The sequence below is a fragment of the Coffea arabica genome, chromosome 6e (assembly GCF_036785885.1).
Source record: "Coffea arabica cultivar ET-39 chromosome 6e, Coffea Arabica ET-39 HiFi, whole genome shotgun sequence".
In the NCBI taxonomy this organism is placed as follows: Eukaryota; Viridiplantae; Streptophyta; class Magnoliopsida; order Gentianales; family Rubiaceae; genus Coffea; species Coffea arabica.
In genome coordinates this window covers 58,165,699-58,237,787 of record NC_092321.1, presented here as the reverse complement: position 1 = coordinate 58,237,787, position 72,089 = coordinate 58,165,699, and the positions used below count along the sequence as shown (strand labels likewise).

At 33.5% G+C, this 72,089-nt stretch overlaps 4 protein-coding genes and 1 non-coding gene across 5 annotated transcripts; 3 read left to right on the top strand and 2 right to left on the bottom strand.

Annotated features, from left to right (window-relative positions):
• Window positions 1-5,236: 5,236 nt before the first annotated feature.
• On the bottom strand, window positions 5,237-7,025 carry LOC113718161 (6,7,8-trihydroxycoumarin synthase-like). Its single transcript, XM_027243101.2, has 2 exons — window positions 6,149-7,025; window positions 5,237-5,959 (listed from the first exon to the last, which is right to left on the bottom strand). Exons 1-2 carry the CDS (start codon window positions 7,022-7,024, stop codon window positions 5,351-5,353), a joined length of 1,485 nt encoding a protein of 494 aa, XP_027098902.2. The 5' UTR covers window position 7,025; the 3' UTR covers window positions 5,237-5,350.
• An 18,698-nt stretch (window positions 7,026-25,723) lies between these two features.
• LOC140009970 (uncharacterized) lies at window positions 25,724-26,914 on the top strand. The gene is made up of 3 exons (XM_072056322.1): window positions 25,724-26,056; window positions 26,173-26,398; window positions 26,547-26,914. The coding sequence occupies exons 1-3, from the start codon at window positions 25,724-25,726 to the stop codon at window positions 26,912-26,914; spliced, it is 927 nt and encodes a 308-aa protein (XP_071912423.1).
• A 22,717-nt stretch (window positions 26,915-49,631) lies between these two features.
• Window positions 49,632-52,052, top strand: LOC113718229 (6,7,8-trihydroxycoumarin synthase-like). The gene is made up of 2 exons (XM_027243168.2): window positions 49,632-50,681; window positions 51,289-52,052. Exons 1-2 carry the CDS (start codon window positions 49,788-49,790, stop codon window positions 51,925-51,927), a joined length of 1,533 nt encoding a protein of 510 aa, XP_027098969.1. The 5' UTR covers window positions 49,632-49,787; the 3' UTR covers window positions 51,928-52,052.
• Window positions 52,053-59,073: 7,021 nt separating this feature from the next.
• Window positions 59,074-59,180, bottom strand: LOC140010080 (small nucleolar RNA R71). Its single transcript, XR_011817347.1, has one exon. It is a non-coding gene; the product is annotated as a small nucleolar RNA R71 (small nucleolar RNA).
• A 199-nt stretch (window positions 59,181-59,379) lies between these two features.
• Window positions 59,380-63,888, top strand: LOC140009969 (uncharacterized). Its single transcript, XM_072056321.1, has 6 exons — window positions 59,380-60,093; window positions 60,208-61,294; window positions 61,553-61,645; window positions 62,531-62,625; window positions 62,810-62,844; window positions 63,243-63,888. Exons 1-6 carry the CDS (start codon window positions 59,380-59,382, stop codon window positions 63,886-63,888), a joined length of 2,670 nt encoding a protein of 889 aa, XP_071912422.1.
• Window positions 63,889-72,089: the final 8,201 nt, after the last annotated feature.

Genomic DNA, 72,089 nt, shown 5'->3' with positions numbered 1-72,089 from the left:
TTAGCTCATCCAACTCGAAAAAAAATAAAAAATTGTTCATATATCTAATTAAAAATCAAATAATTTCAGTGGCATTATCATAATTTATTTGTGATAAAAAAGAAAAAACAAAAGAAGTAACTAGAAATATCAATATGTTTAACTTTTAGTATGACAAGGTTGTGTTAATTTATATTAGGTTTGGTGCAATTTTTATGATTATTGGTCCGGGCATGATGTGGGTCAAAAGTTGAGTCGAATATGAATTATTATTTGTGGTCCACGGCATGTGACTATTTGTTTTTTTTTTTTTTTTTTTTTTGCTGACGGAGTGGGTGTCCGGGTCAATTCTTGCGGGGCCCGACTAATCCCACTCCGGCCTGGGAGGAAAGGCCCCATCCCCCGAACACGATAACCACGGGACTCGGACCATTGCGGGCACTGGACATCAGCTCTTAAGGAGGCTTGTTGAGACCAACCGAGTTACCCATGAGGGGCAGACAATTTGGTGGGAGGCAAGGGTTGAACCCCTGACTTCCCATCCCACCAGGAGAGGCGGTCTATTTGTTTAATTGTTTAGCCTTGATGTTGTTTTCATGGTCCTATTTTCTAAGACAAATTGGTCCTAAATTGTACATGTCTAATGTTTGTAACAGGTAAAAGTAGCCCTTCATTGACTTAAATATGAATTATTATTTGTGGTCCACGGCATGTGACTGTTTGTTTACCAATTGTTTGGCCTTGTTGCTTTCTTGGTCCTAGATTGTACATCTCCAATGACAGGTAAAAGTAGTCCATCATGGTGGGGTAGTTGTAGTGGAAAATATCAATAAATATGCCAGTGGATTTGTTGGGAGTTTAGGGGCATGTAATGCTGAAATAATGAATTTGTCGGTATTAAAACATGTTGGCACCGATCTTGAGTAACCAGAAACTACAAATTTGCAGTATAGAGTTCCTGATAAAGTTGTAAAAATGATTCTTTGAACTTTAGAGAATGAAGGGGATGTTAGTGACAATATATGGTTGTTCAAAGGGGAAAGAAAAAATGTCTCAGAAAATTATATGTGTTTAATGTTAAAAAATATGTTACTTCATTTCTTAGTAATTCTGAACTCGTATCCATATGTTTTGCCTGAATCTACAACCGGACGACAACCCAAGTGCCCAAGAGACAAAGCAATTAGACCAACCATTAATTCATCAATATTTCTTGACCGAAGACTGCTAAATGATATAGAAATAACACACAAAATAATACAAAAAGTTCAATTTTAAAAAGGGTTATTATCACTTTACTCCCTTAACGTTCGGTGCTACTATCAGTTTTCCCCCTTAACGTTATCTTTTATTCACTTTACCCCCAAGACTAACGGTCAAACTTAATGGAGTTTGTTAATTAAAGTAAAAAGACAAGTTTAGCTCTAAAATTATTATCATTTTATCCCCATAAAATATAGTCTCGTTATCAATTTTTCCCATAGAGTTATTTTTAGACAATTTATCCCACCATTAAACCAATTTAGCAAGTTAAAAACTTTAGAAGAAAGTACCCTCCTCTTCGTATAATAAAAACAATAAAAAATTTAAAGTTGATTTTCTCCTCTTTAGTATCACAAAAAAAAGTCAAAATATTAATTTTTTTCTTTTTGGCAATCTTATTAATATTAAAAAAATAGAAAGATCGGAAGGGGGAGGGAGAGGGGAGAGAAAGATTGAGAGAGAGAGAGAGAGAGAGATCAATTCTTTTTTCAGAAAATATAAAGAGGAAAGAATTAAATACTTTTATTATTTTAAAATTATTTCACTTTACTGTTTACCACCAGATTTTAATCCTAATCCCAACAATCTTAAATTAATATGATAATGTTAGATTTTTTTTCTTTGCAATATCTAATTTTCTGTCTCCTTCTTTCCTATCTATTTTTCTTTTCATAGTATTAATAAGTGTGAAAAAAGAAAGTTGAGAAAACCCTTTTATTTTTATATTTTTGGATCTCTTAAAATGAAAAAAAAGAATAATTATTCTAAATTTTTATTTTTAATTATATATATAAGGGTAAATATATTTAAAATTTTTTGACCATAATAGTTAAATTAAGGGTTAATCACATTTTATCCCCTTAAAGAATACCCTATTTCTCAATTTATCCCCTAACCTTTAATTTTGATCACTTAACCCCCTTTAAGACAAAATTGCCCTTGCATTATTTTGACTTTTCATTTACCTTGTTTTCTTTTCTTTTATTTCTTTTTCTCTTTTTTTTTATTTAATTCTTTCTCTTTCCCACAAAAATCTTCACCTTAATGATTGAAATTAAAAAAGAGAAATTGCAGAGATCTATCTTCTCCTTAAATGATTAGAAAAATATTCAAATCACTTTCCTAAAATACAAATTTTTAGCCTTTCAATTCTTTTAATTTTGGGATTTCCTCTTTCCTTTATAGTTTCTCATTTTATTCCCAAGAAAATATCTTAAGATGAAATTATGGCTTGATTAATAATCATCAATTGAAATTTGTGACACGTGGCATCATACAAAAAATCAAAATTAGTTTTTGATGCCTTTTAAACCTTCACCAAAAAATATGCAATTACAAACTCAAAACAAAAAATTTCGTTGAAATGAAATTTCTATTGGGAAGGATGAAAGAAAGAATAAATAGAAAAAGAAATAAAAGAAAGGAAAACAATTTCATTTTATGATATTTTCTTGAGAATAAAATGAGAAACTAGAAAGGAAAGAGGAAAATCCAAAATTAAAAGAATTGAAAGATTAAAAAATTTGTATTTTAGGAAAGTGATTTGAATATTTTTTTAATTATTTAAGGAGAAGATAGATCTCTGCAATTCCTCTTTTTTAATTTCAATCATTAAGGTGAAGATTTTTATGGGAAAGAAGAAGAATTAAATAAAGAAGAAAGAGAAAAAGAAATAAAAGAAAGGAAAACAAGGTAAATGAAAAGTCAAAATAATGCAAGGGCAATATTGTCCTAAAGGGGATTAAGTGAGCAAAATTAAAGGTTAGGGGGTAAACTGAGAAATGACTTATTCTTTAAGGGAATAAAATGTGATTAACCCTTAAATTAATGATGAAGTAAAGTGCAAAAAAAAAATAATGTTAGGAATTAAATCAATTATATCACTATAATTTAAAAGAATAAAGTAATAATAACAGTGTAGTAATGCTATAGAATAAAAGGGTATTTTTATCCAAAACTTCTTAATATGTTGAGTTGAAATACTTATGAGGGTGAAGTGACTAAAAGATAACGTTAGGGGGTAAACTGATAGTAGTGATATAGTTTAAAGGGGTAAAGTGATAATAACCCTTTTAAAAAATATACATCTCTTCATACTATATATATTATATAAAAGGTACCATGAGTTTGGACTGTATGGGTAAGTTATCTTAGTTTTTGTTGCTTCAATTATAACCTTATTAATTGATGATTGAAGCTTCATATTATACTCTCTTTAATTTTTTATGATGATTGTTGTGATATTAGTTTTTATTAATATAATTATGCCCTTATTAATTGATGATTGATGTTTCATATTTTGCTCTTTTTAGTTTTTACTTTATTATGATGATTTAAATTCATTACATCATTGATTTAAACGAAAATAATGGTTGATGACGAGACAAAATGTTAAGAGAGACTATGCAAGATCGGGTCTTTGTTTTCTATTCGTCCAAAATACTATTCTTCCTAATAATTAGATTTATTGCATTTCAATAATAGCAATAACTGTAGCAGTTACGAAAAACCGTAACCTTAATTAAATTTGAATTATAAAGACAATAAAAAATATAATATTCCAAATCAATGTGTCTTTTTGCATTCAATTTTCAATTTTTTATTTTCATTAAAAATTCTTGACTAGTCACAGCCTAATTAAATTTTTAAATCTTCAAAAATATTACTATTGATATCAAAAGAACGTGCTCTTAGGATAACAGAATCTTCGTCATTTATGCTTTTTGTCAAATTTTGTCCAAAAAATTAAAAGATGAAAAAACAAAAGAAAAAAAAGAAAAACTCTATTATCTCTACCAATAAAATTTCAATTCTCAAAAAATGAACAGTTAGATAGAAAAAATTAATATGTGGTGGATGATTTATACTCCATTGTTAATAGAAATACCACACAAAATAATACAAAGAGTTCAACTTCAAAGGCTATATATATATATATATATATATATATATCTTTATTTTTTCAAAAAATGGTGCATATAACTTCATATTGAGGAAGCATTACTATATAAAAAGTATTACGAGTCTTGGTACTTTAGAGTGTAAATGTAAGCATTATTGTGATCTTAGTTTTTGTTATTTCAATTATGCCCTTATTAATTGATGATTGAAGTTTCATATTATGCTCTTTTAAATTTATTATAATGATTAAAATTCATTATATAACATCTATTGATTTAGGAGAAAATAATGGTTCATTATTATTATTATTACTATATAAAATGTAACATGAATTTGGTACTTTGGACTGTAAGTGTAAGCATTATTGTGATCTAATTTTTATTAATCCAATTATGCCTTTATTAATTGATGATTGAAGTTTTATATTATGCATTTTTAGTTTTTAATTTATTATGATGATTAAAATTCATTATGTCATAGCTATTGATTTAATGGAAAATAATGGTTGATGACAAGATAAAATGTTAAGCATTAGAGACTAAACAGGATCTGGTTTTTATTTTCTATTTGCCCAAAACATCTTTCTTCCTCATAATTAGATTTATTGCATTTCAATATTAGCTGATGAGTGCAGGGTATACATATATCAATTAACTCATTCTACAGTCAAGTTTTACATTTATAATATTCTAAATACCCCATACGCAATTTTTCGCAGGTATACGAATCGTTTATTGAGCATAGGTGTATTAGGTGTCTTTCCCACAGGGAAGATTGTCAATTACCGATGATTTTCGAAATCTTTTATTATTTAGACTATCATAAATGTTAGAAATTAAATCTACACTATAAAAATCAAATAAAAGTAATAAAAATAATAATAGAAACCTCCTAAAGGTATGGAATTCCTAACTACTCTTGCAAATAATAGCTTCAAAAAAGCAATATATAATAGAAATTAAAAAATACAGCAGAAAATTTATAAAAAATCTCATTTTTTATGCATTTTGATTTTTTGAGTTTGTTAAATTTTGTGTATTACTCAATTAATAGTTATTGGATCTTAAGAAAATAAAAAAGAATTAAAACATGATGTTTATGAAGGAGAAATAGCAGTATAATGAAAAGTGGGACAGAGAGTGGCACAGGGTGTGGGACAGAATATCCATTGCGCTAGTTATTTATTTTTCCATATCACTATTTATTTTTAACCATATTTCTTGGCAAAGAGGGAAAGACCATTTTTCGGGTGCATGGTTAGTCCCGGCATAACTTCAGTATCTACGTCTTCTGCTTTCATCCCAAAAGGCAATTTCCAATCAAAATGATACAGAAGATTTGCCAGTGCAAGTTCCACTGTTGCGAGTCCTAGAGAAAATCCAGGGCAGCCCCTACGTCCAGCTCCAAATGGGATCATTTCAAAATCTTGTCCACGAAAATCAATATTACTATTCAAAAATCTTTCTGGCATAAAATCATCTGGACTTTTCCAACATTCAGGATCTCTTCCAATAGTCCATGCATTAATGAAAACTAATGTTTTGTACTTAATTTCATAGCCTTCGATTGTGCATTCTTGTGTAGTTTCTCTTGGCCCGAGAAGTGGAGCTGGAGGGTATAATCTTAGAGTTTCTTTTATCACTGCTTTTAGATAAGGAAGCTCCTGAATATCTTCTTCATCTACTCTTCCTTTTTCTCTGACCAATTTTCTCACTTCTGCTTGTATTTTCTTTAGTGCAGAAGGGCTCTTCATCAGGGCTGTCATTGCCCAAATAATTGCTGCTGCAGCTGTATCCGTCCCAGCAATAAATATATCCTGTGATAAAAGGGTAAACGATTATTATTAAGGACCATATCAACTATTTTAACGCAAAAAAAAAAAAAACTTTCAGTTTACTTGATTTATGTTGAGAAAACCATGTACCAATATGCTTGTTAAAGAAGATGAAAAAAGAAAGAAGAGGAAATTCAACAATTGATTATCTTGAAAATAGGGATATACTACCATGAGAATTGCCTTTATGTGATCCCAAGATAGGCCTATAATTGATGATTGTTCTTCTTTTAGCTGAATTAAGAGATCGAGCAAATCATCCTTCATGCTTTGTGGTCTGTTTGGATTGAGATGCTCCTGTATCAACTCTTGGTAGAATAAATCCAGCTCATTGAAATTCTTCTCAAGACGTTCAATAATCCCAGAAAATTTATCTACCCAACTGAATGAAGGAAAATAATCTGAGATGAAGAAACCCCCAATCATGGCCTGGGATTTTTGTAAAAGTTTATCGAATCGCTTTCTCTGGTGCCCTTCCTCATCGTACCTCTTTCCAAAGGCAACTCTACATATTATAGTGCTCGTCAAGGACATTATTATGGTCCTTAAATCAACTAGTTGTGATGAAGATGAGAGATTTACGATCTTTTGAATCATGCTCGAAATTTCATCTTCACGAATGGGACGAAAAGATTGTACTCTTTTAAGGCTAAAGAGTTGGAGGACACAAATCTTCCTCATTTCCCTCCAGTAGTCACTGTAAGGTGAGAATGCAATATCCCTTCGATTGTATGACAGTTTTTGCCGCCCAACAGAAGCTGGCCGGCCGGAGAACACAAGATCATGGGTTGTCAGGGCCTGTTTTGCCATTCTTGCTGAAGAAATAACTAGTACTGGTACTGAACCAAGCTGTAATGACATGAGGGGGCCATATTTCTTGGAGAGTTGGCTTAGGAATTCATGAGCCTTTTCACTGTCGAATTGGTGCAAGTTCCCAATGAATGGGAGCCCTGGAGGACCTGGTGGTTGACGGATATTTCTGAGTTGCTTGTGCTTTTTACCTATGGATATGAGGATTGAAAAAAGGAGCAATAAGAGAAAAAGCATTGTCATCTTTAATCGAAGGATAGCAGTGAAGTGAGATAGGTTCAAGGGCTCAGTATTTAAAGGCGCTGAAAGGTAATTAGAATGTCACTAGGAGCCTGTTTGTGGAAACCAACCTGGATTCGGGTTTTTCCAATTGAATTCTACCCAATTCTGTCCAGTTGATATAATTATTACCATATTTGGTGTAAACTTATATAATTTTAGTGTAATCATGAAATTCATCAACTTGTACCAAAAATTGTAGGAGTTTATATCATATATTAATTAGATTGAACTGGACTAGAAGTCAATTGTAGAGCCCCATTTCCAACCAACCTAAACCTATCATAACTTTATACGTACATATACTTATATATACATAGACATATATACATATATATATATACATGTAAAATATATGGAGATTCTAAACCTTGAAATTATATATGTAAAATATATGAAAAGCCCCATTTCCACCCTAGACCCATACATACATATGTATGTAAAATATATAATACATTGGTTTAAATGGAGATTCTAAACCTTGAAATTAAGGAGAATTTACAAGTTGAATCAAGAATCTCACATTACTTGACTAATGTCTCTACTAGTTTAGAGACACGTAGGTTTAAGATCAGATTTACATAGCCTTGAATACTATCCTTTTTCATATTTTTAAACACTTGTTGCAAAATTGCAAATTTATAGTTATGAATCACGTTAGAGAAATACTGATTCATACCAAGTCCATTTAGGAAACAAAAGTTTATAGTTTTAGTCTAATATGCAATACATTTTGGTAGGACCACACTATAATATATAAAATGTAAATGGAATTCCACTTGGTAAAGTCCACTTTTTGTCTTAAAAAACACTAATACATTACGTGAATGAATATGGGGAAGGAAAATAAGCAAATCACGTTTGGTTTTTTTTTTTTTTTTTTCATTTGTTTGCTCTCAAACCCATGAAGAATCCTAACCTTTTTCCCTTGAGATTTTCCCTTATTGGCCTTTCGCAAAATATGCATAAAGAGACACACGACATGTCACAAAACCAACAAATAAATGAAGATGCATAAGAAGAGAGGAGAAGAAAACTTCAGGCTGTATTTATTGATGAGGGAAAAATAGGAATAGGGTGTGCAGCCAAATTTTGTTTTGTCGCATTTTGATAAAAGTCCATTTTTTGTCATAAAAATACACGAATTAATGCGCCACACAAAACCCTAATTCTTTTCGACAAACCCTAATTCTTTTCGACAATTAAGGATAACAAAAAAAAAATAAGTGGACAACAAAGAAGAGAAAATAAGAGAATGAGTGGATGTCGATGAGAAAAATAATTGAATAGAATGTGCAGCCATTCTTCTTTCGTCTTAAAATTACATAAGACACGATTGTACGAGGTAAGTGCAGCAGGATTCAGGACCAAAAGCTTTTGGGCCGACACTTTAATTTGCACGGGAAAAACACGGCTATATAAAACCGTGACCCGAGTTTTTATTTCGTACCCTAACGAAGTAACGAAATAGCTCACAGCCATCAATCTAGGTATGCCCAGTCTTAGCCGGTTTATGGTACTGATAGTTTATTCTCATCCAACCATAAAGGGCACAAGTCTAACATGACTGGACAAGCAAATTAATCAAGCTTTTAGAGCACCAATAATATGACAATATGGGAGGGAAATGGGAAACCAAGAAGTAGAATTGTGATGTGTTGTATTGAAGCTTGGCTGATTCATAACCACAACTTTCCAGTTTTGTTTCTTCATTGCAGTTGTGTCGTCACGCATCAACCAAGCGTTTGTTGGAGTAATCTACCTAGCAGGCTAGTACCAAAACTTCTGGTACAAAATAAAATCTTCCACCAGTTCTTGTGACTCATTCACACAAGATCACTGTTCAACTTTGGGGGACTAACTTGTCAAGTGACTCAGTGTCACTTCCATGATAGTTCCAAATTCTCAGTACCCATCACCAGGATGGGGATCTCTCCTGTTGTTGGCAATTGGCAAGAGTACCGCATCGGTCTGAAACCGGGAAACCGGGATAGTATAGCTTGACTCGATTTCGATCATTTTTTTTAAATCAATAAATTTTAAAATGAATAGTTGAGATTGAGTTGGACTGTATTGACCCCAATCTTAGACTGGTTACAAGATGGTTCGATTCTTCCCACAATCACAGAGGAACTAGATTCTCTTGCAATTAGTTTGGTTAATTGCCAAATTACTAAATTAAGATGTTTCCTTTTTTTTACGAGATGAGACTTTCTCAGTGAAAGAGCCATGATGGTTTGTTGTTCCCATTGAATTATCATGTCAGATGCGCGATATATTTGTTGAGTTAGAAAATGAATTAGGGTTGAGTCAAGGAACAACCTTGGTGAAGTAACTCTTGAAATAAATGAGCTAATCAAAACCCCAAATGTGGTCCGAACATATTGTGGAAACTTTAGAGCTTAAAACTTAATTTCAAGTGTCGATTTCAAAATGTAGGCTTCAACTACCAATAACATACTTTGACAAGCACATACGCATCATGATTGCGAAACCAAATATCTTATGCAATCTTCAATAGAAGAAAACTGGGATAACAAAACCATATTCTTATAGAGTCACGTTTATCATTTTGATTTCATGGAACATGGTTTCCCTTACTCCGATCACAAATTTCCTGTGTCGAATGGTTATTTGTGGAGCAACGTATTAGTCACATCACATCTATATCTATATCTAGAGCTGTTAAACGAACCGAACTGTTCGGTAGCTCGGTTCGTTTCGACACGTTCGTGTTCGTGAAAGACTCGTTCGAAATCTTAAACGAACCGAGTTCGAACGAATTTTTTTGTTCGATTAATAATCGAGCGAATACGAGCATGTTCACGAGTTTTAACAGACGTTCGTGAATATGAACATAATTATCATTTGACAAATTTTAGGGTTAATTTTATGGCTAGACTTTTATATTTGGAGGGTTTTATTTGTTATTTTTATGTTAATGTTAGCTATATAGTTAATGAATAATAGAATTTAGTCACTTAGTACTTTAATTATTTTTTAGAATGATTAATGATTTGTATGGCATATTTAAGGCTTAAAATAATTTGGATTCGAGCATTTCGAATATGTTCGCGAACGACTCGTTTATGTTAAACAAGCCGAACATGAATTCGAACTCGAACATGAACTTCGCTTAACGAGCCAAACACGAACACAGGTTTGGAGTTCGAAAATTAACGAACGGATACGAACGTTGTTCGAATCACTTAACAAACAGAGAACAAACATGAGATATTCGGTTCGATTCAGCTCGTTTACAGCTCTATCTATATCTCTATTTATGTTAAACAGAAAGTTTGTTTTCAAGATCGAGTTAATTGGTAAAGACATTGGTTAAATTATTGTGAGATTATTGGTTCAACTTTCAAGCTGCTACTTTTCCCTTTTTCTTCTTGTGAGGTTTTGAGTCTTCATTGAACCTAAACCAGAAAAAGGAAAAGAAGAAAAGGAACAAATAGCAAGTGTATTTTGGACTTTGAGTGATTTAGATTCTTTTCAGAAATATCCTGAACATAATATATTAAGGCTGTTTTATGACTCAAAATTCGAACATTATTATAACATTGTTGATGGTATTGGTGTAATATGGAATTTGAGGCATCTATATATATATATATATATATATATATATATATATATATATATATATATATATATATAGTAGCTATTTTAATATATATATAGTAGTTATTTTAATCACAGTGTTTCTCACTCTTATATAGCATGCCTAATTGAAGAGAATTAACGGGTTATGGGTCATTTAAGTTTTACCCATACTAATCCTATTTGGATTATATTATGTGTTTAAAAAATATTTCTAATTTTAAAATAATTTTAAAAAACAACTAATCTTAACTAATCTTATCTTAATGATAGCTGCTTTCTGTCAAATTATTACAATGATGATATTATATGTTTAAAAGTTATCTTTAATTTTATCTTAATGATATTTGCTTTCCACCAAATTATTACATACAATAATAGTAAAACCTTTTTAAATCACAATTATTGAAATCTTACATATTCCATAAACTACTCCATTTCACCATTATATCATTGATTAGTATTCAAATTATTCATCATCTTTTCTCTTAATTTTGAATTAACTTAGTGAAAAAAAAGAATTAACTATTACACTGATAGATTTATTAATATTATTGGAAATTGAATATTTATTGATGAAGAAAAATGGATTGCTAGATCTTTTTCTACTTAATTAAATATGAATATATAGTTCTAAGTTTATGATCATTATAAAAATTTGAATTATCTAAAAGAATATTTATTAAAAAAAAAGAATATCTACCAAGTTTTTGATATGGGATACATTATTTGATATATACCATCAAATTATAGTAAAAGTATGTGAATAGATTTTTAAAAATTAGTAAAATAATTAAACATTTAATATTTTTAAAATTAATATGAATGAACATGTAGAACTATTGTTAATTTTTATATTTAAATTATTGGCATTTGTATAAATTCACAATAAATAATTTTTTTTTAAAAATTAGTAAATAATTGAAAATTTAAAATACATTAATTTTTAAAAATTAATATGAATGAACATATAGAAATGTTGTTAATTTTTATATTTAAATTATTTATATTTGTATAAATTCACCATAAATAAAAAGAAAAGACCGTGCTAAAGCACGGGCAAAATTCTAGTTATTTTAGGAAGAGAGTTTGGAATATAATATAATTAGATTTGGAGTGAAGTTACATTGATGTCAATTTCTAAACAAGAAACACAAAATATTACTTTTTAAGCACTGTATAGTGTAGGGCGTGTGATTCTTGGAGCTATTAGTTGCCAATTGCATTAATGGATTTGGCTACCACCTAGTTGCTATAATTGACAATGAAAAGTTTTAACTCCTTTTTTTGTTTTTGATTAAAATTTGTCCACACAAAATACACTAGTTTTAATTAGTTTATGCATTCCATCGGTTTGGAATATCAAATGCTTTATTAAGACCAAAAACGAGTACAAAGATCAGGAAACAAAGCCCTGTAGGTACAGTCTATGTACCCCTAACCCTGATTCTCCTCACGGACGGCACACCCAACCTAAAAATGCATAGAAACATTTTTTTTCCTTTAGATGACTTAAATAATTGACATCATTTATAGTCCTATTATGTAACTTATTTCCAACTTGGTAAAGTCCACTTTTTGTCTTAAAAAAACACTAATACATTACGTGAATAAATATGGGGAAGAAAATTAAGCAAATCACGTTTGGGTTTTTTTTTTTTTCTTTTGTTTGCTCTCAAACCCATGAAGAACCCTATCCTTTTTCCCTTGAGATTTTCGGCCTTTCGCAAAATATGCATAAAGAGACACACGACATGTCACAAAACCAACAAATAAATGAAGATGCATAAGAAGAGAGGAGAAGAAAACTTCAGGCTGTATTTATTGATGAGGGAAAAATAGGAATAGAGTGTGCAGCCAAATTTTGTTTTCTCACATTTTGATAAAAGTCCATTTTTTGTCATAAAAATACACGAATTAATGTGCTACACAAAACTCTAATTCTTTTCCACGAAAACCACAAACAAATAAGGATAACAAAGAAAAAAAAAGAGCAACTAAGGATAACAAAAAAAAAGTCGATAACAAAGAAGAGAAAATAAGAGAATGAGTGGATGTCGATGAGAGAAATAATTGAATAGATTGTGCAGCCATTCTTTTTTCGTCTTAAAATTACATAAGACACGATTGCACGAGGTATGCGCGGCAGGATTCAGGACCAAAAGCTTTTGGGCCGACACTTTAATTTGCACGGGAAAAACACGGCTATATAAATCTAGGTTTATCCTCATCCAACCATAAAGGGCACAAGTCAACATGACTGGACAAGCAAATTAATCAAGCTTTTAGAGCACCAATAATATGACAACATGGGAGGGAAATGGGAAACCAAGTAGAATTGTGATGTGTTGTATTGAAGCTCGGCTGGTACAAATCAAAATCTTCCACCAGTTTTTGTGACCCATTCACACAAAATCACTGTTCAACTTTGGGGGACTAACTTGTCAAGTGACTCAGTGTCACTTGCATGATAGTTCCAAATTCTTATAGATTCACGTTTATCATTTTGGTTTCATGGAACATGGTTTCTTACTCCGATCACAAATTTCCTGTGTCGAATGGTTATTTGTGGAGCAACGTATTAGTCATATCACATCTATATGTATATCTATATTTATGTTAAACAGCAATTAGTCATATCACATCTATATCTATATCTATATTTATGTTAAATAGAAAGTTTGTTTTCAAGATCCAGTTTAACTAGTAAAGACATTAGTTAAATTATTGTGAGATTATTGGTTCCACTTTCAAGCTGCCACTTTTCCCCTTTACTTCTTATGAGGCTTTGAGTCTTCATTGAACCTAAATCAGAAAAGGAAAAGAAGAAAAGGAACAAATAGCAAGTTTATTTTGGACTTTTAGTGATTTAGATTCTTTTCAGCAATACCCTGAACATAATATATTAAGGCTGTTTTATGACTCAAAATTAGAACATTATTATAACACTGTCGATGGTATTGGTGTAATATGGAATTTGATATATATATATATACACACACACACACACACACACACACACATATATATATATATATATATAAGTAGCTATTTTAATCATAGTGTCTTCACTCCTACATGGCATGCCTAATTGAAGAAAATTAATGAGTTATGGGGTTTGAGTTTTACCCATACTAATCCTATTTGGATTATATTATGTGTTTAAAAATTATATGTAATTTTAATATAACTTTAGAAAACAATCTTAATAATATCTGTTTTCTACCAAATTATTATATACAATTATAGTAAAACCTTTTTAAATCACAATTATTAAAATCTTACATTCCCATGAATTACTTTCTTTCACCACCATAATCTTATCTTAATGATATATGCTTTCTACCAAATTATTACATAGAAGTACAGTAAAACTTTTTTAAATCACAATAATTGAAATCTTACATATCTCATAAATTACTTCCTTTCACCACTATATCATTGATTAGTATTCAAATTATTCATCATATTTTCTCTTAATTTTGAATTAACTTAGTGTAAAAAATAATTAACTATTACACTAATAGATTTATCAATATTATTGAAAACTAAATATTTATTGATGAAGAAAAATGGATTGCTAGATCTTTTTCTACTTAATTAAATATGAATATATAGTTCTAAGTTTATGGTCATTATAAAAATTTAAATTATCTAAAAGAATATTTATATATAAAAAAAAGAATATCTACCAAGTTTTTGATATGGAGCACATTGTTTGATGTATACTATCATATTATAGTAAAAGTATGTAAACAAATGTTTAAAAATTAGTAAATAATTGAAAATTTAAAATACATTAATTTTTTAAAATTAATATGAATGAACGTGTAGAAATGTTGTTAATTTTTATATTTAAATTATTTATATTTGTATAAATTCACAATAAATAAAAAGAAAAGACCATGCTAAGACACGCGCAAAATTCTAGTTATTTTAGGAAGAGGGTTCGGAATATAATATAATTAGATTTGGAGTGAAGTTACATTGATTCAATTCTAAACAAGAGTCACAAAAGATAAATTCCACAAATATAATGATTTTGAATGAATTTATGACAATATTACTTTTTAAGCACGGTATAGTGTAAGGCGTGTGATTCTAAACAGCTCTGGTGTTGTAACTCTTGAAATAAATGAGCTAATCAAAACCACAAATGTGGTCCGAACATATTGTGGAAACCTTAGAGGTTAATACTTGATTTCAAAAGTGTCGATTTCGAAAAGTAGGCTTCAACTACCAATAAAATACTTTGACAAGCACATACGCATCATGATTGCGAAACCAAAAATCGTAATCTTCAATAGTGGAAAACTGGGATAACAAATCCATATTCTTATAGAGTCACGTTTGTCATTTTGATTTCATGGAATATGGTTTCCCTTACTCTGATCACAAATTTTCTGTGTCGAATGGTTATTTGTGGAGCAACATATTAGCCATATCACATCTATATCTACATCTATATTTATGTTGAACAGCAATTAGTCATATCACATCTATATCTATATCTATATTTATGTTAAACAGAAAGTTTGTTTTCAAGATCGAGTTTAATTGGTAAAGACATCATATGTATATATATATATATATATATATATATATATATAATACAGTCGTATCCTTATTCTTATCCCTTCATGTTTTCTCTTTCCTACGTGGCTTAACGAGACGGCAAGTAGTTTCCTACGTGGCTTGCTCCTTTTTTGTTTAGATATATATCAATTCTTATTTCCTATAAGAATTCTTAATATTATATGATTCTTATTTCCTACCCAAAAATGGAACTAAAAAGTAATGCGATATAAATAAAAGAGACATAAATATCTCTATTAGATATATCTCCAAATTCATGCCAATAATTTGTGTACTGCATAGGAAACCGAAGTAAATAAGAATTGTTATCACTAGAAGAAGTAGAAAAGTAACTAATTCCAAAAGGAACCATTAATAACAGAAGCCAATATATGATGTTGGAAATAAGATTCTTAATAAATTTTATTATTAAGTGCGTTATCAAGACATAGTGCATAGCACAAAATTTTTGGAAAAGAAAAAGTTAATTGAATCCAATTAACTAAATGTATTTGACCTGTACGGTTAAATATAAATTCCTATTTGAGCACGGGTTTGTAAATTCCTATAAACCCGTTCGTTGTTAATCAAAACATGCAGGTTGTACTCATTGTTAGGTTATAGGATTCACAATACATCTCTGCTCAGATGGTGGGGAGTATTTAGTGTGTGGGCCCACACCATAGGAGTCCATGCGCTTAAAGGATTCGATATAGTTGAGGTAGTCTTTCAAAGTAGGTAAAATCTGTCTTGAGAACGCATTTTTATTTCCTATAAGAATTCTTAATATTATAGAATTCTTATTTCTTACCCAAAGTTACGTACTTTAAACGACTTAAATCAAGATAAACCTACATGTAATGTTCTTATCAATATCTTTTTATATTCTTATCAATTCTTATTTCTTATGCCTACACTACATATAGTCTCTAATATATTGATTTCAAGCATCAAATTTATGGTTAGGTATTTTCAGTGCAAGCGGTTGGCACATTAAAATATCGATTTTGGGTTTCCATTCCTCTTGATTATCAGGTACATCTTCTTTCAATACATATTTTTTTTAAAAAAGGCATGTTGATCTTCAATTGTAAAAGTTTAGTAATATGTCTTGAATTTTGTTTTTTTTTTTGTTTTTATTTTCTGTTTGTTTTTTTATGAACACATAGGATTAGTAATATATCTTGAATTAGTAATAAATTTCTCTTATATTTCACATATTATATCTCACATAATATTTTTGCCTTTAATTTTGATAAATTATTATCAGATTGGTGGAACCGACAACCAATACCAACTTGAAGTATCTTCTTCCCAGATCTCAATTAGTATAACAGATGATTCTAATCAACAACACTTCAATACACTTCATATGAATCATTCATCAGAAGGTTCAACAAAAACCACAGAGGAAGGAAATCCTGATAAAAAGATTTGCATGAGAAGGTAGATTTAATATACTATTTTATTTTCTTAAATTATAATCTTTACGTGTTGTTATACACAATCTTGAATGCGATAAATCATTTATTTTTTTATACTTAGTTATCCTGCTTTTCTATCATGCAGTGATAATGGAAAATCAATAAATGCTTATTTGCACGGACAAATCGAGGAGAATGTTAAAACAGAAGAAAAACAAAAACAAGTTTCTGAAGAGTAGAATATTATTTGATACTATTTACTGCACTTTTTATTTATTTTCAAGTTTTTGAAAGTTATGGTATTGTCGAATGTTATTTTTTCCATTTTTAAATTATTATTTATTGAATTAGATGTTCAAATTTATATTATAAGAATACTTTATATTACAATGCGCATATAGTAATATACTTAAGAAAGGATATAGTAAAATATACATCAAGTTTGTATTTCATATCGACATTTTTATAAAATTGATTAAATAATTTATTATTTTTCGAAGATTCCCATTCAACGAACGAGTACAAAACTAGTTGGTTAAATATTTGTGAGATTATTGGTTCAACTTTCAAGCTGCCATTTTTCCCCTTTTCTTCTTATGAGGCTTTGAGTCTTCATTGAACCTAAATCAGTAAAAGGAAAAGAAGAAAAGGAACAAATAGCAAGTTTATTTTGGACTTTTAGTGATTTAGATTCTTTTCAGCAATACCCCGAACATAATATATTAAGGCTGTTTTATGACTCCGAATTTGAATATTATTATAACATTATTGATGGTATTGGTGTAATATGGAATTTGAGGCATTATTTTAGGAAGAGAGTTTGGAATATAATATAATTAGATTTGGAGTGAAGTTACATTGATGTCAATTTCTAAACAAGAAACACAAAATATTACTCCCTCCGTCCCAGAAAGTGTGTCGCATTTCGGGAATTGTAATTATTATCAACAGTGCAAGACTTTTAAATGATTTGCATTTAAGTTCCGGCAATGCCCCTTGACTTTCAATATATTCATAACGTGGGTGAATGATAAAAGGGGCATAAGTTGTGATATGACATGCGGGACCCAAAAGATTTAAATGTCTCCACACTACTTTGAAGGAAAGTGTCATGCACGATTGCTATTACCATTTCACGTGAGAGTCACGAACTATTGAGTGTAGTGTTGGTACTTGGTAAGTGAACAGAAATGTGTCACATTGGGCCCACTAAAAGGTAAGAAAAGGTTGTCACATTGAAGGGTATGGAGCGGAAATGTGTGAAAACTTTCATTGCCAATTTTAGTAAGTGACAATTAGTTTGGGACGGATAAAAAAGGAAAGTATGACACTATCAATGGGACGGAGGGAGTACTTTTTAAGCACTGTATAGTGTAGGGCGTGTGATTCTTGGAGCTATTAGTTGCCAATTGCATTAATGGATTTGGCTACCACCTAGTTGCTATAATTGACAATGAAAAGTTTTAACTCCTTAAAATGCATAGAAACATTTTTTTTCCTTTTGATGACTTAAATCATTGACATCATTTATAGTCCTATTATGTAACTTATTTCCATCGTCTGATATATATTGCCTTGGAACCTATGACACCTACAATTATGCAAAACTGCTCTTGTCCTTCATGCCTATCAATCCAACTCTTGGTAGTTTTGACGGAAAGAGGATTATACTTAGTATATGCAAGAAAAGTATTAATGTTATGGCTTGAGCAACACACGCTCGGCAATGCAGCTTTTACTTCCTCCATTGGATCATACAAATAATAAATACATATATTGCTTTCAAAATGACTTTTGCCCACCATCCTTTTGCAGTAGTTTCATTTCATGAGTATCAAACCTTCTGTAGGCACAAGTATACATGTAGATTATAAGGAGCTTTAACATATCATATACATGATCAAATATATATATATATATATCACATATGATTTAGGATGAATGTTCACATAATTATATCCATGATCATGTAATCATACAAGAAAACTTATAACATGTCAAAAGTTCATAAAGTAGAACATGTCTAATTGGCTTTGAATATTCAGGCTGGCGACTAACCCAATCTAAACTTTCACTTGATTTACATTAGGGATAATTGCAGAAACCTCCCCTGAGGTTTCTAATAGTTGCACTCACTTCCCCTGAGATTTGAAAAATAGTACTAATCTCCCCTAAACTTAAGATTTTGATAGCAACTTCAGCCCATGTTAGAGAAAGTGTCATTAGAAAAGTCTTTTGAGAAGTGAAATAATAATTTTATTCCATTTGTACCCTTTCTCTTGTGAGGTTGTAGTATTAAAAAAGTGAAAAACATTAAGAGATGAAAAACTATTAGTGAAGCTCAAATGATATATGTACAAAGAGAACAAGGGCAACACTAAAATTTGTAATAAACAACAAACATATGTTTAGAAATCTGAAGTTCTAAAGCATATAATGAGGTTGTTGATCAAGCAAGAAAATTCACATTTGATCAATACAAGAGAGTTTCTTATTGTCATACTTTATTGTATATCGATCTCACACTATTTACCATATTTCATATATAGCTATATTCTCTCATGATCAACACAATAATTTCATCATACTATAACTGACACCACAACTTTGTGTATTAAGTTGAGATAATAAAGTATTGCTTACCTATCATCTTCTAATTGTCATAGATTTTTAATAGAAAAATCCTTAGATTTTGCCTTGATTTCTACTTTCTTTCTCCTTTTGTTTCATGAATGCATAAGATGAAATAAGTTCAACCAAAACCATCAAAACTTATTCTTTTATGAAGCTTGCTTGGAGGTTTCTTTCTCCTATATTTTTCTTGCTTCTGCTTCTCTTCTATGTAATAAATATATGATTTGCATTGTCTTCTCAAGTGTTGTCAATCACAAAATGGCACCATGTTGGAGCATCAAAATGGCACCATTTTGTAAGTGAACTTATAGTGCCTAATAAAGCAAAAAATAACTGTTAATCTTATTTAATTAGTTATTTTAGACTTGTTTATTGCCCTAATTTTTCCCCCAAATTTGTTTACTAACAACCTTAAACTCTTAGGGTATAGAAGTAAATTCATTCTATTTTATGTCAACTATAAGCCCAAATTCATGCTAGGGGAGGTTAGTGTTATTTTTGGAACCTTAAGGGAAGTAAGTGCAACTGTTAGAAACCTCAGGTGTGGTTTCTGCAATTATCCCTTTACATAAACAAGAAATCTAGTGTGGTTGTGAACATTTATCCACACACATTATGCATAACATTGATTAAATCATCAAAAAACACAGCCACACACATTAGACATAAAATCGATTAATTCATCATAAAACATGTCACTCGAAAAAAATTATCATAATGCTTCGAACATCAATATTATCATACACGATCTAAATTTGTATGATTGATGTATAGTAAGGCAAAATAGTTGTTATAAACCCAATTAAAAAAATCACAGAGGATTAATAATCACTCAGATCTTATGCAGTGTGTTTCGATCAAATTCTTTTAAACCTAAAAAATACATACCATGAAATATATATGTCATTTCCTTGACAGTCTGTAAACTGTATAAATCGACTCCTACACTCCCCAGTACATGTTTGGACTGTGATAAAAGGATTTATAAAAAAAAATTTGAATTAGAAAATTTCCCTATTTGGAAAGCTTCTCAATTTGGCTGGTACGCTAATTTGGAAAGTTTTCTAATTAGTTAGATAGATTCTAAAGAATTACCAAGTGGGTCTATGCAATTTCGGCCCGACTTGCATTTGGGTTTAATTATTTATAAACTTTTTCTAGATTGGACATATTTCTTATAACTTTGGACTTTCTAAAAATAGCCATTTTCTGAGAAATTTGGCACAAAATTCGGACTGCAACTTAACCATACAAAGAGTTGGGTTGGGCCTTATGTACTATGATTAAGTAGTAAACAACTTATTGTTCGACCATGGCTGATTGGGCGTGAAGCTGTTTAATTTAGTCAAATTACTTGAAGGGGCTGTTACACAAACAAGTAGGCATAAAACATAGCTAGAAATTTTTTTAACAAACCAATCCACAATCACGACGTATTGGGGCTTATAAGCACAATGATCACTAGACTTGTGCAAATGAGGCAATTCGACCATTGGCCAAGAAACAATATCCCTTGGGCCCCCAAACAATTATTGTCAAATCGAAGGACTGATGCATAGGATAGGAGATTATTTGGAATAATTTTTTTTAAATAATACTGTAACATTTTTTTGATGTAATATATGTGAAATAAAAAGATAATTAAAAAATGTGTAAATGATGCAAGTAAGTCAATATGTATAAATAAGGTGTAAATAATGTGCAATCCAAACAAATGAGAAAATCCACCTCTAAGGCATACAGTTCATAAGCATGCCTTTGTTGGTTTCTTTTGTTCCAAAAGCCGTGGCTTATTTAGAATGATCTCATGTGACAAGATTTCTGATGTTTACAGCGCTCAAATTATTCTTTGTCCGTCGTAAAAGTTCAAAACATAGCCACATATGCTTGTCGAAATCCAAGGAAGAAAACTCGAAAAAAAAGTAGAAATATTATTCAAAACGTCTCTCACATTTCGTCAAGTGAATATTTTTCATCAGTTTATTTAACGAGTGCCGATAGAGCACTCATTAATATATATTTTAGGTGTTATATTTTTAAAAATATAAAATTAATTCGAAAAAGTAAATAAATATAAGGGAGGATATAAAAGATTAAATAGAAAAACTATATACATACAAGAGGGAATAATAATTATTAGTATTCGTAAATATAGGGTAGATTAGGTGAATGCTAAGTGTGTCAACGAGAACACCCGTTAGAAAAACCTTTTTTTCATCTCCCATTTTTAAAATGTTAATTTTATATTCCTTACAAATTTAAATTAATAAAATTTGATCCCAACCTAAGTTTTCAACTACTTTTTAGTTTGAAATTATCATATGACTCACATGTAGTTATTTTTAGGATACAAAAGATTAGAGCCCACTTTTTTAGTGGCAAAAATGTATATAAATTATGTTAGATCCCACTTTTTTAGAAGAAAAAATAAATAAGGTTCAAGTCAGCTCTTACTTTTTTAGGGATAAAAGTGAATATCGATCATTTTTTTGTTAACTATAAATGAGATCTTACCTTTTTGCCCCTCAGAAAAAAAAGATCATGTGTGGGTCAAATGATAAATTCAAGGTAAAAAATTGTCGAAAATCTAAGTTGAGACCAAATTAATTTTATTGACTTGATTTTGTAAGGGACACAAATTTATTATTTTAAAAATGAAAGATGAAAAAATTCATTTGGCAAAATGTGAAAGTCATTTTGAACAATTTTTCCAATATTTTTTATTCAAGACATAGCCAAAGAGTAAAGAAGGGGTCTATAATTCTTTCTTTGTCTTTTTGTCTAAATCCAATTTTCAATGAGCAATATAAACGGAGGAAGAATAGAAAATTCAGTTCGTGACAATGTTCAAAAAAAATTTCACTTTCGAAGAAGATGTTTAACAAGGCATGACCGGTTTGTTTTATAAATATACACAGATCTCAAAAGCCTTGAGCTTCCAACATGTACATATGGCACTAGTTGACAGGTGTCGAATCTGTGCAATAATAATAAAAACCTAACTACCACTAAATGCAGGCAATAATTAATCCCAGGTACTGGAGCAGGGACTCTAAGTGTGCAATGAGTTACTTGATTCACCTTGTTCCCGAAGAGTTTGCTTAATCCGATATACTAGAATTAATTAGTTGACAAAATCTTCTAAATAGTAGACAGTGGCAAGTAGGGTCGTCTCCTCAGGAAGTGAGGCTATTTGTCTCTTTAAAATTCCAATTGGTAAAGGGGGATTTTGTCAGAGTGAAACTACAAACAATTAAGCAATTCAACTACAAATAAATAATTAACTAGCACAAATATAGCAAGAATTAAACCAGGAATAGATAAATCCTAGCCAAGGATACAACTACTCATACATAGTTCACTTACCCGATCATTGATGCAAGGGAGGTTCATTTAATTTATTAATAGGCTAGTTATACCCGCTGACGAACTCTAACGACCAATTTTTCCTTAATTTATTGACAACCAAAGTACGACCATTGATTACCCCTAATCAGAAAATACTTTTAGGTACGACCGTAGGAATTAATTTTCCAATTGCATTAATAACTAGAAAAACCTAACCCCAATCAATAACACGCTACGAGGGTTATTTAAATTAGATTGCACGTTCTCCTAGTGTGTAAACACTCCAGTTGTCACTAATATTAATCAATCAAACAATTACGAATTTAATTGACTAATTTGGCAAGAGATTAATAAGTTGCATTGAACATCGGGCCCTTGACATCCAATTAACAAAATAATCCCACAACAATTCAAATAGATAACGTGCAAATATTAACAAATTAAGGAACGCGTGAAAACTAATTAGATCTCACAGATATTTGGGATTGCGCCGTCGAGTTGATCCTTGATTAGATGAAGAGTTTAGCCACACCGCATAATTAAATCACCACGCGAATTAATTGAGTGCAAAGGTATTCCGTTTTTCACTAGAAGGCAAGAGTAAAAGGTATTTTTTCCATTGGAAAATTTTATCGAACACCTGGAATCCGTTAAAAGAGAAAGAAAAGAAACTCAAACTAAAACTATGCTAAACTCTTCCTCCCGAACTCCTGTACGAGTGTCCCCTTAAAAGGCCAAAAGAAAGATGACTAATGCTCTCTCCGGTGGTCCCCATGAATAAGGAGTCAAAGAGCCAAAAGAATTGGAGCTCTGCCGAATTCTTCTTGTTTCAAGCCTCTGTACGTTTCTTTCTTTTAAGAGCCCAAATGATCAAATGCCTTTCGCTAGTTTCGTGGTCCCCGCCGATCCAAGGGCCCAAGAATTGGAGCTTTCTGCCGAAGTGCTTGTGTGGAGGACTCCTAGTCAGCCAAAAAGGAATTGGAAGTCAGATAGCAAGAAGGAAATTCGTCTCCTTCTTAGCACCATGCGGGCCAGTTTGTGAAGCCTTAGAAGTCTCCATTTTTTCTAGAAAGTCCCCTTTTTTTAGTAATTTTCTGCTCCATTTCTGGAAATTAAGTCTAGATATCAAACATAAGCAGATATCAACAATTAACACAACATTTGACAGGGAAAAAGGGGAAAATTAATAATAAAATTACTAACAAATGATACCCTATTACCAGTAATAGTAGTATTTATATCACGTTAATGAGAAAATTCAATATATACAGGTATAAGTTCGTAAATCTCATAAGAGTAGTCAAGATTTCAATTTGTTTCCTTCTTGGTGAAATGTTGAACTTCAGCAATTGATCAACCTCATACACATATCAAAACCCTTGTGCATACATTTGATATTATTCCAAATCCAGATACAGTTCCAGCGAATTTTTTCCTTTTTTTTGCTATCCCAAATCATATTCATTCGAAAGTAAACAAGGGAAATCCACCCAGTACAAAGTTCAAATCCAGTACAAGACTGCAACTAAACAAATCTAACCAGAAATATAGTAACATAAGAAAACCAGATTCAACTACATTTAAGTAAAAATTCTTTGGTCTAGATCCCAACTAAGGCTAATCTCCCAGTTCCTCTTGGTTCTTTCAACTCGGTGCCAGTCAACCATTGAAGATCGATCTCGCATCCTGGATGTTTCTTTGTAGAACAACATTACAAGGGCAGCAGTTATGCTAAAAAGGCATCTGGTTCCTAGCTAACCAAATGTAGCAAGTGTCAGCGGATAAAGATAGCTTGCAAAAGAGATCACAGAAGGAATTACTGCTGTAATGATCACACCACCAGTCCAGCTCTGATCCTGCCACGAAGCTTAAGGACCTCTACATAGCAATCAGGACTGAACTTGCCTCTACATTCGACAAGATAAGTGACATCGAAAGAACAAGTGATTAGCGGATTTTCGTGGTGTTGGAGGAAACTTCTGTATCTTAGGCCACTAGCTCAGCTGTTGAAGCATCAATTGCAGGTACAAGCAGCACCTTTTTCTGGTGTGATAATTGGCATACACAAGGTCCTTTGTATTTGAAATACGCCCATGCCTATGTCCTTGCTCTAAAGTTATAAAATCGTGAATAATGGATGCTTTGCTTGGCCCAAATTAGAAGAATTAATTTTTGGTGTTTGAATTTCAACAAGTCACTCCAGAAAGTATGCTGCAACAAGTATATATGTCAAACCATGTTAAATGGAATGCCCTCTCTGGGAAGTCAGACATGCAAGAAAATTTATCAACAAGGGAACAAAGTGAAATGGTTTCAGCCGGTGTGGGGTGCAGGATGCATTCCTAAGTATGCGTTTATAATGTGATTAATGGTGCAGAAAAAAAGCTGATGATGAAAGATAGGTTGCTGAGTTGTGGTATTGCAAATATCTCATCTAGATGTGTATTGTGTGATTTGGTAGATGAAAGCTTGGGATATTTATTCTTTGAATGTGCATTTCCTAGATGTGTATCAGATACGGTGCTTCTCATACAGAGGTTTTTTTTACCATGAGTCAAGAAATGGAACAGTAGTGCAATAATTTGGGTGGGAAATCTTTTGGTGCAAAACTCAGAAGATTGATGCTAGCTGTCATTATGTGGCATCTGGCAAGAGAAAAATAGGAGAGTATTTCAACATACTATTGCAACTTGAAAGCACTGGTAGAGTGCTTCATGTCATTGGCAAAGTTATTCAGAACTGTGCGGTGTCTTGGCCGAAAGCTCCACGTACTCGGGAGAATTGGCAGCTGGTGATGGAGTGGGGATTACCACAGGACTGCTTACTTTCATTGAAGTAGTAGGATTTTTCCACTGTAAAGCTTACTTTCATGATCAATAAAAGTGCTCATTTTGGTCAAAAAAAAAAAAGGGGAAGGAGATCAGCAGATTCACGAGCCTGACCACAAAGTACAAACACCATCAACTGCCAGTCCCCTCTTGAATCTAGCTACAATAGATAATCTACCCTTACAAAGTAACCAGAATACATAAGCAAACTGCGGAATAAAACCCTTAAACCACACTAATATATGCCAAGACTACAGCACATTGTTGTTAACAAGCTAACTAGTGATCAAATTCATGAACTTCAAAAAGATGTTTCTGATGTTGAAGTGCAGTTAGCACTATTCTCAATGCAACAAGGCAAGGCACCTAGACCAGATGGTTTTCCTGTGGAATTTTTTGTGAAGAATTGGGGTGTAGTGCAGGCTGACTTTATTAAAGCTGTGAAACATTGCTTTGGAAATGATAGTCTACATACTCGTCTGAATAGTACAATTATTTCTCTCATTCCAAAGGTTCCTAATCCATCTACTATGCATGAGTATAGACCTATATCTTGTTGCAATACTGTTTATAAGGTCTACTCTAAGATTTTGACAGAGAGGATGAAAAGAATACTACCAGAATTAATCAGTAATAGGCAAAATATTTTCTCAAAGGAAGGATGATCTCTGATAATATCCTATTAATGCAGGACATTGTTATTGGCTATCATAAGAAAAATGGACAAGCTAAATGTGCTGTGAAAGTAGACATGATGAAGGCTTATGACACTGTAAGGTGGGATTTCTTGTTTGCTGTTATGGAGTGTATGAATTTCCCTGAAAAATACATTCAATGGGTGAGGAAAGGTGTATGCATAGCTAGATTTTCATTAAACATGAATGGGGCTCTTGCTGGCTATTTTTCTAGTACTAGAGGTTTGAGACGGAGACCCCATTTCTCCATATCTCTTTCTTTTAGCAATGGAAGTCTTTTCTCTCTTGTTTGATGAGGCCACTAGGATACCTGAATTCCAGTTTCATCCTAAATGTCAAGCCCTTGAAGTTTCTCATCTCATATTTGCAGATGATTTATTTCTTCTATCAACTGCGAAATCGAGATCTATGAATGTAATGAATTCAGTTCTTTTGGAATTTACTGCTTTGTCTAGCTTATCACCAAATCTACATAAAAGTGAGATTCTCTTATTAGGGGTTAGTGACGAGGAAGGAATGGAATTGTACAAGATTCTGGCGATGAAGAGAGGATATTTACCAATCAAATATTTGGGAGTACCTTTGCTAAGCACAAAGCTTTCATTGAAAGACTGCTTTCCTATTATTGAGAAGATAAAAAAAGAAAATTATGTGGTGGAGCTCAAAAGCTTTGACTTCTGCTGGTATGCTTCAGTTGGTAAAGTCAGTACTGCTGAGTATGCAACTATACTGGAGTAGTGTATTCTTATTACCTCAAGCTGTCATACAGAAGATTGAAGCCATGCTCACTGCATTCTTGTGGAAAGGTGAAACCTCTGCTAAACATGGAGTTAAAGCATGGTGGGAGGAAATAAGCAAATCCGCTCAACAAGGTGGATTAGGAGTGTACCTGATTTGGCCAGTTGGAATAAAGCATTGCTATTGAAAGATATTTGGGACGTAGTATGCAGGAAAGAATCACTTTGGATCACTTGGATTCATAGTGTGAAGCTCAAACATCATAAAATGTTTCTGGGCTATTCCTATTCCTCAGTCGTGTTCCTGGTTTTGGCGAAAGTTACTTCGACTTAGGGCTCTAGTGCATCCTTATATTATTTCAAAGATCAATAATGGTGAGAACACCTTTCTCTGGTATGATAATAACTGGCACCCTAGAGGACCTTGTTGACAGCCTATGGTCCTGATATAATAAGACAGTTTGGAAGCGAGCTGCAAGCTAGAGACTCTACTATTATAGAAAATAGCGATTGGAAGATTCCCACGGGTAGAAGGAGAACAGCTGATATTTAGGATTTGTACAGCTCCTCCCATCTGGACAATCCTTGAATGTTAACATCCAAGACTCGGCAAGATGGCTGGCTAGTAAGAATGGTACCTTTTCTATTAAATCTGCAGTTGAATTGTTAGACCCTCAATATGTTGAAGTTCACTGGCACCACCTTGTTTGGTTCAAAAAGTGCATTCCAAAGTACTCATTTATCCTGTGGCTGCTTTTGAAGAATAGGTTAAGCACGAAGGACGGCTTGAATGTAGAGAGCCTGCTCTACACAGGTATATCCCTGCTAATAGCTTCATAGGCTGGCATAACGTTAGAATCCTTCTTGTTACTAGGTAAAGTAGGAGTTAATTTTACGTGGCTCCTTATTTACTCTTCTATGTATTCTCCACTACTTGTAAGATTACACCTATATAATCTCCACGACTAATATATGGTTATTCATGATCTAGTTATAGCCATCTTGCAATAACTAACATACAGCTACCCAAGTAAATGGTATTATCTACAGCATCGAGCAAGTGCTCGCTTGTATGTATTTTTGGGTTCAATCAATACAATCCTATTGTTTCGACAAAAAAAAAAAAAAAAGTAAATGATATTATCTACATCTCTTCTTATTAAATAATTTTCATTTTTCTACCCTCAAATGTCAAGTACAGGATTCGAATGCTAAAACAAACAACGAAGAAAACTTTAAGAACTCTCTGCTGATTAATTAGTTGATTCCAATGGTTAAATTTATAGCTACAAGATATCAAAATAATAGGAAAATAACTGCTAAGTTTATATCAGTTGTTATCATCGTTCTTTATTGTTCTCATTATTTGTTTCTTGCAACATCGTCTTACAAAAATTTCCGGCTATCACATATATAACTAAGTTCCGTACCTTCAAACAGATCGGCACTGAGAAAAGTGCATAACTAGTCCCTTAACTAGTAAATGAAGCTTTAATCCAATGAACACGTTATCTCCAGAAGTTTCTCTTATCTGTGATATCATTGGATGAAGTTAATTTTAAGAATTAGTAAATTTCACCAATATATTTATTTGTTTCACAAAGATCTTATTTTATTGTAGCAATCTTTTTAAAATAATTCAAAAAATTCAACTATGATTTTGACAGGTAATTTATCTTTTCTTTCTTTCATAACCATCAAATATATTCTCACTGTTCACATACGAATTTATATGCATAACTTTTTCAAACTCATATTTTTATGCTGAACTTTTAATTGTATTTTTAAAAAATTCATATGATATACAAACGTATAATATCTCGTAATATATTTGTCCCATATAATACTAAATCTCTCCCTAAGTATGAATAGTACAAAATATGAATTAATTTTCTATACACTGACAGTGTATGTAGCATCAATTTTGGATGAATAACAACTACATAAAATTTAAATTTAAAATTCAACTTTTGTACATGTGTCATAAATCCAACGGTGATAATGTATACATTGTCAGTTTATATAAAGTTTACTCGTGAAATATTGGTTCATTTGTTGGAACAAATTGTGTAGTAACTATTCTTACCAGTTTAATAAATTATTTGGTACCTGGGCTCCTGGGTCAAGGCATTTTTTTTTTTCAACAAACGATACCATTGTGTAGATATGAATACTTGACCTTACAAGGATTAGTTACAAAAAGGGGATACTACCCTCATATCCATCTTAACCAAGTCAATCAGCCATATTGGGAAATCGTGCTCCCATTCAATATCATGTACTAGCTTTACTGCATATTGTGCTAATGCATGGCTGATTTGATTTTCAGTTCTAGGTATAAACACAAAAGAACAGCTTTCAAAGCCTAGACTAAGTTCCTGTACGTCTTCTAATATCGTTGCAGTCATGTATTCATATTCATTGCTTCTAGTAATCTGCTCAGTCATGTAATCTGCTTCTAGTAATCTGCTCAATATTAAGTGAATTTTGTTTTAGGGGGAAAGCCAATTATAATAGCTTGCTAGTTGGGGGTTTTCGAGAGTTGTAACACCTGAAGTTGTAACCATGTCCTATTATTCATATAGGCATTTGTACCTTAAGCTTTTATGATTTTCCTTGCGATTGAAAATTGTAGTAAGAAACTAAAGAAACAATTTATAAGAAATGATAATGAGGGCTGTAAAATGCCAAATAAAACTCTATTTATGCGTATTCCAGATCCAAAAAATCCATAATAATAGATTACAACCCAATTGTTGGGTGCAATCGGTCCAAACATTTGAATTTATTAGGGTCTAAAGTCAAAAAAGATAATAAAAGGGGGGTGGTGGTGGGGCGAGGGGTGAAATGATATTTGACCCGTTGAATAATGGTGCATGGTGTGCACCTAAGCATATCAATGGTTAGGGTCTAGTTTGGATTCTTTTGATTTAGATCCAAATTTATTAAATTTAATTAAATCCAGATTCTTATGGGTCTAAAAATGTAAATTCAAATCCGACACTCATGGGTTTGAGAATTCAATGGGTGTCCATGAATATTTTTCTGAACATACAATAAAAAATTAAAGTAAAAATATTTTAAAAATATATAGAGTTAAAAACTAACATAGATACCATCTAATTTTTATTTTCAAATAATAAAATTAGCATTTAAGATGTTGAATGCAATATTATGTACTCAAAAAAAGAACTATTATTAACTAAAGATAATTATTTTCAAAGTTTCATCTGCATCTTTCAGTCAATCTTTCATTTATTTGCTTTTATTATTTTATAATATATATATATATATATATATCAAGATTTGTGACTCTTATAGGGCTCTGTTTTCAAACTCGGACCGGACCGGCCGGTCTGACCGGTCAAACCGGGAACCGGCCAATTGTCCGGTCCGAGCTAACTTTAAAAACCGGGAAATTAAAAGTTCGGTCAAACCAGGTCAAAACCCGGGTTTGACCCGGTTTGACCGGAAAAAATAAGAACCGGGTTCCACCATGCATCTCAGATCTCACGCAAGGGAAGGAAAGAGAGGGACCCTGTGGCGACCCCACTTTCCCCTAAGGCGAACCAAAGGGTTGGCGGGCCGTCTGCCCAACTCTCGCCAGGACTCACGCAAGCATTCCAACCCGAATCCTTCCGAAGAATAACCTAAACTATTACAATATCGCTTCCCTCAAAAAAAGTCAATCACTAAACCACATTAACTTCAGAGATAGCAGTAATTTAAAACAGCTAGTCAACGGCTCCTAAACATCCCATGCGTTACAACCAGGTAATAGGGTCGTACAATTCGGATATACAAATAAAATTCATACAAACCAGATATCGAAATTAGGTCTTACACTTTTCCAGCTTCAAGTGGCAATCTAAAACAAAAGTACATAATTCAAGTTGAAGCATAATACAACCCACACAAAAGCCGTAATATCCATTACATCCAAAAGAAAAGAAACATAAGTAAGTTCAAGGCTTTCAGTTTCCAGAACCTGTCAAGGAAAACAAATAAACGTGGGGTGAGCTAAAGCTCAGTGGTGCCCCAAAACATGCAGTCACGTAAATCAAACAGCGAGTAATAACTTAAACAAATTGAACAGTTAGGAAAGCGTATAACAGCACAAGGTAGGATACAGGGGCTCTCAGGAGCCATTTTCCTCGCTTGATCACCATTCATCGTAGTTGACCCTCCGTCAACTCTCACTACTTATAGTCCATGTAGATCCACTCATTTTAATCCTAACCCGTCACCATTCATACCCCGGTCCCGGGCCCGAACGTTGACTAAGGACGCAGTATACTCGAGATATACCCGTAGATAATTGGACGCAGTATACTTGCGTATACCCGCAGATAATTGGTCGAGGGATTCACCCAACGACGTTATCGTAGTTAGATTCACGCGTCGAGGGATTCACCCAACGACGTAACTACATTTAGATTCAAGGATTCATGAGAAAAATGATTCACGCAAGTCACCACTCGAACGGCTAGTGCGATAAAGTACACACTGCTCACTTCGATGGATCAAAAACTGGTTTTGCAAATTATCACATATCGAGTCAAGAAAGCACTTTAACCAAGTAAGCATAGAACAGGCAGGGACACTCACCAAGAGTGAAGTTCAGATATCAAGTTGGGAATCGAATTCCGCGTCCTCGCAATATCCTAGAATACCAAATTTTGAAACTATAAGTTTCTATTCAGTTTTCAAGCTTATACACATCGAGGTTTATCTAATATATTACTAGTTTACTTTCCCATAGTAAATTCAAGAATCTACTTAGGTTGAAGCTTGACAAAAGTAGTAGAAATGTTTCTTATAGTTTTCCTTGAGATATTTTTCCTTAGAAAAGGGTAACTAGTATTATTTTCTTGAAACAATTCGACCATCCACTTAGGATTGAAATTTAGTAAAAGTAGGAAATGTTTTATATGGCTTTCCTTAAAAATATTTTTCTCTATACGAGTGCGGCTAGTACTATTTTATTTAGAATAAGTTTTCTTGCCGAGGAAGTTTTCAGCTATTTTTAGTTAAAGCCACTAAAATCTTGTATTTTGGAAATTTTCCTCTAGACAATTAGCCAGAGACAATTTTAAGGAAGAAAAGAAAATAGATCAAGACTTAGGGTTTTAAAACTAGTGAAATCATTTTCTAAAAGTAATAAGGCTAGTTTACGCTTAAAGGAGAGATATCGAGTTGGCAAGGTTTAGAAAATCCCTATACAAAATTTCTAACTTTAACATACAGTGCTAAGTTTTATCGAACCATACTAGAGTGAAGATATATTTAACTAGCTTGCTTAAAACTTCCTCAAGTGCACAAGACCAAAACGGATTCCTTACGATTTCGATTTACAAGCACATAATATTTCAGATTTGTCAATATAACCAACTCACATTTCAAATAGAAATCTCACTAGGGTTTCGTCAATCATTAGCCCTAGGTTTCAACAGATTCAATTCTGATCAAGAATAAAACGAATAACCAAGGCTTCGTCAATCATTAGCACTTGGTTTTGGCAAGCTCATATCACATCTTAATTAAAACAAAAATGAAGGTAAGGCCTTCAAGAAATTCCAGCAAATGGTTCAGCCAAGAAATCATATATATGCTAATCTGTCATCAGCTAAGTATGACAGTCATCAATTGGCAATTCACCCATAATTCGAGTGTTTCGCATCTGCATGTCTTATAAAACTTTAAAACAGCATATTCCAGGCATTTCCAATCATTATGCTTCAAAGAATAATTTCACAACCGAGCTAAAACTCCAACTCAACCTTCGGATACCACGAAACAAATTTCCAGCATTTATATTCCAACATTTGGTTCAATCATTTAGTCATTCAAATTTCCAGCACTACGTTGTTCATGAATTCAATATTTCCTTGGCTAAGACATGCCATTACACTCTCAACTTCATCATGCAATTACTTGGCTAGTCCGTTAACATTTCCAGCTCGAAATTAAGTTTAAACAACTGTTATAATCCTCAAAATTTCCGGTTTTGAACTCACGGTAGTTCATAAGAATTTTCCAGAAATTGTATGTTCTTAATCTAGCTTTTTCCTTGGCTAAATTAGTATTTTGGGGACTCAAATTCAACATGCAACTGCTTAACCACGTGATTAACATTTCTAGTTCAGAAGTTAAGTTCGATTAACGACGAAAGTCATCCGAAATTCCAGAATTTTCCAACAAGTCTCGGATGAAACATGCATGTAGCAGATTCGGTTTCATTTTATTTTTCTGATCTAAACCCACCAATTAACCACATGCAGGGCTTAATTATCTTGTATTTAGCTAGCTAATTACATTTCTGGTTCAAAATCAACTTCGAATAACAACTACCTCCATCCCAAAAATCCAGAAATTTGTCCAGCTAGTCATGGATGAAGTTGCATGCATAAATTTTCTGTTTTCATTTTATTTCCTTGGTTAGCCGAGCTACCTAGCCTCATGCAAGCCTCAATCATCATGTTGTTAGCTAGATAAACATAGGTATCAACTCAGATCCTCATAATGTAGAAGATTAAGAACTACCTTTCCAATTTAGGCTCACGGTAGTTCCATTTCATCAAAACAGAATTTCTTATGCTCCTTAATTCATCATCCGGATGCACAAAATTAACATACAAAGCCATAGCCAGGTAAATCAACTAGTGATTAGTCGTGTAATCCACAATACAGGCTCAGATTATCAAATTTAAATAGATTACAACTGCATTTTAGATTTTCGGTTCACATGAATTCCAATTCACAAAACCAGAATTTTCCAAGTTCCTAATTCATCGTCCAATCGTGTAACTCAACATGCATGTCCTTAAACATTTTATCTTCACTTGGATAGTTAGGATTATAACCACAGATTGTCAAAATTAAGCAAATTAAGCACATCGTTTCTTAATCATTCTCGGCCAACCCACATTCAGCTCACATCAGATTTTTCTCTTATTCAATTCATCATCCGAACGCCTAACCTTCACCTGCATGGCCATAAACAATTTAATCTACCTCTGATCAACACATCTCAGCCCAGAAAATTACCTCAGACCGAAGCTCACTCACACGATAGAGAAACTAAAATTTTCTCTCCTCTCGGCTCGCTTGAGGCTGGATGGTTGGTCCTGGTGATGTTGCAGCTGCGGGGTGTTGAGGTGGATGGTGTAGTTGGAGGTGGATTGAAGCTGGTTGAAGGTGCGACAGGGAATGAAGCTCACGCAGTGCTGCTCTCCTTCCTTCTCCTTAGCTCACGGACAAAGCAGGAAAAGAATTGCAGCTCGCGGTTTCTTTCCTTGCTCTCGGTTGTATGGTGTAGCTCGGCCTCTCACACTCTCTCTCAGTCGATACTCACGAGGTGAAGCTCTCCCTCTCTCACTCTTGATCAATGCTCACGGTGTGAGGAAAATGGAACTAGTTGTGCGAGGTTGAGGTGAAGAAATAGGCGCGGTTAAGGGGTTGAGTGTGCAAGAGGGTGGAGTGTGAAGGTGGTGAAAGAAGTGTATTGGCCGAAGGGTGCGGTTGGTTATCATGATGACCGGAGATGTTTTGGGGTTTGCATGGTAGTTTTGTGACATTATAGGGGTAATTTGGGCAATTCACATTGTCCTACCAATGACCACTTAAGACCCCAATTCCAATTTAACTCCAAAAATTATTCCGAACGTAAATTAAATTCCTAATGATGTACTAATCTTGCAAGGCTTCACTTATCGAAATATTTACGTCCCACGCGTAATTAGTATACTTGTATTATTCTTATCTAAAATTTGTCGGCTTTATAGTTTTAACGTTATTCACTAATTAAAATCTATTATTGGACTTTAAATAATTTATTTTAAGGTAGTAAGATTAATCGGCTCAAGTAACGTTGATTTAGCGTCATGGAGACTAAGGTTCTAACGTTTTATGTTAAGGCGATAAAATTATTCTAATTCCAAATGTATTAATATATTTAAGCAAAACCAAGAAATTTCATAACTTAGAAAAATTATATTAGTTCCCACATGAAAAGTGTTTTTAAGTACTTATCTGCAAACAAGTGAAAGTAATGCTAAAATTACTAATGAATTAAAAATGCAAGTGAAATACGAAATGATATTTGTATATATTTTCAGGGTTCTCACATCCTCCCCTCCTTAAAATGAATTTTGTCCTCAAAATTCTTACTTTCTCAAGAGATAGGTCGGGGTAAATATATATATATATATGTATATAAATTCAATTAGGCACTTAATTTAACCATTGATTTGTTATAATAGTTCTAATAGCAAAGTAATTAAAATAAAGGATATTCGTAGCGTACATATAATTCATAGCGAAAGATCACAACCTCCAAAAGTGCTAGTCTAGTTTAGGGTAACTATAACCTCTATTCCTCGAGTGAGGTCAAACCCTCTTGATTTGTGAAACATTCACTACTAGGACCCCGTTCATGGCCATTAGCACGAATTACTTCCATCTGGCACTTGGTCGATCTGTAACGGACTTAATTATCTGCTGAGTACTTCCTCTTTGTAAATGCTCTAGGGAATCCCGAAATCTTGTGCTTGGTACTACCGCACCTCAAGCACTTTCCCTGTTTCCTCCAAAATCCGTCCTCAGTATGGCCAGTTATCCTACAATACCCACAATTTGCTTGAAAAGTGGCGGCCTGGCTATTTCGAGAGTTTTCTTTATTTTCCTTCTCCAGTTCTACATTTTGGCGTAGCAGCTCAACTTTCTCTGCATATTCTTGTTTCCATCGTTCTTCCCAGTAATCAGCCAATTTCCTTTGGAATTCTACCTCATTTCGGAGAATGTCCATTTCCTTACGCATGTCTTCCAAAGTTGTCATCTTACTAGTTGGCTTAAGTCAAATAGCTAGCCTGCCAGACAAACCATAGGATCAAAATAAGCAACTATTCATATTGAAAGCTTGAGCCGTAATACTCTTTCATCCTTTTACTGATGGTTACTCCAAAATATAAACCTTGCTACTTTCTGCCTAATCCAGCGAGTTCTTAAGTGTTACCGAGATTACCATCGTTAATCACTATCACGACAGAATAAGGAAACCTTATCCCAAAGAAAATTTTCATGTCTTAGTGCACTATTCAATACTTACCTTCAAAGTTGTTTGAAACAATAGTCGTACTTCTTATTCTCACTAGGGCCTTATTATATTCCTTCGATTCAATCTTACTATTTTGAGATCAGATTCCCCAATGAAACCTAGGTAGACGAATTTCAAGAGTCACTCCATTTTCGCAACTCTTTTGGTTCCTAGGTTAGTTGATTGAGTTAAAGCTTTGGTACTCCACCAACCGTTCTAAGGTATCAGTCATATGGTCAATAGGGGTAACTGCGTGAGTGGGTTCCTTCTAGATTCCCATTGATGGCACCTTTGTCGAAGTCTGTTTACCATTAGCTCTTGCAACAATTATAACATCATTAAAGGCTCAACTTTCAAAATTTTATGTACCTTTCGTGACTAATAACAGGATATTAAATACACATTTGGAAAAATTGTGGTCTATATACATATATAAATAAAATGGTTATTCGAATGGAGGACGAAAAGAAAAGAAATTGGTTCTGATCTTGATAGTCAAAATTTCACACTTTTAATCGTAGAGATTTCCGGGTATCTTTTCCGTATTTTATCTTCCATTTCCACATCACTTCGTCTAATCATTCATGTTTTCCACGAAACCTTAACTAAAGGAATTTGGTCTTAGGGTTCGTTTGGTTCCCCATAGAATTGGGGTTTAGAATTGGAATTGGGGTCCCAATTCCAATTCTTCAGTTTGGACACCCGCAATGCCAGAGAATTAGAATTCAATTTGAATTCTACGAGCCATCAATTCCACAAATTCAATTCTTTGGTAAGACCTAAGAATTACAATTCCAATTCCATAATTTCACCTCCTATTCGGGTTAGTACGCGGATCCTAATGGGTAAAAAATTAAAATCGGGTCAACTATGTGAGCAGCCTCTCTCGCGATCTAATTAGTCACTTTTCCTCAACTGCAAGTGCTTCTTCTGTGCGTCATCCCCTTCACCGCCACCCTAACATTTTGTCTCTTCCACCACCGTCTCCGGCATCGCTCTGCCACGCATCTACCCATCACTTCAGCAATCGCAAGACTGCTCCGAACTGGGTTCTTCAGTCCGGAAGGTAACAACTAAAAGCTCTCCTTTGCCTTCGATTTTTAACTTTGCAGCATTGAATATTGAATTCTGAATTTCTTTGACTGGCAAAATCTTTGTACAAGAGAGTGATTTGATGTCTTTCTTCAAGAGAGTTTGGTTAATTAATAGGGAATTGGACATCTTAGGGGATTTTCAGGGGCAACAGGGTGAGTGAAGTAAGAGGATTGGATATGTTTTAAGAGTCAGTTTTCGGCGGCTGGTGAGCAGACAGAGTCACATGATGGTTCTGGACATCCGACGATTTGAATTGTGTTGTGGGATTTGGATTATGATCGATATTTGTTTTTTTATTTAAAGAAAAAATAAATTTACTGCTGCTACTTATGAATCGCATTTGCTCCCCTAATATTCGTGAAATTAATTAAATAATAATAATAGCAAATGGAATAGTAGAGGCTTTTTGAAGGATGAGTTGATGAGGATTGAGTGAGTGGCTTACCGCTTACTCTCACGGTAGAAACAGAAGCTTGCGAAGGCTTCTCTTGCTTTCAATTGCAAAAAGTGAGTGTTTTGGGATTCTGATGATTCTGATCCTGGATTGCATTATTTACAGACATTCTGCATACAGGGGGCTCTGAATGATTAAAGTAGTTATTTGCCTCTGTATTTGAACTTTTAAGCTTGCTCCTGATGCTGTATTTACATAACATTTCTTGAATTTGACATAAAAAAAAACACTACTAGTATCCAGTTTTTTTCCCCCTTTTGTTTGTGGCTTTGTAATACATTGTTCATGGTTCTTTGTAGATTGAATATTCAAGAGATAATTTATAGGATCTACATTCACATTACAGGCAGAAAAATTATCTCATTCAAAAACGTTTTGTCTGCAAAAAATTACTGCTACAAGTTTAAAATTTCACTGCATTATAATGATTCGACCTCTAAACATCAGGAAGTGGCCTTGGCTAAGAACCTGACTTCGTGAATCATATCCACATGTTTAAGACTGATGATGGATGAAATGCTGAATCCGAAGCTAAAGTATCCTCCTTCAAGACACTGAGATCATAAACACAGAGAATGCAGATTACACCCTTTTTTTGTGCTTCATATCCTGTATTTTGTGCAAGCAGTGTTCTAGTAAATTATCAATATTCTGCAATGTATATTATTTCTCCATCATCTAGATAAGATTAATGTCTCATATGATTTACGGAAACTTGTTCTTGTTTAATTCTTCTTGGTTTGAAGTACACTAAATTCTTGGTTTGAAGACTCATAGAAGGCTTTAGAAGGATTCTGATGTTTCTCGTAGCCAGTTAGTCTTGTTTCTAGAAAGAAAACTTTGTCGGGACTTTTCTGTTTCTTTCTTTTGTTGCAGTGTGCTGGAAAATCCTTACCAGTAGAAGCTTTAAGTCACCAGAATAAGTTTAGGACATCTCCAAACTATTTTGTGCACATAAGTGATGATCTTAGCAACATCTCCAAATTGCTTTTGCAAAAAGGTTCCGTCCAAATAAGTCATCATAAGTTCTTCATTTAACATATGTATGGATTTTTCTGGTGCATATTTGCCTCTCACTTTTAGTTCTATAATGCAGTGGCTGTTGAATCTATTCTTAAGAACATGACATTGTGATGTTTTTCTGGTGCATATTTGCCTTAGATATGGCATCTGAAGCAACATCTCAGTCAAAAGGGAAAGGCAAAGGGTATTTCACTTGGACTCCTGAAATGGATCGTGTAATGGGCACCTGTTTTATTGACCAAATGAACCAAGGAAACAAATTGGATGGTAAATGTGCATGGAAGACAGCAGCCTACACCGTAGTAATGAATGCTTTATTCGATAAGCTCAATATATCTGTGACAAAGGCTAATATTTTATCTCGTTTCAAGACATGGGAGAAACACTATGACATCCTATACCCACTGCTCCAGTCATGTAACTCTGGGTCTGCGATAATATGGGACTACTCTAGAGGTAGAATTGATGTTCGTGATGAGGATGTATGGAATGCTCGAGTAAGTGAGAATCCAAAAATTCTTCCTTATAGAAAAAAAATTGTGGTCGAAAATTGGGAGGATATCTGTACACTGTTTTCACAAGATCGTGCAAATGGAGAGGGTGCCCAAACTGTTTTTGAGGCTAATGTTGAAACTGAAGTTGAAGAGTCTGCTAATGTAGAGGAATCATTTGAGACTGATTCACGATCTTTAGAAGATGAAGTTATGAATGCACTGCTAGCTCGACAACGGTCAAAATCAAAAGCTTCATCTTCAACAAATGATCGTGGCACAAAGAGAAAACTAACGAGCTCTCAAGTACTTTACAAAGTGTTGGGACGAATGGCAGATTCACTGGATAAGTACTTAAATTCAGAATGCTCAAAAGTTACAACAAAAATGGTGGAAGATGAGTTATCTAAAATTGAATTGGATAGATTTCAATTGTTGAAGGGTATTGACTTACTTATGAATGACAGGACAAAGTATGACACTTTTTCTGGTCTCGGAGATGACTTAAAAAAGGATTGGCTATTGATGCACATTGGTAATTGATTTTTTTTTTTTTTTTGGTAAGCTTCAGTTGAAGTTGTTTTTGTAGAAGAAGTTGAGCTGATTGCTGGACGCCCAAGTAGAGAAAGTAGAAGTTGTTACTACTCCATCGTGTATCCATGACTTTTTAAATTCTGATGAGTTCTTTGTTTTTTATGTAATGGATCAAAACAAGATTATAGAAAGATTCTAGGGAGTATTTCAGCTATTTTCTATCTGATTTTTGAGATTATAAGAATGGAACATTGGATATTTTGTCTATTCATAGCAATGTTGCTGCTGTTTATCAGAAGTTTGTTTCTTTTTTTGGCAGAGTATCTTTAGTAGAGAGCCTGGATGGTATTAGAGGGGCCTTTTGACTAGCATGCAGGGGGTGGAAGTTTTAAAATTCTACTGTTCTTTATGCATCTCAGCATGGCCAAACAAGGTCAGATGGATGTCGTGCATTGGGTGGGAAGTGGTGTGGGTTTTTTTTTTTGTTGTTGTTTGGGGGGGTGGGTTTGTGTTTGGGTTTGGAAGCATATTAGGTGGGAAAGGAATTAGGAGGTCTCTTTGTATTGCTCATTGACGTTCACTCTCCAGACTGGAATTGGCTCAGTTCATGGTTTTCAGTTTCACAAGGTATAAAGCTACCTAAACCAAATGATGCCTGTTGTTTGGATCATGTACTTGCCCAGTCCTTTTTGGTTATTATGGAAATCTTACTACCAGCACAATCATATTGGTATATTTGTACCTGTGCGATAAGAAATTGGCACTCTGAATATTGATTAGTGCTAGATTGGCTGTTTATTGCTGATTTGCTGGCTTTCTGATCAATTTTTTTTTTTTTTTGTAGAAAAGGAACTAATTTGTTTTTTTTTTCTCTAAAGCATTAGTAACAATTAGTTAAATGCAAGAAAAAAAATAAATTATTAAAGGCACTAATTGGCTTTTTCCTTAAAGCTTTAGTAACAATTAGCTAAATGTTAAAAAATTATTATATAGTAAAAAAGAAGAATTTTTTTATGTAAGGAAATGTTAGTTGGAAACAATTCTAATTCTTAATAAATTCTTCTCCCATCCAAACAAAGAATTTGGAATTCCAAATGAATTCTATATCAATTCTATGTATTTCCCAAACAAAAGAATTTCAATATTTTGGAATTCCAATTCATAGAATTCTAATTCTATAGAATTTCAATTCCAATTCAATTCCAATTCTGTTGAACCAAACGCACCCTTAGTGTTTTTCAATAATTTAAGTGTCGAATCGACTGCTTCCCAAAGTATATAAAAGTTCAACTGCTTGAATTTACAATTTATCTGCGCGTCATACTCAATTAAAAATTTTCACCCAAGATAGCATTATCACTCTGACATTATCGCTCCCTAGGCTCTATATTTCTCACAACGAGTTGATTTAAAATAAGTAATAACCAATTATGCATATATACGATTGCGGTTAATTTCACTCCATATATATCATTAATACCAAGCAAATTCATGATCAATTTAATTACATCACAGAACAAAGTCAATTACAACATATATCAAGCTCAAGTACACTCTAATCAGAAATCAAACAAATCTCTTTTTAATTGCATTCAATATCCAAACATGGCAAAGTTCCGACTCCAACATCCCATCCTATTGATTTCTATCCGTAATAGAGTTGGTTAATCCTTGAAATTCCTCCCTTTATTCACAAAAGTTCAGTTTATTTCATTATTATTTTTTTTCCCATTCACTGGGTCTATCAAGTCATTGCTTCAACGTTGGTCTAACCTTTCTTCTAAAGGTATGAGCTGATAAATAGATCGAGTTTACTAACTTTTAAATTTTATTCATGTTCTTACCCTTTCCTATTTCTGGTTATTAATACTGGTTACATCAACAACTTGTATACATGGTACGATAACTATTTCTTTAACTCATAAACTGCAACGATTTTACCAAGACATGATTGCCCTAATAGTCACTACCTACTCCATATATTATTTATTTTTATTTTTTATTTTTATTTATTTTTTATTTTTTTTAATCTCAAAGTTCTATACACCACTTTGGTTACCGAAATTCACTCAGGTTAGTAATTATTTAATTCCCGGGACTAATAAATATTACAGCGTTACAAAAATTAAACACGTAATCATCAAATTATATACTCACAATATATGTCACATTGCATACCAAATTCATACAACTTCAAAAGCTAGAAAATTCACGAATACATTCAATATCTTCATACATAACTCAAACTTCAATCTTTATAAGCATGAAAGGAAACAATACAACAATACACAAATTATCATAACCACATAGCTAGTAGCTCAACCCTTAGTTTAGATTCAACTTAACCTTCATTAGTTTAGTCCCGGACAATCCCACGGGATTCCCTTAGTAACACTAATCGAATTTCCCTAGTGAATTGTAGATCTATTACATCTAATATCGAATCAAATAGTATGATCATTACTTAAGTACATCAGTGGCTCTTAAGTATTCTAAATGAACTCAAACATTTCATTCATCAAGTTTTCTAATAACCTAACAGCTAGGTATCTTTATCCCATTGGATATTAGCCCCGAATAATCCTTCAATACAATTCAAAGACCACAATGTCATCTAGAGCTCACCTTTAATTATTTGCAAATGATAGCATACTAATCATGTGGCAAATTTATCAAACTTATCTCTCCTCCGGGTTTAAAACCATTCACAACTGCATAGTTTTTATTTAAACTGCTATTTCACTCAATTCTATGTCTAAACGAATATTTAAGGTAAGAGATGGCATATATTCCCTTTACCATCAAATGACTAGCAAAATTTTTTTTTTTTTTTTCATCTCAAAAGCAGAATTGGCACTAATCTTCAAGGGCTCACTATTGGTTCTTCACCTTAAACTTTCGAAAGCTAGACTTGGTCCTTTCGATTCTACTTTGCCAAATTTAATCATGCTTTCTAGTCCCATCATAATGCGGTATACTAAATTCTTCACAATTTGCAAATACACCATTGAATGAAATATCTGGTATTCGGGTACAAGAATCCGGCAATGGGATAATTCACATCTCAGGCTGGCCAGCCCCAAGAGTAACTTACCTACATTTGAGATTCCTACCCAACATACATATCTAATATCCCCAACTATAGACTTTTGTTCCACACTTAACAAGCTAATCCCCACAGTCCGAGAACCTTTTCCTGGTTTGAGCTCGATAAGAGCTCTGATACCACCTGTGGCGACCCCACTTCCCCCTAAGGCGAACCAAAGGGTTGGCGGGCCGTCTGCCCAACTCTCGCCAGGACTCACGCAAGCATTCCAACCCGAATCCTTCCGAAGAATAACCTAAACTATTACAATATCGCTTCCCTCAAAAAAAGTCAATCACTAAACCACATTAACTTCAGAGATAGCAGTAATTTAAAACAGCTAGTCAACGGCTCCTAAACATCCCATGCGTTTCAACCAGGGAATAGGGTCGTACAATTCGGATATACAAATAAAATTCATACAAACCAGATATCGAAATTAGGTCTTACACTTTTCCAGCTTCAAGTGGCAATCTAAAACAAAAGTACATAATTCAAGTTGAAGCATAATACAACCCACACAATAGCCGTAATATCCATTACATCCAAAAGAAAAGAAACATAAGTAAGTTCAAGACTTTCAGTTTCCAGAACCTGTCAAGGAAAATAAATAAACGTGGGGTGAGCTAAAGCTCAGTGGTGCCCCAAAACATGCAGTCACGTAAATCAAACAGCGAGTAATAACTTAACCAAATTGAACAGTTAGGAAAGCGTATAACAGCATAAGGTAGGATACAGGGGCTCTCAGGAGCCATTTTCCTCGCTTGATCACCATTCATCGTAGTTGACCCTCCGTCAACTCTCACTACTTATAGTCCATGTATATCCACTCATTTTAATCCTAACCCGTCACCATTCATACCCCGGTCCCGGGCCCGAACGTCGACTAAGGACGCAGTATACTCGAGATATATCCGTAGATAATTGGACGCAGTATACTTGCGTATACCCGTAGATAATTGGTCGAGGGATTCACCCAACGACGTTATCGTAGTTAGATTCACGCGTCGAGGGATTCACCTAACGACGTAACTACATTTAGATTCAAGGATTCATGAGAAAAATGATTCACGCAAGTCACCACTCGAACGGCTAGTGCGATAAAGTACACACTGCTCACTTCGATGGATCAAAAATTGGTTTTGCAAATTATCACATATCGAGTCAAGAAAGCACTTTAACCAAGTAAGCATAGAACAGGCAGGGACACTCACCAAGAGTGAAGTTCAGATATCAAGTTGGGAATCGAATTCAGCGTCCTCGCAATATCCTAGAATACCAAATTTTGAAACTATAAGTTTCTATTCAGTTTTCAAGCTTATACACATCGAGGTTTATCTAATATATTACTAGTTTACTTTCCCATAGTAAATTCAAGAATCTACTTAGGTTGAAGCTTGACAAAAGTAGTAGAAATGTTTCTTATAGTTTTCCTTGAGATATTTTTCCTTAGAAAAGGGTAACTAGTATTATTTTCTTGAAACAATTCGACCATCCACTTAGGATTGAAATTTAGTAAAAGTAGGAAATGTTTTATATGGCTTTACTTAAAAATATTTTTCTCTATACGAGTGCGGCTAGTACTATTTTATTTAGAATAAGTTTTCTTGTCGAGGAAGTTTTCAGCTATTTTTAGTTAAAGCCACTAAAATCTTGTATTTTGGAAATTTTCCTCTAGACAATTAGCCAGGGACAATTTTAAGGAAGAAAAGAAAATAGATCAAGACTTAGGGTTTTAAAACTAGTGAAATCATTTTCTAAAAGTAATAAGGCTAGTTTACGCTTAAAGGAGAGATATCGAGTTGGCAAGGTTTAGAAAATCCCTATACAAAATTTCTAACTTTAACATACAGTGCTAAGTTTTATCGAACCATACTAGAGTGAAGATATATTTAACTAGCTTGCTTAAAACTTCCTCAAGTGCACAAGACCAAAACGGATTCCTTACGATTTCGATTTACAAGCACATAATATTTCAGATTTGTCAATATAACCAACTCACATTTCAAATAGAAATCTCACTAGGGCTTCGTCAATCATTAGCCCTAGGTTTCAACAGATTCAATTCTGATCAAGAATAAAACGAATAACCAAGGATTCGTCAATCATTAGCACTTGGTTTTGGCAAGCTCATATCACATCTTAATTAAAACAAAAATGAAGGTAAGGCCTTCAAGAAATTCCAGCAAATGGTTCAGCCAAGAAATCATATATATGCTAATCTGTCATCAGCTAAGTATGACAGTCATCAATTGGCAATTCACCCATAATTCGAGTGTTTCGCATCTGCATGTCTTATAAAACTTTAAAACAGCATATTCCAGGCATTTCCAATCATTATGCTTCAAAGAATAATTTCACAACCGAGCTAAAACTCCAACTCAACCTTCGGATACCACGAAACAAATTTCCAGCATTTATATTCCAACATTTGGTTCAATCATTTAGTCATTCAAATTTCCAGCACTACGTTGTTCATGAATTCAATATTTCCTTGGCTAAGACATGCCATTACACTCTCAACTTCATCATGCAATTACTTGGCTAGTCCGTTAACATTTCCAGCTCGAAATTAAGTTTAAACAACTGTTATAATCCTCAAAATTTCCGGTTTTGAACTCACGGTAGTTCATAAGAATTTTCCAGAAATTGTATGTTCTTAATCTAGCTTTTTCCTTGGCTAAATTAGTATTTTGGGGACTCAAATTCAACATGCAACTGCTTAACCACGTGATTAACATTTCTAGTTCAGAAGTTAAGTTCGATTAACGACGAAAGTCATCCGAAATTCCAGAATTTTCCAACAAGTCTCGGATGAAACATGCATGTAGCAGATTCGGTTTCATTTTATTTTTCTGATCTAAACCCACCAATTAACCACATGCAGGGCTTAATTATCTTGTATTTAGCTAGCTAATTACATTTCTGGTTCAAAATCAACTTCGAATAACAACTACCTCCATCCCAAAAATCCAGAAATTTGTCCAGCTAGTCATGGATGAAGTTGCATGCATAAATTTTCTGTTTTCATTTTATTTCCTTGGTTAGCCGAGATACCTAGCCTCATGCAAGCCTCAATCATCATGTTGTTAGCTAGATAAACATAGGTATCAACTCAGATCCTCATAATGTAGAAGATTAAGAACTACCTTTCCAATTTAGGCTCACGGTAGTTCCATTTCATCAAAACAGAATTTCTTATGCTCCTTAATTCATCATCCGGATGCACAAAATTAACATACAAAGCCATAGCCAGGTAAATCAACTAGTGATTAGTCGTGTAATCCACAATACAGGCTCAGATTATCAAATTTAAATAGATTACAACTGCATTTTAGATTTTCGGTTCACATGAATTCCAATTCACAAAACCAGAATTTTCCAAGTTCCTAATTCATCGTCCAATCGTGTAACTCAACATGCATGTCCTTAAACATTTTATCTTCACTTGGATAGTTAGGATTATAACCACAGATTGTCAAAATTAAGCAAATTAAGCACATCGTTTCTTAATCATTCTCGGCCAACCCACATTCAGCTCACATCAGATTTTTCTCTTATTCAATTCATCATCCGAACGCCTAACCTTCACCTGCATGGCCATAAACAATTTAATCTACCTCTGATCAACACATCTCAGCCCAGAAAATTACCTCAGACCGAAGCTCACTCACACGATAGAGAAACTAAAATTTTCTCTCCTCTCGGCTCGCTTGAGGCTGGATGGTTGGTCCTGGTGATGTTGCAGCTGCGGGGTGTTGAGGTGGATGGTGTAGTTGGAGGTGGATTGAAGCTGGTTGAAGGTGCGACAGGGAATGAAGCTCACGCAGTGCTGCTCTCCTTCCTTCTCCTTAGCTCACGGACAAAGCAGGAAAAGAATTGCAGCTCGCGGTTTCTTTCCTTGCTCTCGGTTGTATGGTGTAGCTCGGCCTCTCACACTCTCTCTCAGTCGATACTCACGAGGTGAAGCTCTCCCTCTCTCACTCTTGATCAATGCTCACGGTGTGAGGAAAATGGAACTAGTTGTGCGAGGTTGAGGTGAAGAAATAGGCGCGGTTAAGGGGTTGAGTGTGCAAGAGGGTGGAGTGTGAAGGTGGTGAAAGAAGTGTATTGGCCGAAGGGTGCGGTTGGTTATCATGATGACCGGAGATGTTTTGGGGTTTGCATGGTAGTTTTGTGACATTATAGGGGTAATTTGGGCAATTCACATTGTCCTACCAATGACCACTTAAGACCCCAATTCCAATTTAACTCCAAAAATTATTCCGAACGTAAATTAAATTCCTAATGATGTACTAATCTTGCAAGGCTTCACTTATCGAAATATTTACGTCCCACGCGTAATTAGTATACTTGTATTATTCTTATCTAAAATTTGTCGGCTTTATAGTTTTAACGTTATTCACTAATTAAAATCTATTATTGGACTTTAAATAATTTATTTTAAGGTAGTAAGATTAATCGGCTCAAGTAACGTTGATTTAGCGTCATGGAGACTAAGGTTCTAACGTTTTATGTTAAGGCGATAAAATTATTCTAATTCCAAATGTATTAATATATTTAAGCAAAACCAAGAAATTTCATAACTTAGAAAAATTATATTAGTTCCCACATGAAAAGTGTTTTTAAGTACTTATCTGCAAACAAGTGAAAGTAATGCTAAAATTACTAATGAATTAAAAATGCAAGTGAAATACGAAATGATATTTGTATATATTTTCAGGGTTCTCACAGACTCGCATCTCCTTGGCTCCATGTGCCCAGCCCAAAATCCCAAAACGCAACCATTTTTGCAATGGGACATGCATATACAGTTGATTACTGCTGCAGTGCTGCTACATCCTGGCCACAACTCGCTCGCACGTGTTCATACAACATCCATATCTTCTTGTTGCCCCCTCTCCATGCATGTATGTAGATTCTTTTTTTTTTGAAGGTCAAAATATTTTTAATATTATATTTTGATCCTTAGATTATTAAAAATTATTAATATATCTCAAATATTTCATACTTTATAAATATTATCTTAAAATTTGGTATTATTTTTTAATTAAATCCATAATTTTAATTCTAAACTTGTTAATACTCATTAAATAATATAAATTGGTATTTGACTGTTCTAATTTCTTTGTATTTTCTTGTTAAATATATTTGAAACATCAAATATATATGAATATATCTTTGTTAATATTAACATGTTATTAGGTATTTTACATATAATATTTTAATTTTTAAATAATTTTTATTTATGACATCATCCGGTTCAATCCCGATCGAACCCGGTTGAACCCATTGACCCCTGACCCCTGAACTTGAACGAGTCGATACCCGGTCCGGTTCTGAAAACATAGTTATAGGGTCTAAATCCCCACGCAATTGGCCAAAATTGAAAGTGCAGTATAAAGTGGTAGAATACATCACGAGTACTCCATTGGCTCGAGTGTCTAAGCAAATCTGTGTCCTACTTGACCGAAAACTTGGAATAATTCTCTCAGGTCCTAACTCCTAATCAAATAATTGACAGGCCTTAGTGTTCAAACAAGAACAGCCATACTTGGCTCATTAAAACGACAATTGTGATAAAGCTGAAGTGCACGTAACATGCCAATAGCCACCACTATTTGTCTCAGCTGATGTATCGACAGTAATCTGCAGGCCGATATTTTCTTGGGATAACAATAGCGGCAAGTTGCACAAGAAGGCGAATTCCACGGAATCTTGTACAACTTCTGGGACTAGCTTGTCAAAAGAATTGATGGATTATCTCTTGCTTCAGACAAAAAAAAGAAAAAGAAAACCCAAAAACACTCAAGTCATACAATTCCTGCTTCCAATTGTTTCCGTCTCGCCAATCACTCAATTGTCCTCTCCCAACCACCCTCTTCAAATATTGTGAATAATCTCATGTAAAGTTGAAAATTATTTATTAATAAGGGGGTTATGTATGACTCTGTTTGAATTCGAGAGTTTTTAAAAATTAATTTTTTAAATATTATTAAAATTTTTAAAAAGTACTCTAAAAAGTAGTCTAAATTTTTTGTAATGTTTAAAAAATATTCCAAAATATATTCTAAAAACTCTTCTACTCTTAAATATCTTAAAATATTTTCTAAAAATATCCCAAAATATACTATAAAAACTCTGCTACAGTAAAATTTTTCAAAAATACCCCAAAAAATAACTACTCCAAACGGACTTAGTCTTCCATCACACTGTCTTATAAATAACCATTTTTTTTAAATTTTTATACATCCCTCCTACTGAGCAATTGCTTTAGAACTATTTATACTCAAAGTTAATTACTACTTGAATATGAAACAACTTTAAAAAAATGAAAACTAGAAAACTCAAAATGAAATTTCTCTTTGTATAATGATATCAATTTAGGATTAGCACTATCATATGAAAGTTACAAACACATGCAAAAGTTTCTCAATCATTACTTCGCATCGCTTAGGATTTTAAAAATTTGCAAAGTGTTAAAACTCAGCGGTAGGAAGTATCTTAAATATAGAGATAAGAAAATAGAATAATAAAAAATTTGATTAAATTAGTGGCAAAAAGTGTCCTGTAACTTTTAAAGTCATAGTCAGTTTGTAAATTTTTATTTTTCATGATTTTAAGGATACAATGTTGCCTACTCGCTATAGGTTTTGATTCTACCAAAGCTAAGTTCTTAAGATAGAGATCTTCTCGATGTGAAATTCTGAAAATGGACGGTGCTATTGCTGCCATAGAATAAATTAGGAGTTTGTAACATTCTTAGTTTTCATCATTTCGATCATTTAAGGTACAATAATTGTGTTTAGATAATAAATTATTTGAAATAATTATAAAAATACTATAACACTTTTATTGATGTGACGTGAAATAAAAAAATAGAAAATATATTTATGATAAGGTCATATCCCACTGCTCACATCTTGGTATTCTCATCAATTATTATCCAGAAAAGAACCCAAGTTTTGTTCAAATCCACCACGCAACTCAAACTCAAGCTCATATTCAAGCTCAACGAAGTCTAAATATTCGAGTTCACTTCTTTCTGATCAAATTTCCATCAGACAAAGACCATCATATCTTACTTCCAGCCAGAAGATGGAGATACTGATTGCTTTAATCTCAGCACTTCTAATTATCGTCCTAAGCGTTCTCCAAACGAACAGGAGGAGATCATCAAGACCAAAAAATCCTCCACCACCAGGTCCTCCGGGGATTCCAGTCATTGGAAACTTGCTTCAGTTTGATACCTCAGCCCCTCATGTATACCTTTGGCAACTTTCCAAAATATATGGTCCTCTCATGTCTCTTAAGCTTGGATCCTTTCCACTGCTTGTGGTTTCATCCGCAAGAATGGCTGAAGAAGTTGTGAAAAACCATGACTCGACATTTTCTAGTCGCCCACTCCTCCTAGGTTCCCGAATGCTTTCTTACAACGGCTTGGATATCGCCTTTTCTCCATACAGCGAGCAGTGGAGAGAGCTGAGAAAGATTTCTGTTCTTCATCTCTTCAGCAACAGAAGGGTGCAGTCATTTCGTGGTATTCGTGAAGATGAAGTCTCCCGGATGATCAGAACGATATCCAAGGAAGCATCTTCATCTCAAGTGACGAATTTGAGTAAGACTTTAATATCACTTTCAAGTACGTTTATCTGTAGAATTGCTTTCGGAAAGAGGTATGATGAGGAAGATCAACAAAGAAGACGATTCCATGATCTCCTCCAAGAAATGCAGGCTGCATTCGCGGGGTTCTTTTTCTCAGACTATATTCCTTCAATTGGTTGGCTTGATAGCCTCAATGGGATGCGTTCTCGACTTGAGCGGACTTGCAGTAAGTTAGATTCATTTCTTCAAGAACTCATCGACGAACACTTAAATCCAAATAGGCCAGAGTCCATGAATGGTGATATCATTGACATCATGCTTCAATTACGGCAAGAACAATCAACTTCCTTTGATCTAACGCAAGATCACATCAAAGCGATGCTCATGGTGATTAATTACCTGTTCAAAGGACCTACTCATTTTTTGTTTGGTAATATCGTTCAAAACGTCTTTCACATTTCAACAAATAAATTTTTTCGTCCTTCACTTTTGAAATTATAAATTTACGTTCCTTACAAAATTAATTTGATAAAATTTAGTCTCAACTTAGGTTTTCGATCATTTTTATCTTGAATCCATTATGTGACCCACATATTGTTATTTTTTTTTTGGAGCAAAAATGTTAGATCTCATTTATAGTTAAATAAATGACTTGATCCATATTCACTTTTGCATCTAAAAAAGTAGGATTTGATTTAATCTATATTCATTTTTGCCATTAAAAAGTGGAATCTAGCCTTCTTGTATATAAAAAATAATTGCATGTGGTCACATAGTGATTTTGGATTAAAAAGTGGTCAAAAATTTAGGTAAGGATCAAATATTATTAATTTGAATTTGTAAGGAACGTAAAATTAATATTTTAAAGGTGAGAGATGAAGAAATTCATTTAATGAAACGTGGGAACGTTTTGAACGATTTTTCATTTTTGTTTTTCCTTTTAAGAATTTGGATCAATCCCATTTTGCTAATCTGATTCAATATATCATTGTAGGATGTTTTTAGTGCAGGGTCGGATACTGTTGCAGCTACAATAATCTGGGCAATGGCAGCACTGATGAAGAGCCCTGAAGCAATATTGAAGAAGGCACAAGCAGAGATTAGAGGTGCACTTGGAAATAAAGATAAAGTAAACGAAGATGATATTCAAAAGCTCCCTTATCTCAAGGCAATTGTCAAGGAGACCTTCAGATTGTATCCTCCAGCTCCACTTTTAGTTCCAAGACAGACACTAGCAAATTGCATAATAAATGGTCACGAAATCCGGTCCAATTCTATAGTTTACACGAATGTCTGGGCGATTGGAAGAGATCCCGATAATTGGGAAAATCCAAATGAGTTTTTGCCTGAGAGATTCTTGAATAGTAGTGTAGATATGAAAGGGAAAGACTTTCAACTGATACCATTTGGGGCTGGGCGAAGGGGCTGCCCTGGATATTCTCTGGGACTAGCAATGGTGGAAGTTGGACTTGCCAATCTTCTGTATTCTTTTGACTGGGAATTGCCTTCTGGGATCAAGAAAGAAGACATTGATACTGAAGTTTTACCGGGTCTTACAATGCTTAAGAAAAATGATCTGCTACTTGTCGCAAAAAATGTGTGTGCGCAGCAAGTGTCAAGTTCTGGCATCTAAATACTTGGGACCATGTATTCTTTGCTGTGGAACTTCCTTTTTTTTTCTTCCCTTCTTATGTTTAGTTTCTTTTGTGACTTGCTTCTAGTCATATAATTATATTCAAGGGTCTGTTTGGAACATAAGTTTTTTGATTACGAGTTTTTTTAAAAATTTTAATTACAATTATCTCAAAAAACTCTACAAATTTTTTAAAAATGCATACCACAAATGCCCAAACACATACAAAAATTTTTTCCCTTCTTTCTTCTTCTACCTCCCCACAACTCATTCTACCACTACCTCCACCAATAGCCGCCACCGACCGCCACTCCACCGGCGCTAGCATCAAGGCCCGATGACTCTTCTCTTTTTTTTTCCCCTTTCTTTCCTTTCTCCCCCTCTCTCTTTCTCTCCTCCATCTTCCTCCTCTCCTTCCTCCCCCCTCCCCTAAAACCTTGTATAATAGTATAGGAAAATTATGTGGATAAATATAAAAATCACAAGAGATTAAAGTGAATATTTATACAAATTATAAGGGTGTTATATGGATATTAAGACTTTATCACATGTTCTTTTAAAATGTGTTTGGTATAAATGCTGTAATTGGTTGTACATTCCGTTTATTTTCTACTTTACAATTTACATAAAACCACGAGGGTTATATGACTATTTTAAAACTTTAAGAGGTTTATCTAGTATTATGTAAATCTGCATTGAGGGTAATAAGTAATTTATCCTATATTTCATAAGAGATGGGCCTTTTAATATCCGTGACTAGGTCCAAGCCATCTACATAGATTGGCTTTGTTTGATATGGGGGTCCAAAAAACTAAGCCCAAGTTAAAATGGGCTGCACTTGGATAATGGTGGATATGTTCAGCCTTGTCTTTTCCCGACCCAGACAATTCAGCCATGTTATATGCTACTACTTACTAGTTAATTTTTTTTTCAAACAAACGAGTCAATTGCAAGATCTTTGATTGATTGTCAATCATTTCCTCCTCTTTCTTCTTCTTGTGAGGTTTAAAATCTCCATTGGGAAAAAAATAAAAAATAAAAAAAGCACTTCTTATTAAATAGTGGCTATATTAATTAAGAAACTGTGATGCTAATTATGATAATTGTTGTATTTAGTATCTGAAACTTGGTTTCTATTTTGGTAATACCGTCCTTTGATATAAGTTGAGAACAAAGCAAAATGTTCATAAAAGCTGAAGGACATATGAGCAAATTCACCCTATTCCGGTAAGGAAAATCGCAAAAAAAAAAATCCTTCACCTTATCTCTATGGTTTAGTCTAACGTCCTCAATTCGAAGGCCAATTTGATATGTTTTAGATAAATTGTTTAAGCAAAATGTGATGCAAAACCTTCGACTTTCGATAGGTGAAGTCATGGAAGATGCAAGCGTGCAATTATTGGGGTTATAAAACCAAGCAATTCCAACATGCATTAGCTAGGTCAGTGCTGTACAAATTATTTCCAATCAAACTTTTGTATAAAAAAACCAAGGAGTATGCAATTGGGATTCTTAATAATAAATAGGAAAGTAGTACATGTTTAAAATTAGGGTTAATCACCAAAATTCAGGGAGGTGGTTAGACCGAGATGAAACACATCGTACTTTGCAATTGATTATTCTTCTTACTTATTACATAACTAGAATTTTGTTTGTGTCTTAGCACAGTCTGTTTTTTTATATTTATTGTGAATTTATACAAATATGAATAATTTAAATACAAAAATTAACAACAATCCTACATGTTCATTCATATTAACTTTAAAAACTTAATGTATTCTTAATGTTCAATTATTTACTAATTTTTAAAAATTTCTTTACATACTTTCATCGTAATATAATAGTATACATCAAATAATGTACCCCATATTAAAAACTTGGTGGATATTCTTTATTGTATAAATATTTTTTTAGATAATAAAAGTTTGTATTTTAGAAGATAATAACAAGAAGGGAAAAGATGATGAATGATTTGAATACTAATCAATGATATGGTGGTGAAAGGTAGTAATTTATGGAATATGTAAATTTTCAATAATTGTGATTTGCAAAAGATTTTACTATAGTTCTATGTAATAATTTGATAAAAGCAGAAATTATTAAGATAAGATTAGTTGTTTTTTAAAGTTATTTAAAATTAGAGATAATTTTTAAACATATAATACAATCGAAATAGGATTCAATATAGGTAAAATTCAAGTGACCTAATCAATACTGTCATTTTACGAGTATCCTTTATCAACCAACTTGTTCCTTACATAACCGTCACTGAGGGTATAATACCCCAATTTCTTGATCCTAATGGCCTCCTACCCTTTTCTAAAAAATTAAAGATAAACTAACTAATTCTTTTTGCAGAAACATGGCAGATGGAGGAAACTCATCATCATACCATCCAGAAACGAAACAAACAAGTAGTTGTTTATTTGACCGATACTATAATTGGGAGCAAACCTGTGATGGAGAACTAAACAACAATCAAACTATCAAGTTGTTGGCTTGTTGCCAAACTTTCTAAAGCAGCAACTATGTTTGCAAACCTACATTTAGGATGGCAACGGACGCGTTTCAAAGCCTGCTCTGTTGTCATAGAACTCCCTCCCCCTACCTCAGTCCACCCTACTTCCTTCGTGGGTGCCCATAAGGGAACCTTTATATATGTTTTTTTAGCATCATTATTGTTAGAAAAGACTAATATTTCCGTCACTATTACTATTAATAGTACTATTACTTGTATTTTGACCAATGCTATGCACAGGAATCTAATATAAAAAATAATAAATGAATTATTTATAATAATTATATGAAAAAATGGTTAAAAACTCAAAAAAGTAGTATTTGATTATCTAATTTATTGTGTATTTGTGTATTTTATCTAAAACCTTAAACTATACTAAAAAATATGTAAAAAGAGACCCTTTTTATACTTTAGTAGGGTTGTGCTAGACATGTGAGTCAAGTTTCAACAAGCCCAAACTGAACTCACAAAAAGGTAAAATTTCTTGCTTTTGGACTTTAAACTCACAATGTGAGGCTCATACGCAGATTACAAAGATATTAGGACTTTAGGCCTAATTCGTGCTCAACCTAAGTTCACGATGAATTTATAGTTATGCATATGTTTTGTTGTCATTTGTTTTAGATTTTGTAAAATCTGATTATGAGAACTATTATAATGTTTAATGAAAATCAACAAAAAGCTACTCTTTGATACATATTGAATATAATATTTTTAGCTATTCAAAATATATAAACTAAATATAAATGCAAACAAAAAATAAAAAACTAACTATCTAAAATCAAAGTCTATAACCAGCTAAAATAATCAACAAGAACAAGCCCATAATGTTCATATAATATTTTAAGATTACAAAAATTATAATATATATATAGATTATAATAGTCATAGTTATACAATAATATACATAATTACAAATAAAAATATATAAAACATATATTTTATATACTAAATTTTTGGGTGAACTTCAATTGAATTGAGCCTAATTAAGTTCAAGCTCGATTCGTAATTAAATTTGGTCTTATATTGGAGTCCAAGTTAATTCCAATCCAATAATCTACAATGCTCAACTCTAAATTTTGGAGGCCTATTCGGTTGACTCCAGCTGGCCCAGTCTTATATTTTAAGGACTAAAGTGAAGCAAGTCTTACTCACGTGGGACAGAATTTGTGCTTCAAGTACTAAAGTGTCATACTTTGAAATTCTTTTGCATGGAGTTCCCTAAGAGCATGTCCAGTATTGGAGTAGCAATTTACACATTTGGATCGGCTCTGGCTAACCTGTTTGGGAGTCTTCTGATGAATTTTGTCAATAGCATTACTGGTTCTGGGGGTAAAGCATGCTGGTTGGCCAACAACCTGAATGAAGGTCACCTTGACTACTACTACTGGCTGCTTGCCATCTTAGGTTTCATCAACCTTTTCTATTTTCTGCTTTGCTACCGCTCCTATGAATCTCATCACAATAGGAATCTGCTGTTTAACAAACCATCAAAATAGAATGGTCTTTAGCGTCAGCTTGATCAGTATGTAATACCCTCTGCTTGATTATTGTATCTGTAATGATTACCTCAACTGTACACTGCTTTGTTTGTTTTACATAGCTTGTCGTTGGTTCTTATAGGGCAAATTACACTTTACCCCCTGTAGTTTAGTACTTTTTTACATAACCCCCCTATGATTTCAAAAACTATAGATAACTGCTTCATAGTTTGGATTAAAGTGTTAAAATAACAGAATTTATATTATATAATAGAGTCAACTAAAATGTCAAAAATACTCTTATATAAAGTTGAAAATAATTTATTAACCACAGAGGGGTTATGTTTATATTTTGAAAATCACAAGGGGGTATATGGTAAAGTACTAAATCATAAAGGGGTTATATGGAAAAGTTTAAAACCATACAATGTTAGACTGTTATAATATTATGTTTATATATTTTGATCACTTCAACTATTTTAATTTTTAAATAAGGGTAATTTTTATATTTTCATAAGTTTCATTGTAAATGATTGATAAGAGTTTATTTTACGTATTTTTAAGTGCATTTTATTAGTTAATTTTGAGTTGATTATTTAGTTTTATAATTAAAATAAAGAGGTTTTTGGTAAAATTATATATTTTTGGTAAAAGTGGATAATATTGCATTTCTATTGATTTTAATAGTAAAAACTTCATTTTTATGCAGGAATAATGAATCAATCACCAAAGGAGGTCAATTGAGGTGAAAAATAGAGATTTGGTGATGAATTTAAGTGGCAACAAGAAGAATGAAGTGAAAAACGTTCAAGTGAGGAAATGCAATACAAGTCAGTTTTGACACTTTTCAGTATTTTGACCATATCTGGAGCTACACTTATCGGATTGAGGTGATGTTTATACCATTTTAAAGCTAAGAAAGAGACCTACAATTCGTATGAAGACATCGAAATCCATTTCTGCCATCTTCATGGGCAAAACGTTGGAATACAGAAGCTGCACCCTGTGGTCGGAAGTTAAAACAGAGGTTTGAACAGGTGACAGTATTTCGATCATATCTCAGGCTACAAAGCTCCGATTTGGATGATTCTTGAAGCATTGGAAAGCTAACTCAAAGGGCTACAACTTTTGTGTTTTGCACAAAAGCTAGTTCGGCCTTTATGATAGAGAAAATCGCAGATGAAGTAAGGCCAAAGTGAATACGCGAGTACACAAAACGTGACTTGTAACCGCGTTTTGTGTAGGCGCGTTTTATAGCCGAAATTCTGCAATTTGACTCAGCCAATTCTCTTGTGTTCATACCACTTTCCAGCTATAAGATGCAAGGGAATTCGGTGCACATGCTTCAGAAGACAAAAGGGCAAGAAAAGTGGCTTATTTTCAAGTCAAAAATATTGGTTTTTGACTATGCTAACAAAGTGGAGATTTGGGAATCAAAGGATAGAATTTGACTTGGAAAAATGGAGCATTTGAGTGTTTTTTATGCAGAGATATGGGGAGAGATAAAAAAAAACACCATTCGTAGCTTAGTTTCTGACAGAAAAACATAGTCTCTCTAGCTAGGTACTTGCAAGGGACAATTGAGGTTTCATCTTGTAATCATCTAAGTTCAAGACAAGGAGATTTTTGGAAGGCTTCACCATATCTTGGCTAAGACTTTCTTTACTTTTTTTGTATTTGTAAATTTATGATGATTTGCATTAATGAAGTTATGAGTGTTTCATCATTCATGAGTAGCTAATTTCCTTTATCTAGGGAGTAGATGAAGCTTATGGCCAAATGATATGAAGTGATTGTGATTTATGCTTGTTATGTCTTGTATTAACTTATCTACTTGTGTATGTTGGATTACTTGTTGTTGCTTGATCACCAATGGCAGGTTTATAGTTGTTTTTACTCATTGAGAAATGGTAAAAATAATGGAATGACACAAGTAAAACTTGAGTTGTATATTCATGAGAATAGAAATACATTCAAGTGGATGAAATCTGCATTTCATGTGTAAATAAGAACATATTTAGTATTTACCAAGAGATTAGGAAAAACTAATCTGTTTTAACCCATTATCATCATGAGAATGTGATTTTGGTATTTCTGGAAATGAATTCTTGGTTAAACAAGAGCAGTAACAAGTGTTGAATTAATTCATTTTAGATCTTTTGAATCATAAGTGGAATCTACATCCCTAGATCTTAATATTTAGTGAATTCTATTCCTTTTGTGAAATTGCATTTATCTAGTTAAGAATTTTTGTAGTTGAATTACATTCTGAAATTTCTGCTCAAATTAATTGTAAGTCTAAATAATAGAGTAAATTAGTATCTAATAATTGTTTTAATTGCTCCTCGTGGGATCGACCCGATACACATCTTGTACTACAATTACGACCTGTATACTTGCAGTCCAACGGGTGTAAAATCGGAATTAAACTTGCATTGATAAAAAAAATCCCGTCAAGTTTTTGGCGCCGTTGCCGGGGAGCGGCAATATTAGAGCCTAATCATCTTTATTAATTTAGACAGTATTATTTTTTTTATATTTAATCTTATTTTGTAATCAGTTTTTGACAATTGAAGTTGCATAATATCCCTTATTTCTGTTTGTAGTGTATGCACCGGGAGTCTCGAGAAGTCGTACCTGTCGATCCAGAAATTGAGAGGACACTACGTAGACAAAGGAGGCACACACAACAGCAAGAGGAACAAGAGATTTGGCAACCGATAGAGGAAATTTTGATAGAACTACCATTTGAAGAAGAGATGGCCGAAAATGAAGCAAATAGGCGAGTTCTACGAGATTTTGCTCTACCGGGAACACAAGGATCTCAAACAAGTATAGTAAGGCCTACTGTAAATGCTAACAACTTTGAGATTAAACCATCACTGATCCAAATGGTTCAACAATCTCAATTTGCAGGTAATGCAGTAGAAGATCCTAATTCACACTTAACTACATTTTTTGGAAATTTGTGATACAATTAAAATGAATGGAGTTAGTGATGAGGCTATACGGCTAAGATTGTTCCCATTTTCATTGAGAGATAAGGCCAAACTTTGGCTACATTCTCATGCTCCTAACACTTTTACCACATGGGATGATTTATCAAGGGCATTTTTGAATAAGTATTTTCCACCCGGTAAGACTGCTAAGCTAAGAATGGATATCACTGGTTTTAGTCAAATGGAAGGAGAATCATTATATGAAACATGGGAAAGGTTTAGAGATTTGTTACGGAAATGTCCACACCATGGACTACCCGAATGGCTGATTATACAAACCTTTTATAATGGTTTATCTTTCTCCACTAAAACTATGATTGATGCAGCCGCAGGTGGAGCTTTAATGGGTAAATCACCCCAAGAAGCTCATAATTTGATAGAAGAAATGGCAGCAAATAACTACCAATGGGCCAATGAGAGAGGTAATACAAGACGTCATGCAGGTATGATAGAAATGGACACTCTCAATATGCTGAGTGCTCAAATGAATAATGTGATGAAGCTATTAAGTAGACAAGGTGGAGTTGGCCCTAGTGCATCTAATGCTCATATAGCTTGTTGCTCTTTATGTGGAGGTGAACATGATACTAATGAGTGCGTTGATTCTGAGCAGGTACAATTTGTCAATAATTACAACAGAAATGCTCAAAATAATCCCTACTCGAATACTTACAATCCGGGGTGGAGAAATCATCCAAACTTTGGATGGAAGGACCAAGGAAATCAATCCAGACCAGCAAACCCACCAGGGTTCCAATCAAGGCAACCACAAGCCGAAACTAAACCTGGTTGGGAGATTGCGGTGGAAAAACTGGCTAAAGTTACCTCGGACAGATTTGAACGAGTAGAAGGGAGATTGGATCAACTCACTACCATGTACAGAAATGTAGAGGTTCAAATTGGCCAAATTGCTAGTTCCTTGAATAATCGAAATCAAGGGGAATTACCTAGCAAAACTGAGGTCAATCCTAAAGAACATGTTAAGGCCATTACTCTTCGTAGTGGTAAACAATTGGAAGATCCTCCAGTGAGCGGAGGTAAGAAGGATGAGAGTGAAGAAAATGCTGAAAAACAGAGGAACCAAGAGGCAACTATGGAGGGAAATAGTCGGCAGAATCCAAGAGAAACACAGCCATCATCTTCCACTAACATTCCAATACCTCCTGCGGTTCCATTTCCTCAAAGATTAAAACAGAATAAGTTTGATAAAGATTTTGAAAAATTTGTTAAAATGTTCAAACAATTGCACATTAACATTCCTTTTGCTGATGCTATATTGCAGATTCCATCTTATGCGAAATTTCTCAAAGAAATCATGACACGAAAGAGGAAGTTGGAAGACTGCGAGACAATAGCATTAACGGAGGAGTGTAGTGCAATTATACAAAATAAACTACCACCGAAATTGAAGGATCCAGGAAGTTTCTCTATACCTTGCACCATAGGTAGTATTAATTTTTCTAAAGCATTATGTGATCTTGGTGCTAGTGTATCATTGATTCCTTTAACGGTGGCTAGACAACTAGGTTTGCATGAACTTAAACGAACTAATATTACCTTGCAGTTAGCGGACAGGTCTATTAGACATCCATTAGGAGTGTTGGAAAATGTATTGATAAAAGTTCAAAAATTTATCATTCCAGTGGATTTTGTGGTGTTAGATATGGAAGAGGATGTATCTATGCCAATTATTCTTGGTAGACCGTTTTTAGCTACTGCAGGTACTATTATTGATGTTAAAAATGGCAAACTCAAGTTTCAAATAGGTGAAGAAGAGGTAGAGTTTAATTTGCATGAAATGGAAAAATACCCTTCTTTTACCGATCATGCATATTCTATCGGCACAATTGAAAAACTAACTCAAGAGCTGAGCCAAGTCAATTTTGACTTCGATCCTCTTGAGTATTGTTTAATGAGTTCAGGTATGCAAGATGGAGATTCTGAAGAAATTGAAGAATTGGTCAAGTATTTGAATTTTCAAGCACCTTATAAACGGGGTAATGTATACGAGAGTCTTGGCCAAGGAAAAGGGTTTTCACAACCTTCAGAAATTGAACCTCCAAGGTTAGAGCTTAAGCCACTTCCAACTCATCTAAGGTATGAATTTCTTGGAGAGAATAGCACTTTACCTGTAATTGTTAGTGCTGACCTTGATGATGAGCAGTGTACTAAATTGCTAAGAGTTCTAAGGAGGCGTAAGAAGGCAATTGGATGGACAATTTCAGACATTAAAGGTATAAGTCCTTCTATATGCATGCATCGAATTTTATTGGAGAATGATTGCAAACCAGTGGTGGAAACACAAAGAAGACTCAATCCAAATATGAAAGAGGTGGTAAGAAATGAAATTCTTAAGTGGCTTGACGCAGGTATAGTTTTTCCTATCTCAGATAGTGTTTGGATTAGTCCAATTCATGTGGTACCAAAGAAAGGTGGAATGACTACAATCATGGGTAAAAATGATGAATTAATTCCATCTAGACTTGTGGTAGGGTGGAGAGTGTGTATTGATTATCGTAAGTTAAATACGGTAACAAGAAAAGATCATTTTCCCTTACCATTTCTTGATCAATTATTGGAGCGAATAGCTGGATATGAATTTTACTGTTTTCTTGATGGTTTTTCAGGATATAACCAAATAGCTATAGCTCCAGAGGATCAAGAAAAGACCACATTTACATGTCCTTATGGCACTTTTGCCTTTAGAAGAATGCCATTTGGTTTATGCAATGCTCCTGCAACTTTTCAACGATGCATGATGGCTATTTTTTCGGATTATATTGAAAAAATTATGGAGATATTTATGGATGATTTTTCTGTGTATGGTTCATCTTTTGACCATTGTCTTCATAATTTGGAATTGATTTTGCAGAGATGCGAGGAAACAAATCTTGTACTGAATTGGGAGAAATGCCATTTTATGGTAAAAGAAGGAATTGTCTTAGGACACAAGATTTCCTCCAAGGGAATTGAGGTGGATCAAGCCAAAATAGAAGTCATCGAAAAATTGCCACCCCCAAGCAATGTCAAGGGGATAAGAAGTTTTTTAGGACATGCTGGTTTTTATAGACGTTTTATTAAAGATTTTTCTAGAATAGTAAAACCATTATGTGATTTATTATGTAAAGATACCCCTTTTCAATTTGATGACAATTGTTTGGTTGCATTTGAAAGGTTGAAGAAGGAATTGATTTCAGCCCCAATTATAACTTCGCCCGATTGGTCACTACCATTTGAATTGATGTGTGATGCAAGTGATTATGCGGTTGGAGCAGTTTTGGGACAAAAGAAAGAAGGACGGTTGCACGTCATTTACTATGCTAGCAAGTTGCTAAACGAGGCACAACTCAATTACGCAACTACAGAAAAAGAGCTATTGGCAGTGATATTTGCTTTGGATAAATTTAGATCTTATTTAGTAGGATCTAAAGTTATTATATATACGGACCATGCGGCTCTTAAATATTTGTTACGTAAAAAAGATGCAAAACCAAGACTAATTCGGTGGATTCTTTTATTGCAGGAATTTGATGTGGAGATAAAAGACAAAAAGGGATCGGAGAATTTAGTTGCAGATCATCTATCACGTTTGGAATATATCCCAGTCAAAGATCAAGTTCCGATCCAAGAGAATTTTCCGGATGAGTTTGTCCTAGCACTTAGCAACTCTCCATGGTATGCAGATTTCGCTAATTATTTGGTAAGTGGGGAAATTCAAAAAGGGCTTAATTATCATCAAAGGAAGAAATTTTTGCATGATGTGAAGAGTTACTTTTGGGAGGAACCATTGCTGTACAAACATTGTGCCGATGGTATGGTACGAAGATGTATTCCAGAAAATGAGGTACGTAATATTTTATATCATTGTCATAATCTTGAAACAGGTGGTCATTTTAGCACTTCAAAGACTGCAGCAAAGGTATGGCAATCAGGGTTTTATTGGCCAACCATGTATCGAGACGTTCGGGAATATGTTAAAAATTGTGATGCATGCCAAAGAACTGGAAATATATCTCGAAAGAATGAAATGCCCCTAACTACCTTTTTAGAAGTTGAATTATTTGATATATGGGGTATAGACTTTATGGGACCATTTCCAAGTTCTTTTAATAATAAGTACATCTTAGTAGCAGTGGATTATGTTTCTAAATGGGTAGAAGCAGTCGCTTCACCCACTAATGACTCTAAGGTTGTACTTAGGTTTCTTAAAAAGAACATTTTTTGCAGGTTTGGTATACCTAAGGCCATAATAAGTGATGAAGGAAAACATTTTTGTAACAAACAACTGGATTCCTTATTGTTTAAATATGGCTGTAGGCACAAGACATCACTCCCGTACCATCCTCAAGCCAATGGACAAGCGGAGCTAGCTAATCGTGAGATAAAGCTCATTTTGGAAAAAACTGTGAATAAATCACGCAAGGATTGGGCTACAAAGCTAGATGACACACTATGGGCTTACCGAACGGCATTTAAGACTCCTTTAGGGATGTCGCCGTATCGTTTAGTCTATGGAAAAGCTTGTCACTTACCTGTAGAGATTGAACATAAAGCTTATTGGGCTATTAAAGCAATTAATATAGATTTTAATCTTGCAGGTGGAAGGAGATTACTTGAGCTGAGTGAATTGGAGGAACACCGGTTACATGCATATGAAAATGCCAAAATTTACAAAGAAAAGATCAAATATTGGCATGACAAGCACATTATTCCTAAACAATTTCAGGTAGGGCAAAAAGTGCTTTTATTCAATTCACGCCTGAGGTTATTTCCAGGAAAATTAAAGTCAAGGTGGTCTGGACCTTTTGAAGTCACTCAAGTATTTCCCTATGGAGCGGTTGAATTGGCAAATTCAAGAAATGAAAGGTTTAAGGTCAATGGACAACGAGTGAAACCCTACTTGGCAGGTGAAATCGTACCCAAAGGACTCATATGTCTTTTGGGCGACTCTTCTTCAAATTAAGAAACTGAATGTGTGAGTCGAGCCAACGACTATAAATAAAAGCGCTAATTGGGAGGCAACCCAATGTTTATGTTATATGTGTTAAATTGGTGTGATTTTGTGGTTTGAATAAGTGTTTTAGTTAATTTGTTGTTTTTGTGTGATAGGGTTGGCAAATGGAAGCAAGAATGACCATTTGAGGTGAAAAGGGCAAACTTTGATCAAGCAACTCAACCCCTCGATTTGCATTAAAGGTGTTTTTGATTCATTATAAAGGGGTAAAATGCATGTTTTTAATGTTTTACATTTGTTCCAGTCATTAAAATTGGCAAACAAATGATCTATGGTGCATTTTGAGTCATTGGGGTACCTTTTGTAATTTTTCAAAAGTTGAAATTCTGCTAAAAATCGAAGCAGAAAACGCGTTTTCAAAGAAAACGCGACTACAAGTCGCGTTTCTCAGAATCGCGTTTTCAATTCTGCAACTGCAGAAAAGAAAACGCGCCTTCAAAACGCGACCCAAAGTCGCGTTTTAATGGAAATCGCGTTTTCAAGCCTGGATCAAGACTCAAAAACGCGACTTATGAAACGCGACTCTAAGTCGCGTTTTCAAACACAGTCGCGTTTTAAGTGCTGCAAGATTTGGGAAGAAAACGCGATTTTAGAAACGCGAGTTGAAGGCGCGTTTTGAGTCGCGTTTTGTGTGTCTGAATATAGCCTTCAGAAACGCGATTTCAGCTTCATTTTTTCCCTCTCTTTTTAATTTTTCAGCCGCGTTTTTCCTTCTTCTCTTCTACCCACCTCACAAATCTTCATTTTTACTCCATAATCTTGCTAGAAATCATCACCCCAACACCTTTTGAGCTTCATACAACCTTTTTAACCGATTAAAATTCAAGAAAAACACTTAAAATCAGGTTTTTGAAGCATTGAAGGTTAGGGTTCTTAAACTCCAATTTCTTCAATTGGAGGTCAATTGGAGGTTGTTTCATAGGGCTTTTTGCATTTTTAGCATCACCAAACATCCTTCTACGTGATTGAGGTAAGTTTCTTCATCAAATCTTTTGATTTTAGAAGTTCATATTTTTTATCCTGAGCTATCTGACATCTTTTAATTTCGAAAATTTGATGAGGTTCATGGCTATTTTTGATTTTATTCATGATTATTATGATTGTTTAAGCATGTTTAAATGTTTAAATGTAGCAATTTATTGGTTTTCAAGTACTTTCAAATTCACAATTGCTATATTTAGATGAAATTGGAAAAAGGAACTAGGATGTTTTTGAGCCATTGGTGATGTTAAATTATGGTTAAAAAGGGTTAGTTGATGATGTTTAAGCATGTGCATTGTGTATAGTGAGTAATTTGGTTGATTTGGTGAGTTAGTTAGTTTAATTTTTGCCTAAACATGATTATAGCTAAAAGCATATTATTATTGTTAATTCTAAATAGTTATAATCATAATTGCTCCTATTTTCACTAATTGAATTATAATTGATACATATCTTGTGTAATTTGGTGATTTTGGGCAACTTTAGGCAGAAAATATGTCTTGTACGATCATTGAATGATTAGAACTTAAGCAATTGTATTTGAGGTTATTTGGATTAATGCTGAACTTTTGTTGCCAAAAAAATGAGTTGTAGTACATGTGAATAATTGAAATATTTTTTAGGTACTATGCCAAGAGGAAGAAGAGCGGTACTTTCATCCTCTAGTAGTGAGGAGAGGGAGGTTAATGAAGAGATGGAGGTGACTGAAGAGGAGAATTCACCTTCTCCTCCACCAATTAACCGTCGACCTGGTGAGGGCACCTCCCGTGGAGCGGGAAGATCGGTATTTGACAGTGCTAGGTTCAACACTCGCAGGAATCAGGAGTGGCATGAGGCGCGTGCTAATTTGGAGTTTTTATTTGAGATGCACGTCAGTCCACCAGTTGAGATGATGTACAACATCTCAGAAGCTTTTGCTCAGCTAGGATGGGCTCCGATTCTCACCCTTCCAAACCATTACTACCCAGACCTGGTGCGCGAGTTTTACGCCAACATTGAAAGTAAGGCGCGCCATAGTGGAGAAATAATTGAGTCCTGGGTGCGTGGAAGACGAATCACCTTGTCACGGCAAGATTTGGCTGCTATTTTGGGGTGTATGGATGACGGACGTCCAGTAGACTTGAAGAAGGAGTTTGTTCCCCCGAATAGGAGGTGGGATCCATCATTGGCCATGGCTAGGTTTGGTCTCGAGTACCAACCTTTTCGCTCTACCAGAAAGGAGACTATATTGGCAAATGTATTCGAACCTCGTCATCGGCTTATCATTTACATGATGGCTCACAATGTCATCCCAAAGAAGACGGGGCACACGGAGGTTCGCAAGAGCGATATTTACTTCCTTGATTACATGTTCCACAACCGAACTTCCCCGTATGCTCGAATTTCATTGCCGAACATCATCATCAGCCACATTAGGTCTACGGCGAGGCGTAAGACAACTTCTTTCAAACTTTCATTTCCTCGTCTACTGACTTTAATCTTCCCCCGTTTTGAAGTTCCCTTGGAAGGCATGCGGCGGGAGTATGTTCCACCACGTGCTGAGATGACTATCACTACTCTTCGCCGCCTTGGTATTGGCACGGGAGACATTCCACGCCCTGTTCAGGAGCGGAGACAAAAGGCTAGACATGGTCGCGATGGAGCTGGACCATCTACTGCAGCACCACCTCCTCCTCCGCCACAGACCAACTGGCAGCGGCTTTTCGGTCGCTTGGACGACATCGACCATCATTTAGCCAGAATGGATACTCGCCTGGACCGAATTGAAGATCATTTAGGCACACGCCCACCTCCCATCGATGATGATGAAGATGACGATGAAGAGGATGATTGAGGCTGCCCTTTGGCTGGCTTTTCTTTTGTTTGCTTGTTATTTTTATCTTTTGTTTGAAAAATGTTAACTTACATTCCTTATTTTGAATATTGGAACTTGTGGCAGTAACTAGTAGATCGTTGACTGTGGATGGTTGAGCGGTCGATGACTCATGATTCAAGGCTTCACTGGACTGCAGTCATCTCACTTGGGGAGTCACTTGTTCCTTTCTTTTGTTTCTTTTCTTTTCTTTCCCTACACATTGAGGACAATGTGTATTCTAAGTGTGGGGGAAGAAATGTGTGGTACTTGTGATTTTAGTTGTGTTTGATATAATTCTTGTGCTTAAATGGTGTTTCTTGTGGTTGCTGGCAGGGAGATTTAGTCCACTTTTAAGGGGAGACTCTGTCAAAATTTTTCCAAAACCTTATACATATATATGTTATTAACTATAATAAATAAATAAAATTTTGTCACTTATCCTTTTGAAATAAATATATGCGGTTTTGATACTTCTTTTCTCATGAAATTTGGAAATGATTTTTATGTGATTATAATTTTTACATCTATAGGAAAGTATATCTAGTAAAGTGGAGAAAATTATGCCTACATTTTGTATATTTGATGAAAATTCTTCTTTTTATCTAATTTTATAAGATAAGAAATTAATATGGTTAATAAGTGTCATACTCTTCTCATGATTACTCTTAGAGGGAATTTTATTATATATTGTTAAAAAAAAAAAAAAAAAATGGTTATTCTACTCCAATGATTCTCGTACCGAGTAACCGGGGGTTGGCATCTACAAATGTCGACATTCGCGTAAAAAGGTACTTGAATTAAGAGTATGCAAAGCAACTTGAGTATGTGAAATGTTGAGTAACCGGGGATCTGCATCTAAAAATGTTGATCTTCGCGTCAAAAGGCATTTTTCACAACTTAAGTAATATTTAATCCTTAAAATATATATATATATATATATATATATAAAAAAAAAAAAGAAGTAAATTAAATCCCTCTTTAAGAAAAATAAGAAGTTGATCATGAGATTAGTTAGTATCTTTATTGACTATAGGAGTTGCTTGCTTGCGAAATTGGATAAAAATAAGAAGTTGAGTTGAATTGGTAAAATTATGGTATACTTGGCTCTTCTTTGCTTGATATTATGAGTACTTGAACTTAATGGAAAGATCACATAAGGGTTATTTACCTTGATTCAAGGAAATGGAGTTGAAATACTACATATGTTTATTTTAAATTTTTGGATCATTGATGGTTGGAATTTTATATTGCTTGAGGACAAGCAATGATTCAAGTGTGGGGGTATTTGATAAGAGTTTATTTTACGTATTTTTAAGTGCATTTTATTAGTTAATTTTGAGTTGATTATTTAGTTTTATAATTAAAATAAAGAGGTTTTTGGTAAAATTATATATTTTTGGTAAAAGTGGATAATATTGCATTTCTATTGATTTTAATAGTAAAAACTTCATTTTTATGCAGGAATAATGAATCAATCACCAAAGGAGGTCAATTGAGGTGAAAAATAGAGATTTGGTGATGAATTTAAGTGGCAACAAGAAGAATGAAGTGAAAAACGTTCAAGTGAGGAAATGCAATACAAGTCAGTTTTGACACTTTTCAGTATTTTGACCATATCTGGAGCTACACTTATCGGATTGAGGTGATGTTTATACCATTTTAAAGCTAAGAAAGAGACCTACAATTCGTATGAAGACATCGAAATCCATTTCTGCCATCTTCATGGGCAAAACGTTGGAATACAGAAGCTGCACCCTGTGGTCGGAAGTTAAAACAGAGGTTTGAACAGGTGACAGTATTTCGATCATATCTCAGGCTACAAAGCTCCGATTTGGATGATTCTTGAAGCATTGGAAAGCTAACTCAAAGGGCTACAACTTTTGTGTTTTGCACAAAAGCTAGTTCGGCCTTTATGATAGAGAAAATCGCAGATGAAGTAAGGCCAAAGTGAATACGCGAGTACACAAAACGTGACTTGTAACCGCGTTTTGTGTAGGCGCGTTTTATAGCCGAAATTCTGCAATTTGACTCAGCCAATTCTCTTGTGTTCATACCACTTTCCAGCTATAAGATGCAAGGGAATTCGGTGCACATGCTTCAGAAGACAAAAGGGCAAGAAAAGTGGCTTATTTTCAAGTCAAAAATATTGGTTTTTGACTATGCTAACAAAGTGGAGATTTGGGAATCAAAGGATAGAATTTGACTTGGAAAAATGGAGCATTTGAGTGTTTTTTATGCAGAGATATGGGGAGAGATAAAAAAAAAACACCATTCGTAGCTTAGTTTCTGACAGAAAAACATAGTCTCTCTAGCTAGGTACTTGCAAGGGACAATTGAGGTTTCATCTTGTAATCATCTAAGTTCAAGACAAGGAGATTTTTGGAAGGATTCACCATATCTTGGCTAAGACTTTCTTTACTTTTTTTGTATTTGTAAATTTATGATGATTTGCATTAATGAAGTTATGAGTGTTTCATCATTCATGAGTAGCTAATTTCCTTTATCTAGGGAGTAGATGAAGCTTATGGCCAAATGATATGAAGTGATTGTGATTTATGCTTGTTATGTCTTGTATTAACTTATCTACTTGTGTATGTTGGATTACTTGTTGTTGCTTGATCACCAATGGCAGGTTTATAGTTGTTTTTACTCATTGAGAAATGGTAAAAATAATGGAATGACACAAGTAGAACTTGAGTTGTATATTCATGAGAATAGAAATACATTCAAGTGGATGAAATCTGCATTTCATGTGTAAATAAGAACATATTTAGTATTTACCAAGAGATTAGGAAAAACTAATCTGTTTTAACCCATTATCATCATGAGAATGTGATTTTGGTATTTCTGGAAATGAATTCTTGGTTAAACAAGAGCAGTAACAAGTGTTGAATTAATTCATTTTAGATCTTTTGAATCATAAGTGGAATCTACATCCCTAGATCTTAATATTTAGTGAATTCTATTCCTTTTGTGAAATTGCATTTATCTAGTTAAGAATTTTTGTAGTTGAATTACATTCTGAAATTTCTGCTCAAATTAATTGTAAGTCTAAATAATAGAGTAAATTAGTATCTAATAATTGTTTTAATTGCTCCTCGTGGGATCGACCCGATACACATCTTGTACTACAATTACGACCTGTATACTTGCAGTCCAACGGGTGTAAAATCGGAATTAAACTTGCATTGATAAAAAAAATCCCGTCAAACGTTCGGTGCTACTATCAGTTTTCTCTCTTAACGTTATCTTTTAATCACTTTACCCCCAAGACTAACGGTCAAACTTAATGGAGTTTGTTAATTAAAGTAAAAAGACAAGTTTAGCCCTAAAATTATTATCATTTTATCCCCATAAACTATAGTCTCGTTATCAATTTTTCCCATAGAGTTATTTTTTAGGCAATTTATCCCACCATTAAACCAATTTAGCAAGTTAAAAAACTTTAGAAGAAAGTACCCTCCTCTTCGTATAATAAAAACAATAAAAAATTTAAAGTTGATTTTCTCCTCTTTAGTATCACAAAAAAAAGTCAAAATATTAATTTTTTTTCTTTTTGGCAATCTTATTAATATTAAAAAAATAGAAAGATCGGAAGAGGGACGGAGAGGGAAGAGAAAGGTTGAGAGAGAGAGAGAGAGATCAATTCTTTTTTCAGAAAATATAAAGAGGAAAGAATTAAATACTTTTATTATTTTAAAATTATTTCACTTTACTGTTTACCACCAGATTTTAATCCTAATCCCAACAATCTTAAATTAATATGATAATGTTAGATTTTTTTTCTTTGCAATATCTAATTTTCTGTCTCCTTCTTTCCTATCTATTTTTCTTTTCATAGTATTAATAAGTGTGAAAAAAGAAAGTTGAGAAAACCCTTTTATTTTTATATTTTTGCATCTCTTAAAGTGAAAAGAAAGAATAATTATTCTAAATTTTTATTTTTAATTATATATATAAGGGTAAATATATTTAAAATTTTTTGACCATAATAGTTAAATTAATGATGAAGTAAAGTGCAAAAAAAATAATGTTAGGAATTAAATCAATTATATCACTATAATTTAAAAGAATAAAGTAATAATAACAGTGTAGTAATGCTATAGAATAAAAGGGTATTTTTGTCCAAAACTTCTTAACATGTTGAGTTGAAATACTTATGAGGGTGAAGTGACTAAAAGATAACGTTAGGGGGTAAACTGATAGTAGTGATATAGTTTAAGGGGGTAAAGTGATAATAATCCTTTTAAAAAATATACATCTCTTCATACTATATATTATATAAAAGGTACCATGAGTTTGGACTGTATGGGTAAGTTATCTTAGTTTTTGTTGCTCCAATTATAACCTTATTAATTGATGATTGAAGCTTCATATTATACTCTCTTTAATTTTTTATGATGATTGTTGTGATATTAGTTTTTATTAATATAATTATGCCCTTATTAATTGATGATTGATGTTTCATAGTTTGCTCTTTTTAGTTTTTACTTTATTATGATGATTTAAATTCATTACATCATTGATTTAAACGAAAATAATGGTTGATGACGAGACAAAATGTTAAGAGAGACTACGCAAGATCGGGTCTTTGTTTTCTATTCGTCCAAAATACTATTCTTCCTAATAATTAGATTTATTGCATTTCAATAATAGCAATAACTGTAGCAGTTACGAAAAAACCGTAACCTTAATTAAATTTGAATTATAAAGACAATAAAAAATATAATATTCCAAATCAATGTGTCTTTTTGCATTCAATTTTCAATTTTTTATTTTCATTAAAAATTCTTGACTAGTCACAGCCTAATTAAATTTTTAAATCTTCAAAAATATTACTATTGCTATCAAAAGAAGGTGCTCTTAGGATAACAGAATCTTCGTCATTTATGCTTTTTGTCAAATTTTGTCCAAACAATTAAAAGATGAAAAAACAAAAGAAAAAAAAACTCTATTATCTCTACCAATAAAATTTCAATTCTCAAAAAATGAACAGTTAGATAGAAAAAATTAATATGTGGTGGATGATTTATACTCCATTGTTAATAGAAATACCACACAAAATAATACAAAGAGTTCAACTTCAAAGGCTATATATATATATCATCATTTTTTCAAAAAATGGTGCATATAACTTCATATTGAGGAAGCATTACTACATAAAAAGTATTACGAGTCTTGGTACTTTAGAGTGTAAATGTAAGCATTATTGTGATCTTAGTTTTTGTTATTTCAATTATGCCCTTATTAATTGATGATTGAAGTTTCATATTATGCTCTTTTAAATTTATTATAATGATTAAAATTCATGATA

Bases quoted from the DNA above. Each gene is read 5' to 3' on its own strand.
- LOC113718161 (XM_027243101.2), bottom strand. From the start codon at position 7,024: ATGCTTTTTCTCTTATTGCTCCTTTTTTCAATCCTCATATCCATAGGT. The intron at 5,960-6,148 runs GTAGTATATCCC...CTTTTATCACAG, and splicing joins ACATAAAGGCAATTCTCATG to GATATATTTATTGCTGGGAC.
- LOC140009970 (XM_072056322.1), top strand. From the start codon at position 25,724: ATGCCAAGACTACAGCACATTGTTGTTAACAAGCTAACTAGTGATCAA. The intron at 26,057-26,172 runs GTCTACTCTAAG...CTATTAATGCAG, and splicing joins GTTGCAATACTGTTTATAAG to GACATTGTTATTGGCTATCA. The intron at 26,399-26,546 runs GTTTGAGACGGA...TCATATTTGCAG, and splicing joins CTATTTTTCTAGTACTAGAG to ATGATTTATTTCTTCTATCA.
- LOC113718229 (XM_027243168.2), top strand. From the start codon at position 49,788: ATGGAGATACTGATTGCTTTAATCTCAGCACTTCTAATTATCGTCCTA. The intron at 50,682-51,288 runs GTGATTAATTAC...ATATCATTGTAG, and splicing joins ACATCAAAGCGATGCTCATG to GATGTTTTTAGTGCAGGGTC.
- LOC140009969 (XM_072056321.1), top strand. From the start codon at position 59,380: ATGGACACTCTCAATATGCTGAGTGCTCAAATGAATAATGTGATGAAG. The intron at 61,295-61,552 runs GTATAGTTTTTC...ATGGTTTTTCAG, and splicing joins TCTTAAGTGGCTTGACGCAG to GATATAACCAAATAGCTATA. The intron at 62,626-62,809 runs GTAAGTGGGGAA...ATCTTGAAACAG, and splicing joins CAGATTTCGCTAATTATTTG to GTGGTCATTTTAGCACTTCA.